Genomic DNA, 72089 nt, shown 5'->3' with positions numbered 1-72089 from the left:
CAGCATAAACAAATAAAATTCAAACTATGAAACAGTCAAGAACACATGAATTGCTTTATATACAAATGTGGAAACAAAACAACAAAACTTTGATGATAATAATCTGAGAGATGTGTTGTTTTTCAAGCTGATTTTTTTTTTCACTGAAACAAACACAAGAAAACAAATCTTGCACTCATTATGTTTTTTTGGTTTTTCGTTTCAATTATTTTCTACAATCAAACAAACATTTGGTAAATTCATTGCTAAAAAAACGCGGGAAGACTTTCAATGGAGAGACCGTTGGAGGTTTCCGTTACTTTAAATTATGAATTTTAGCCCCTTATTATTTTGGAAATTTTTATTCTTTCATTTTATTAATTTTTATTTTTACTTAAGTTTCTGACAAATATACATATTTTAAATAATAAAATTTATGCCAATGATCTCATCTATTACCACCTGATTTTTTATGTAAGATGTTTTTGTTTAGCTGAGAAAATCAGTTCAAATTTTAATTCATATAAAATGAGAGTATAAATATTTTTAAAATAGTAATTTAATATTTGTGTGTATTTTTGACATGTGATATATCTGTATTTTGATAAATAATAATAATGATGATGATGCATTTTCTGTTTTTATAATTAAAAAAATCAAAATTTGTGGGAGCATTGTTTCGCTAAGTTCCAATTGTTAATCATGGCACTATAAAAAGAAGTGAAAGTGATATTATAATAAAAATAATGCAATTTCATAAGACATTATGATATTAAATTACATATGATTTTTAATGATTTTAAAATTAATTTGATAATGGTGGTGCTAATCGACAAATAATACTTCGTCACTTTGTTTAGCTTTCTTAAATACAAATCATTCTTTGCCACGTGGCCTTATTATGGCCTCAAATTTAATAAAAAAATATATACCAAAAAGTAATGGGAACTTTTTTTTTATTATTATATCAAATCAGTCAATTTTTTAAAGTTGTTGGACCATAAGATTGTAACTCCAAACATAAATTTATGTAAATAATTAATTACTGAAATTAAATATCAAGTCTCTCAAATTACAATTCACTTTCGGAGTCTCCTGTGAAAGTTCTATATTAAAAATATCTTTCGTTCTCCCCTCTAGAGCTGCATGGCAGGAGTTTATCCCTATGACATTAGTCAAACCATCATAATTGATGTACCTTCATACCTGATTTATCTTTTGTTTTGTTGTTTGCTTGTCAATTTTGTTAAATTTTTTTTGAAAAACTACTGTTTGTCCAAAAAAAATTTGAAAAACCACAAAGAGCTAAGGATGGATTTCTATGGTATTGTTTATTAATATTATTTGTTGATCATAATAGGGATCCAGTGTGAGAAAAACAGTGTTTTCCCTTTCTAAAATTGTATGGCATAAAAGAATTATCCGTAAGAGATTATTAAACTAGAGTTAGTAATGATGCGGGTCCTTGTGAGAAAAACAGTGTTTCTTTTTTTCTTCAAAATTGTATGATATAGAGGGTTTCTCTGTAAGAATTATTAACTCATCGCAATTAATACGCTTTCATGTTTTTTGACTGCGCTTGTGTCATTAGTAAAAAAAATATAGAAAAAGCACGCATCATTTACGAATGGTATATCAACGGTTGGATTTTAATCTAATAGTTGTACACTATTTAGGCAACAGTATTAGGGGGTGTTTGGATGCCAAGAGTGGATTGGGGGAGGAGTGGATTGGGAGTGACATGAGGGGTAATGGAGGAGGAGTGAGAATGAAGAATGTGTTTGGTTGGTAAGGTTTGGAGAGTGTAATTTATTGGGAATGGGAAAAGTAAAAAAAATGAATATGATAAAATGACAATTATGACCGTCATCCATATAAATGATATTGTATACATAATAATGACTTATTTTTAATTATATATATTTTTAAATTATGAAAAAAATAAATATTTAATTTTTGGTATACTATAATTTCAATCTAATTTTTTTGGGATGAGATGTTAATATCATTAATTAGATATTAATTAACAGATGTTAAATATACTTGAATTATTTTTTTAATTATAATTTTTTTAAAAACATTGAAAAAAATCTAACTAATTAATTATAAAAAAATAACTATTTACATTGATAATACTATAATTTTTGTTATAAATATTATATTTAAATATTAATATTATTAATTAGCTAGTTATTAATGGTATTAACTATAATGAGATATTTTTTTAATTATATTTGTTTAACACATTCAAAAAATTTAACTAATTAATTGTAAAAAAATAACTATTTAATTTTATAATACTATAATTTTTTTATAAGTATTATATTTAAATATTAATATTATTAATTAGATAATAATTAATGGTATTAACTATAATAAGATATTTTTAATTATATTTGTGTAACACACTCAAAAAAATTTAACTAATTAATTATCAAAATAAATATTTGTAAACCTAGGGGCATATAAGTTTTTTCTATATCCAGGATTGGGCAATCCCCCCAAAAACATGGTGATTGAGACTCACTCACATGGATGAGTCCCACTCTCTCCACAATCCCCTCTCACTCCTATTGATGGACACCCAAACAAGGGATTGCATGTACTCCCACTCTACTCTTGACATCCAAACACCCCCTTATTATATTTATAAATAATAATACTGTGAAAAATAGAATGCACAATATTTTAATTGAAACCATAAATCATGATGGAAATAAACTGTTCAACCTTAACATCTCCAAGAAACTTCTCTTCCGCAATTATATATATAATATGAAAATGTGGACCAATTCATAATATGCCAAAAAATTTAAAAAGATGAAAGTTATTTTTCAATTAAGTATCCCTTTAAAAGTAAATTTTCAGCAAGGATAACTTGGGTATTTAATTCAAAGATGAGGACTTTAATGGAAAATAGCAACGCGCATAATACTCTAATTAATTGTAATTAAATCTCTATAAACCCCAGTTTTTCACCGTTGCTCGGGAGAATATTGATCTTCTTTCTCGTTCGCAAATCTAGGGTTTTTTTTGAAGATTTTGATCGAAGATCCAAGTTCTCCGCTCTCGATCAAACTCAACGATTCTTAAAACTGTGGGAAATTCCGTTTATTTTAGAATTTTACCGCGATTTTGATCGGGACCTTGGTAAAAATCTCATCTTTTTCATCTTTGAAAGCGATTGGAGTCGTATCGTTCGGCTTTTTGTCACCGCGTTCTGAGATAAGGACCCAAACCCAAGGAGACGTGAACGGAACGGAAACCCTAGCTGTGGTCTTTATATTGGCTGGAGGAGAGGAATTTTGGGAGTGTTTTCCTTGATTTCTTCAGCTGTTTATTGGTTTTTTATTAGGGTTCCAAAGTTCTCTAGGAAGTGCTGTTCTAAGCTTTTATTTAATTGTATTAGTATTATTATTATTGTGAATTTGGATTAAATTTTCTTAATTTGGATATTGATGCTAAATTGTTAATTTTCTGTACAGATTCACATAGAAACAAGTCTAGGTTTGAAAAAGATTCAGACTGTGAATCGGTTCTTAGAATTTTCAGTTATTTTGATTACTGAAAAGTGATTCAGGTCTTAAAAAATCTTTTTTTTTTTTTAGCTTTGAGAATTAGTTTTCTTGGTGTTTAGAGTCTTGTTGTCTCTAAATTCAGTTGATTTTATAGATTTTGATTCATAGATCTCCAAAAGTATTTAGCATGACTATTGATAGCATTTCACATGTTGAGAATAAGAGCAGCAGCAAGAGAAGACATATTCCTGATGAAAAGGCTCCCTTGTTACCAACCAAAAGAGAAGAAGAAGAAGAAGCTGGTTTCAGTGAGTTTAATGGAGCTTCCTTTGCTGGGGCAGTGTTCAACTTGTCCACAACCATTGTTGGAGCTGGGATTATGTCCCTTCCTGCAACCATGAAGCTCTTGGGCTTGGTTCCAGGGATTGTGATGATAATCTTTGTTGCATTCCTTACCGAAGCTTCTATTGAGATGTTGATCAGGTATAGCAGAGCAGGCAAGACAAGCTCATATGCAGGAGTTATGGGAGATTCCTTTGGGAGGATTGGGAGGATGCTGCTTCAGATTTGTGTGGTTGTGAATAATATTGGAGTTATGATTGTGTACATGATAATCATCGGTATGATATTATGCTCTGATCTTTTAATTTAATAAATCTCTTATATTGCAACCATCTGAGTTATCAAAGTAGTTCTGAGATATTTTGATTATTATAGTTTGTTTCATTTATTTGCATGAATTCTATGTCATTGGAGATATGAAAAGTAGTTTTGAGATAGTTTTTGCATAATAAATTCTGTCATTCCTGTGAATTATTTTATGATTATGTGATCTTGATGACCGATTTATACTCGATTTTCATTTTAATATAGTTTTATCGAAACCTTAAGTTATGCATATCTATTTGTGTGAAGGTGATGTGCTTTCTGGAACATCTGCTAGCAGTGTTCATCACTTTGGAGTCCTGGAAGGATGGTTTGGTGTACATTGGTGGAATGGCCGTGCTGTTGTTCTTTTATTTACTACTCTTTGTGTATTTGCTCCGTTGACTTGCTTTAAACGTGTAGGTAAGAAAAATTATCCATGATATTAGTTTAACTTTCTTCGTATTTGTGCAGTTGTTTACTTGTGATATGAATCATCATCATTCAATGGTTTTGCCTGCAGATTCTTTAAAATACACTTCTGCTTTATCAGTTGGTCTTGCTGTTGTCTTTGTTATTATTACTGCCGGAATTGCCATTGTGAAACTGCTGAGTGGAAGTATTCCGATGCCGAAGTTATTCCCAACTTTGACTGATCTAGCATCTGTCTCAAGCCTTTTCACCGTTGTCCCTGTTATGGTTACATCATACATCTGCCACTACAACGGTAATCATTCTCCGATGAATTTAGATTTATGAATTTTTACATTCACAGTACAATTAAATTTGTAGGATAAGTAAACTATAAATGCATGATGGATATCTTATGTCATTTTTTGTCCATCTCGAACCTATGTATAGATTAATAATTTCTGCAAATGATTTTGAACAATTGAATTGAAATTTCAAATAAAATTAGACTGCTTATAAACCATGGAGTTGAAGGATCATAAAATTTGATTACTCTGCAGTTCATACCATTGAGAATGAGCTTGAGGATCCAACTCAGATACAACCAATCGTGCGTACTTCACTAGCACTCTGCTCTACTATCTACGTAGCCACAAGTTTATTCGGCTACCTCCTCTTCGGCGATTCCACTCTAGATGATGTGCTTGCCAACTTCGATTCCGATCTTGGCATTCCATACAGCGGTTTTCTCAATGATACCGTCCGTGTGAGCTATGCTCTCCACATAATGCTCGTATTTCCCATAATCTTCTTCGCGCTCCGGCTCAACTTGGACGGCCTACTCTTCCCGTCATCAAGACCTTTGTCATCCGATAACTGTAGGTTTGGATCCATAACAGCAATACTTCTCTCACTCATCTTCTTGGCAGCAAATTTCATTCCAAGCATTTGGGACGCCTTCCAATTTACCGGTGCTACTGCCACAGTTTTCATCGGTTTTATCTTCCCTGCGGCCCTTGCCCTCAGGTGAACATGCAACTAGATTTATTCTCTCACAATGAAGAAGAACATCATCTTTCACAAAATTCTCACCTCCATTGTTCCACTTTTTTCAGGGATCCTCACGGCGTCGCAACTAGAAGAGATAAGATCTTATCTGTGTTCATGATCACTCTTGCTGTTCTGTCAAACTCGATCGCAATATCCAGCGACATTTTCGCTCTCGTCCAGAAGATCAAACCTTCACCTTCTTAAATGTTCAAAGACTGAATGCTATAATTATCAATATTCTCAGTTTAAGTAATATTTTTGTTGAATTGTCTAAAGAACAAACTCAATATCTATGTTGAGAATCATGTGCTATAAACCTTGCTTTGGAATAAATTGTGCATTGTTTAATAAAGTATATGTTTGCAAGATCAGTTTCCATATTTGTTGTCCATTTTTATGTCTTTGTATTGGAACAAAAGTATCAGAGATAACAAAGAGCAAGTGGAACTTGGCTGTGCTCAAGAGGCACACCAAAAAATTAGCTCAACTTGACTGGTTTGAGAACCAGGCAAATCCCTAATTCTCATCTATCATACGATGCCATGTGTCCATGGAAAAATTAATAACAATAGCAAAAAATAAAAAAAATAAATAGACATATGGCAGTATGTGATAGGCGAGAATCAGAGACTTGCAAGAACCAGGCAAGTTGAGCTCAAAACAAAACTTTGTTTGGTTCTGAGAATGATTGCACTCAATGTCCACTTGAAAGAAACAAACAAAGCACACAAAAATATGCTTGTGAGTGCCTGTAAACTTCACACAGATGGACATGTGACAACCATTCTCATGATACTGAAGAATATAATGAAAAACATTGATTGGATTCATCATCTCAGACAAATTTCATGTTCCATTTGTACTGTTTTCAGAAAACAAATCCAAAATCAATAATGTTATATATGTTGAGACATTCATTGCATTCATCATCTCAGACAAATTTGATGTCCCAACTGCAGCTGTATGATTTGTATAATACTGTACAACTCTTTGTTTTACCTTTTCACTGTTAAACCTTTTTTTTTTTAACTGTTATTCTTGTGAAGTTATGTTTTTATGAGTAACATGAACAACAACTATTGAGCATCTTTACTGCATTATTGCCTCTGTTTTAATTGATTGCATCTTTCTTTCACTATTTTTCAGCAGGTTTTCTGCTGTGTTAAGCTCTGTACTCATGAAGCACAGTGATTTGGGAGGGAAAAGCAAGAGAAGTGTTACACAAACTTTTATTTAAGTAGAGTGCAAGTATTTTGGAAAATAAGAATTATAACCAATGCCCTTTTGGCCTATTAATACCAGGTTCTTTGCGTAAGATTCTCATTTCGGGAAGACTCAAAATTGAAACCCACGTAAAATGAGGGCATGATGTTGTTCAGCTTGCGAATGCGCTTCATATCAGTGCATGTTTTTGACTATTAATCTCAAATTGGAGTTATTATCATCTAATGCCAAAAAATAAAAATAAAAAAAAATAATAATAATAATAAATAAGAAGTATATTGGTCAATCATATGGATTAAATATGAAAAAAAAAATGATGGGAAAAATTGGAAGTGTGCCATGTTCACTTTGAAGATGAACTAGGCTTTCTCATAATAATAATAATAATAATAATAATAATAATAATAATGGTGATGATGGAAAATTACTAAACATTCTTTATATATTTCCATTCAAATTGTATAGTTTTTGTGACTTTTTCTTATTTATTTTTTAGTCTTTATTTTTTAAAAACTTTTTGCTAATATTTTAATAGAATGGTGAAAATTCCCATTGCAGGGGACCAATTATAGATAAAATTTGAGCAATTTTGTAATTTTAATCTAATATATGAATTAAAATAAAAATTTTAAAAGTTTTGGAGATTTAATAAATTTGAAAAAAAAAAAATTTTTGAAAGAGTTGGAGAAGCTTTCCTCTCCTAACAACAACAACTACTACTTTATAATTCAAGATGTGAAACCAACATAGATTAATTATATTAACAAATTAATCGTGAAAATATTAATATAAAATAACAAATTAAAATTATTTAATATCGATTAATGCTCTACAACTATTTAAGATTTTCCACACAAAAGAAAATCAATAAATTCAATTATTATTATTTTTATAAATTTTATTAATGAATTTAATTTTCTATCCCGTTTTCCATTCCAAATATTTATTTATTTATTATTTTCACATTTTTCTAAATATTAAAAGTGGGAGACAAAATGAAAGCTCATCAGACGTGAGCACTGGTCGTTGCCAAAAGGGCTCTTTCCTTCCAATTTCTCAATCTCATGTTTCTCCCCCAAATTTTCCTCCAAGATGGTCTCTTTCTGCCCAAAGATCCCTCTTTGCGGTGCAAAATGTTTTCAATTCCTCAAATCCGGTCAGGTTTGTCCCAGAACTCTCCATTCTTAGGGTTTTTAGGTTTTTTTATCATCTTTCTTTTGATCAATTTTAAATCTATAACTTTCGGATTGAATCTTATGGTTTTGATCAAGTTTGTGATTTTTGGATGTTTGTTTTACCCCCTTTTTGTTGAAAGTAGGGTTTTGATCTTGTGTTTTTTGGATTTGCTATGCAGGATTTTGACTTTAGGGTTTGCTTGAATTTGGGAATTTGTTGATTTTTCTTTATATACTAGCATTCATATTGTGCTTATGCGACGCTCCTTGAAAAACTTGGAGAAATCTTGTTGCTTGTTGTTGAATGTATGAAGTGGAAAAACAGAGTTAGGGTTTGGATTCTGTGATTGATGATGATGGGCAAGTGAAGCTCTCAATTTTTTGTGCAATCATTATGGTTGGGATTAGAGACTTAAGTTCATTGCCGGGACCGAAAGATAGCAGTTCAAATGACAATGAATATCTGAAAAATACAATTGTGATGGTGAGAAATGGGGTTCGGAATACAAGCCCATCTCGACAAAAAGTTATCAAGACAAAGCCTCGAGGTTTCGATGAAGAGACGGTTGCAACATTTAGCAAAATCATTCACCCCGATGTCCAAATGGAGGATAGCATATGGGGTTTATTGCCGGAGGATTTGTTGAATGAGGTTCTTGCTCGCGTTCCTCCTTTCTTGCTCTTTAGGCTGAGATCGGTTTGCAAGAGGTGGAATTCCGTTCTCTATGATTCTAGTTTTCTCAAATTTCATTCCCAAGTTCCGTCCCATGGACCTTGTCTTCTCACATTTTGGAAGAATGCGCAAACTCATCAGTGTTCGGTTTTCAGCTTACCATTGAAAACATGGTATAAGATCCCTTTCGGTTTTCTACCCGACTGGGCATTTTGGTTGGTTGGATCCTCCGGCGGGCTTGTTTGTTTCTCTGGATTCGATGGGCTTAGCTTCAAAACCTTGGTATGCAATCCCCTAACTCAAGCCTGGAGGGTTTTACCGAGCATGCACTATAATCAGCAGAGGCAACTGGTTATGGTTGTTAATAGGACAGACCGATCATTCAAAGTGATCGCGGCAAGTGATATATATGGTGATAAAACATTGCCTACTGAAGTGTACGATTCGAAACTTGATCGGTGGTCTCTTCATCAGATAATGCCTGCTGTAAATCTATGTTCGTCGAAGATGGCATTTTGTGACTCAAGACTGTATTTAGAGACTCTCTCACCGCTTGGTTTGATGATGTACAAGGTGGATACAGGGCAGTGGGAGCACATTCCGGCCAAGTTTCCAAGGTCATTACTGGATGGTTATTTAGTTGCTGGCGCGCAAAAGCGCTTGTTTTTGGTTGGAAGGATTGGGCTGTACAGCACACTTCAGAGCATGAGGATTTGGGAGTTGGATCATGCAAAGACGGTATGGGTAGAAATAAGTAAGATGCCGCCAAAGTACTTCAGGGCACTCTTGAGATTGTCGGCCGAAAGATTTGAATGTTTTGGACAAGATAACTTGATATGTTTTACATCATGGAACCAAGGAAAAGGTCTGCTGTATGATGTCGATAGAAAAGTCTGGTCTTGGATAGCCGGCTGCGCACTCCAGTTGTGTAATAGTCAGGTTTGCTTTTACGAGCCAAGATTTGATACTTCCATCAACTGAAAATGTTGCTTGAGGGGCATATTGTAAGAAAAGTCTTCAAACCGAAGCTGCTGTCCATTTTTTTAACTTTTCAGAACAAGAACAAGATTCGGCAAAGTTTCATTTTTGTGAAGTTGTGCTTTGGTTACTACACACATGGAGTCTTTCTTTCGCGTTCTATTTATCTGTGAGACGAGCTGCCAAAAAGCAGAACAACATTGCTGTGATTTGTTCGTCGTTGATCAAATCTAATCTTAGCAAAAAGCCTTTTTCATGTGAAGAGCCGGCCAACCGCTGCAACTTCATTTTGTTCGACTGTGTCTGCTGGCGAACAGCGATGGAGGTGATGTGGGATTCTTTTAACATTCAGTGTATGAATTGAGACTTGTGTGCAACCTGCTGAATTGTTTCTTTCAAACTGTTTTTTACCCACACATGGAAAGACTTCAATGACATTTTTCTTCAGCATTTGTAGTTATGAACTGTCAGCTGATAAATTGTTTTGTGGGTTTTAGGTACATCAATGTTTTGCTGTAAAAGTTGTTCATCTTCTGAAAAATAACTGAATTATTTGAAGTGAAGTTCATGACATGTCTGTTCTTCCCTTTACAAAGAAGGATGCATGCTCAGGAATTAAGCCATGTTTTCATATGAATCAGTAAAACTTTGCAACAACTTTGAACAAAACAACCCATTCATTCCATCAGGAAACATACAGAACAAAAACACATTCCTACAGATAACACCAAAATCCCAATTGATGCTCATTTATCAACACAACTTCTTCAATGACTAAGAAATCTTACTGGTGAAATGAATTGCAGAACTAGTCAATAAAAGGAAACAATTACAGTCCTGGAGAAGACAACATGCAAATCCATGAAACTAAATAGCTTTAAAGGGCTTATTCTAAAATGTTAATTCTATGAATAGCACACAACAATCAGAGCAGGCAGACCGGCTGAGCATGACAACCTACATGTAACATAATGTTCGCGCTTAAGACCAAAGAAATATATACATAAGCAGCACCAACTATATCCTCGGCATCGCTCATACCAAACTTCACCAGCCTAGCGATGAATGTCTTATTCTATTTCCCTCTTCTCCGGAGCTTTACACCTACCAGCAAGGCCATACAAACAACAAACTGCTAGCAAACAAAGTAAAAGTCATCCTCGTCTCCTAATCAAAACTTGCAAGAAGTCCCGAGCCTGAGCCTCTGCATCTGACTAGTAGTAATGGATTGGCGGTTGCGGAATGCACCATGAAGCAGCTCTTGAAACTTATCAAGGAAAGCCACCCATTGCTCCTCCCCCATGTCAGACAGCTTTACAAAGTTCTTGCTCCTATGAAGCTGCTCACAGGCACTCCTTTTCCCCGCCTGACGACCTATTGCACTGCTGCTACTGCTATCTTTGCTAGTGATGGAACCATTTACTGCTGTAAACCTCTTACGTTTTTCATGAAGACCGATGCCCTTCAGCGAAACCGATAGATTTGAGACGCTAGGAAGCTGGCGAGGAACATTGCGGTAGCAAGGACCTTTTTCTACATTGCTCATTTCATTGTTGTCATCTTCATCTTCCTCCTCTGAGCCCTCCTCTAATTTTGAAAGTGTGTGTATCAATGTTCCACCTCCAAAATGGCATGGCGTCAGTACTTTGTGCGACATTGGATATGAGTTTTCAAATTCAATATTAAACTGAATATCATCTTCAGTTCCAGGTTCAGCTTCTGAGGGAAACAGCTCTCTTTCTGCCACTAGCCTCCTTGCTTCAATGCACACAAGCTCCAGCTCACTTGGCACTTCTTCCTTTCCCTTGAACTCTCTACTCATCATCCCTCCAATCTCCGACAGGCAAAGCCCAAAAGCTGCAGCTTCCTTAAGGAAAATGGTACAGAGAACCAGAACCCGAAGACATGCTTCGCGAATCATTGGCAATTCCATCCGGAGCATTTCAGAATCGCTCACTGGATCAAGATTAGCGATGTACTCAAGCTCTTCCTCAGAGAAAGGAATTGATGCCTGGGGCCAATGTATCCATTCAAAATAAGGATCCTCCAAGTTCTCTGGCAGGCAAAGCCCATGATCAATCGGGATCAATTCCATCTGACCACCAAATCTACCAACTCCGCCTCCAACCTTTCTCACCAAAAGATTTCCCGCATGCCGATCAGTGTTAAAAATTCTAACATCAAGTATCCCAATTCTATGAACCGCAGCAACAGGAAAACTAGACGTCCCATGATCACTTGCATCAAAATCATGGGTAATATACTTCTGGAACGAAGCAATTTTACTGATCAGATTCTGATTCTTGTCATGATTCTTACAATTGTAACCATTTTCCCCGGCATTGACATGGAACACCGAGTGGGTTATCTTGACAAGGACTGTAGGAGGAACATTTGCAAAACAATCATAGTCCAGAAGGTATGCAGCAACCTCCCTGAACCCTGTCTCACCAACTCGAACTGACCCTTTCAGGCCTGGTTGTCCAAGGGCTTTCCCAACAAAACCTTTTGGATTATTTGGTGCAAATGGCTCCTCATCAGTAGGCTTCACAATAGCAATGCTCTCACCTCTACTGTTCCTGAAATAATAAGCACCACCAAGACCACTATGAACAGGAACGGGGTCCACACCACTTTTGATCGCCTTAGCAACATCCTTGACAAGCTGTTTTGTCTGAGAGCAGCGACTTGAACATCCTAAGACTTCAATTGGACCACCTGAATCTCTTTGCTGTTGATCCTTACCACATGGAGAAAGGCATGGGGTGGAAGAACTCCTTTGCAGGTTATTTCTGGTAAGAAGTAAAGGTGAGTCTCGTCGAATAGCAGTAAGGTCATTCTTCAAAACAAGATCTCCAAATGTAAGTGAGCTCTCCTCAGTAGGAAAATTGAGTGCCAACTGTAATCTTCTCTTCACTGTGTGGGCATTGTCTCCACGGTCCAGATCCATGCCCAAAACCAGGCCAGTTTCAGTCTGGACAAAAACACGTCTCCGGCCAACAGGCTTACCTTCAGATTTCTGGTTGCCATGGCGATCACCACGAAGGCTGTGGTTTAAGACAGAAACTGCCATCTGGGTCTGCACAGGGCTGTCCAATTTAGGAGACATGGGGTAATAAGTGCAAATGCGTAGAATCACCAAGGATTGAAGCAACAGCAACAGAAAGGTTGTTCTTCTTCTTTTTCCTGTCCGTTCGCATGCCAAACACAGAGGCTGGCGCGGATACGGAGAGAAGCCGATGAGCACAAATGATCATGAAGTTCTAGGCAAGTGAATCCAATTAGGACCTTTCGTCGAGTGAAAACATGACTTCAATGAACATAATGATGGATACCGAGCGCATCCTTCAGAAATCTTACAGATTCCTGCAAGGAAAGAGTTAACACAATGAGATAGAAAGAAACAAGTAGTTCATTTATAATGACCATAACTTCCATCATTTCCTCTAAAGTGCAGGTGTTGATCTCACATTCATTATATCAAAAATGTTACCAAGAATACAGTGAAAACAGATTAAAATAGATAAAATAGTGAAGTTCGATGCACATAAAAAATGTGGACACAATGTAATTTTAACAAGGTTCAATTATAATGAGAATAGGCATATCACATAAGAAGGTTCTCTCAGATGTTGTCAATGCAAAAAAGTTAAAATATTTCACACACACATATATTCTCACTAACATAATTAAATGAAAATGAAAGTTTAAAAGCATAAATTTATCATCTAAGACCAAGAGTTTAAAATGGATACCTTGTGCTTGACACAAAATGAAGCTGGGGCAACCCCTATAGAGGAACAGTCATCAGAAAAACTACTATATGAAGGCCAAGATAGAACACCTGCAGGGGACACAGTTATCAGTTGACTATGACATAACTATAACAGGTGCACGTGGCGACAAAATGATACTTATGTTGAACACCTGAAGTAGCGGTATTCTTTTTAACTTTTCTAGAAGGACAATGAGACACTGCCTAGATTCTAAATTTAGTATTTGGCGTAAAAGCTCATACATGGAACAATGATTTGTTTCCAAAAAATAGGGCAGCAAAGTTATTTATATTTAAGACCCATGCCAACGTATATGAACAATAATGCAAATACCGACACCACAGTTAGTTAGGTTTTGTCGCATCCGTAAAAAAACCAAAGAACAAGAAGTCGTAAAAGATGAACCACGTGAATGTTGAGGTATTGTGCCTAAAAATGAATCTAGAGCTTCTGTAAATGTTGACTTACAATAAACTTCGAATATAAGCATGCATACATAAATAGACTGTCCAAACGTAAACCGTCTCCAATTTAAAATTTCACATATTGTGTGAGGCACTTTCCCTCCAAGCGACAGGTTAGGACTAAGAAGTTCAATGAGTATTTGTGCTTAAAGAAAAGGTCCGCTCATATTTCTCAAAAGAAAAACAAAAACAGTAATTTCAAGATACAAAAATTTGACAGACTAGTTAATTTCAGTAATCAAGCATTGACATAAAAAATGAGAACCAACCTTCAGACCTCAAACAAGCAGTTGGAAAGAGTTGATGTACAGAGAACAAAATGAAGATGGAAATCTAAACCCCTACATTGAACAACACATCAGATTGTTCAATTTACAAAGCATAAGAACCAAAACCTGCACATAATCATATGAATATAAATACAACCACCCAAACTAGAAAGAAAACTAACATAAATTTTACCTCTACCTATCTCAGCTGTTCATTGGTAAGTTCATTACTGGAATTATGTTGTCACATACACAAACAAGCATAACAAACTTCGATGTATAAACAACAAAGAATTCACCCATCAAACAATGAACATTCAAAACCAAAAGAAATCACAGTGTTAAAATTTTGCATATTTCACCATTAATCCATCATATCCAACATAAAATCTACCCAAATGTTTCAAAAATAACTCATAAATAATCAAGCTCAAACCAAAAAAATTGTTTTTTTGCTTAAATTGTTACCGAGAGAAAAATCTCTGACAATAAAAAAAAAGGAGGAAAATCAAAAAATCAAAATAAAAAACTCCGCAAAGACAATCAATGGCTAAAAAAATGATAAAATTTCTTGCCCCGTTTTCACAATCACAAAAAAAAAAAAATCGATTATCAACTGAATCAAAAGAACAGATCGGGTTCACAAACATTATCAACTAAGAAACGCTATACATTTTCAGCGAGGAATCAAAGAACCCTAGAATCCCCAAATCGACAGCGAATTCAAGCAAAAGCGCAACACCAACACGAGATTCAAACAAGGTCATGATGAAAATCTAAGATCAGGAGCCGCGATGGGGTTTAGGACTCACCGGATAACGACCGGAGGGTCTCCGGCGGCGGTGCGGCGAGGATCAGCAACCGACGGCGGGAGGCGATCGGGGAGGAGATCCAACGGTCTGGATTCCAGCCTTCAACTCTTCCCCCCAATCTCGAAAAACCCTCTCCCCCTTTCGCCGTTTTTGGATGGTTTTAACCAAGTCATCCGGTTATTTTTGCAAATAACCCCTTATGTTGTTTTTAATTTTATAATTTTCTCAAACCACACCCTGAAATATGGTCCAACCTTGAAGTACTTGAATAATTTTTAAATGGAAAGAAAAAATTCAAGTTATTACTTATGAATAAATTTGTTTATGAAAGATTTAGGGGTGTTTAAGTTCATAATTAATTTTTGAAATTTAATTTTTATTAAATAAATATGATATTGTTCGATTTGTTGTGTTGTATAACTGTCATTTTTTTTATTGTTAAATGTGTATTATAACTGTCATTGTACACGACAATTCGTATGACAGCAGACATGTACAATATAATTTTAATGATAGATCAAAATAAAAAAGTTTTGTCATACTATATAACAATCATTTTTATTTTTTTTGTTAAATGTGCATCATAACTGTCATTGTACACGACAATTTGTATGACGACAAACATGTACAATATGATTTTAATGATAGATCAAAATAAGAAAGTAGTGTCATAATGTATAACAACCATTTTTTTTTCTTGTTAAATGCATATTATAATTGTCATTGTACATGACAATCTATATGACGACAGACATTTACAATATAATTTTAATGATAGATTAAAGGAAGAAAGTAATGTCGTACTATGTAACAATCATTTTTAATTTTTTTCTTGTTAAATACGTATTATAAATGTTACCTTATATGACAATATGTATGACCACAAACATGTACAATATAATTTTAATGATAGATAAAAATAAGAAATTAAATATAGCTGAAATTAATTGACAAATTGAAAAGAAAGAATTACTATCAAAATGTGCTTTTATTTTTTAAATTGTTATTTGGAATATTACAAAAATTAATAACTATGAAAGTTTCTTCAATGATATTGCTCGATTTTTCGTATGGTATAATCTCATTTTTATTTTTTTCTTGTTAAATATGTATTATAACAGTATAACTGTTATCATACACGACAACTCGTATAACAATAGACATATATTTTATAATTTTAATGATAAATTAAAATAAGATAGTAAATATTACTTAAGCTTATTGACAAATTGAGAACAAAGAATAATTATCAAAATGTGCTTTTATTTTTATTTTTATTATTTGAAATATTACAAAAATTAATAAATCTAAAAGTTTCCTGAGTGAGGGATCTTTTTGAAAAATAAAGATAAGTGAGGGTTTAAAACACAAAATTTCCATTATCTTTAAAACGAAGGCTCTTGAAGGGCGGGAGGTTCACGTCTTCTGCCAGATAAGCGCCACGTGTAAAAAAAGTGACGTAATGTAGTGACGTGGATGGAATCAATTGGGCCGGTATGGTGTACCGGCGGAACAACGGGAGTAGCCCATTGGATTCCGTGATTGGTCCATCCAACCGTTGGTACATGACATCCTACGGTAACAAGCCCTGTCCTTCTCTGACAATGATTGCCCACGGTTTTCTTTTTTTTTTATAATTAATAAAAATTTAATTATTATGGTTTTATAAATTATATAATATATATATTTAATATTAAAAAAAAAAATTTATTATTTTCTTAAAATTTTATATTCTGTGGGCTTAACTTATTTTAATATTTTTTAAATCTCTCTTTCAAACCATTTGATCAAGCTTTAAAAGTCCCTCTCATTTCAGCCGCCTTCCATCAAGAAAAAAATAACCGTCTCTATATCTATTGATACTGGATCTTTATTTACTTCAGGGAGTACTCAAGATCGAATCCTAAAATCCTTATAAAATGAGGATAAATATATATATTAAGCTTACTTCATAGGTGTGCACATCCCTGACTTTCTTCAAATAAAAATATTTATTGTATATTTATTAATATATATATATATATATGGGATTAATAAATAATTGTGCAGGTTTGAGGTGTTGTAGAAATAAGATTTGAGAGTTTAGATTTGTACTGTAGTAACAAACTATTTAAAAAATTGTGCTTCTAATTTTTTACTATATATCTAGACATTCTTCCCGGCTTCGCATCGGAGTTTTTAAAATTTTGTGAGAAGTTTTGAGGCAACATCATATATAAAATAATATAATTAAATAAATCCTACCGTCAAAACTAATATATATCTTGGATTTCAAAAGTTTAATGGATATTTATTGCATAAATAATTGGTGTAATTAATGTTTTTTAATTATTAATATTATAAATTATATAAATAAAAACTTAAATATTAAAAAAAATTAAAATTATACCTTGAAATATTTTCGGAGTAAATTATACATCTACTTTAATATTATATATAGATTTAGATTGTATATCAATTTATGTTAAAAAGAAATTTTTAATTCATTATTTACTATATATATATATATATATATCAAGAAATATTGGCTGTTTGAGGTATTAGAAAAATGTAAATAAGAACTTTTATGAGGGTTAATTTACAAATATCATCAATTATTAGGGTTTGATTTGGACCCAAAAAAGTTTCCTTTTTCATTGATAACTAAAAAAATGCTGATTTTTCATCGAACGAATTTTTTTTTTTTTTGGATTTTTCATCGATTCATTCTTGATTTCGATTCGATATACTGATTTCATGCTCAGATCATCTTCTTTTGACAATTGAGAAGATTCAATTTAGGGTTTGCTCTGATTGAGAGAAATTTGAAGAACTGGGCTAAAAAATTGAAATCTTTCTTTTTCTTTTTTCTTTTTTGTATTTTTCTTCAATCTAAACTAACCATTGTAGAGAAATAGGCTGAAAATTTGATTACTTGCTACTTTGTATGCATTTTTTTAACAAGTTCTAGTGTGAATTTTTGCTTGTTAGACTATCTTTTGCTCTATTTAGGCCTGCTGATGCTTCTGTGACTGTTCTCTTTGTTGTAACAAACCATATTCTTGCATGGAATTCATCAATGCATGTATAAATAGAAAAGATCCCTAGTTTTATTGCTGAATTTTGTATAAGGTTTTCAGTAAAATGTCAAAAGATAAGATCTTTGTCATCAGTGTTGAAAAATTTTCATTTATACCTGATTTGACTATTGTAATGCTTTGATTCTCTTATTTCTACCATTTATCTTTTTTGGCTTAATGTGTGAATTAGGTGGAAAATTGATTGTTGTGACAAAATTGCACACTCTTGTAATGGTAATTCTTTATAATAGTTTTTATGTCCTGCAATTTGTTAGGTTGAAAAGATTAAACAATTTTTCATTAACACAAAACCTACAATGTACAAGGTATATATAGATACACAGTTATATAAATAAGGTAGCTATACAAATATAGATATACAGCTGTATACACAGCTGTATTCCCTAACACAATTCTCTTTTTTGCTATGAATGTAATTCTTCTGAGATTGGCAAGTCATCGGTTTTCATAGTATGTTTTCAAGTGAGAAATGGAATTCTTTTGCTTAGCACTCAAGCATTTCTATTGCTGATCTTGTTCATTATTTCACAGATTTATTATTTGTCTGCAGTTTTAAGTGAGAAATGGAATTCTTTTACCTTGGCATTCAAGTATTTTTATTGCTAATCTTGTTCATTTCACTGTATGTGCTTTGTTGTATATTTATTATTTATCTGCAGTTTTACAGTTTTAACTGAGAAATGGAATTCTTTTACCTTTGTATTCGATTATTTTTATTGCTAATCTTGTGAACATTACAAATTATCTGCAGCTTTAAGTGAGAAATAAATTCTTTTAGCTTGCTATTTGAGTTTTTTTTATTTCAGATACCTTCCATTCTTATTATTTTTTTTATGATTGTTTTGTTCTGGATTTGCATTGTTTTTGGTGTTTTAAATTGTTCTGCTGGAGAGGAAAAATATAGTGTTTCAAGTTCTCATGTATGTCTAGCAATGACCACTTGGGTATTAATTGTGCTCGTCTATTTTTTTCTTTTCCTACAAAGGTGTTTTAGTATGTTGGATTTCTGCAATTACTTGTCTTTGTTTAGTTAATATGTGGATAGCACTTTCCTATGTTGCCTTCATATACTTCAATCAATATTTTGGATGTTTTTGTTTTATGTAAAGCAAACTATGAAATGAAAAAAAAGAATATGAAGCCAAACTGTAAAAGGGACAATTGTGTCGATGAGGAATAATTCCCGATAAGCCAAAAAGTAGTCGAATTTGCTATCTATTTTCCAACTTTTCTTTATAGCTTTACCTTTTATGTACCTAAGATGTACAAATAACTCATGATGCAGATTCCAAATTATCTGAGACCTCATACCACATTGTGATCAAATATGAGATCAGTCATGATTTCCTTTGTAGGTATTTGCTTTGTTCTTTCACATCTCTACATTTAGCTCCATCAAGATAGCATCTTTTTTTTCTTACATATTTCTTCTCTTTATAGGTCAATCAAGTAAATCCACTATTTATGTTACAAAAGAATGAGGTAATCACAAAGGTAACAAGTCATGTATTGCTTTCACATTCATAGTAAACGTATGAAATGCCTACACGGACACGATCGATGTTTCTTGTGGTTAAATTATATAAACTTCATCAATATAAGAAAGAGTTCCATTTGTGTTCAACAATTGGAACTGTCAATTGCTATTAGATATTAAAAGCCAATTTATACAGAATTATTTGTTTCTGAAAATCGGTGTTGTCATTGTTAGAATATATGAAAGTTCGTTATTATATTTTGTTGTCTTCGTACTTTATTAAAAGACAATTCTTTTCCTGAAAGAATGAGAGATGTCTTTATCGAAAGCTATTAAAATTGTTCGCATGGTTCATGTTATTTCTTATCTCCATTGCTACATTTTCAATTAGGATTGACAAAAAGATGACAATATAAACTTGAATGAACAACATAAATCAAGCGATGAATCGATTTATTCCTTCCAAAGTAATTGTTATCTCTATTCAAATGCTGTTTATATTAATGAATAGAAATAGTGAAAACATAGATTCTTAGCCAAAGATTCTTGAGTTTTTTGTAAGTGTACTACTCTTTATTTTAAGAGATTTAATGTTTTTTTCCTTGGTCTATTTCAATTATATTTTAAGTGAGTTTGTACCTCATCAAGAATATATATATATATATATATATATATATTTAGGACTAAAGCAATGAAGAATGACCGAAAAAAGTTGGAATAATAATCTTGCCTTTTGAATTTATGGGCTTCATATTGTTACATTTTTGGAAGCAAATTATTCTTTGCCACCTTAGTAAAAATTTTGGGATATTATTCCTTGGATCATAGTAATGTTTTTGTTTGTATTAATGGAAGTGAATGAAATGATGGAATTGGAAAACTTGTTGTCATTATTTTATTTTATTTTATTTTATTTTTTTTTTGTTTCATTTCATATGGTAGCAATTTTCTCATCTTATTTTATAATATGATTTTTTTTTAAAAAAAAAAAGTCATATATCCATTGTAAGAAAGATCATTTTGAACTCAAGGCATAAATGTAACAAAAATGTTCACTTTGTATTACATTCAATCATTATCTATTCATTCTACCTTCTTTGTTGTTTTGATTACTTCTTATCTATGTAGTCTACATTCTTGATTTTTTTTTTTAAAAAAATAGTTTGTAGATGTTATATATATATATATATATATTTTTTTTTTGTGTTACAGAATTTAGAAGCTTGATTTTATGTCTGCAATGAAAAACAGGACTGATTATTCGTTGCAAGTGTTAGAGATAACTTTGAGCTTGTTTGTAACTTTTTGAGAAACATTTTAGGTCATTTTCTCTTAAAATTTTACTTTTAATGATGATGATGTGCTTTTTCCCTTGTGGACTGTGAGAACAAAAAAATTTTTAAATAAAATTAAGAAAGTATTAAATTATGTTCCGCTAAATAAAAAAAACTCAAAACTATTAAATCACTCATAGTCCAGCGGCAAGCTCACAGCACAAACTCTTGGTCTCCGATTGAGAGTGTGCGGATTGGATAATTAATTATTAACCCATACATATCGTTGATATAAATATAGTTTTGACGTTTTTCCAAAAACACAAAGCTAAAAAAATTCTTTAATGAATACTAATTTTAAAACCCTAGATAGTGGTCACTCCACACAAACCCATCACCAATACACACCACACCAAAATGGAATCAAAATCAGTGGGGTTGGTGGGGATAGCTCTAGTCCACTAATCAATCAATCAAAATGACTTAGTGTTTGTAACCCTAAATCATCTCAATTGGACTTTTTTTTAACACTTGCAACTCCAATCAAGAATCTCATAATAACTTCATCCACCCAATCTTTATTTATGTCCACCACAGAACTGTTCTTTTACACAAGTCATAGATTCCCATGCCTTCAAAATAATTCCAATATCAATTCACAGTAAATAATGACTTTTGTATGATTCCTCCAATGAAAAACTTCACATAAAATACACTGAAAAAAAAATTAAAAATTCAATTGTAACATCTTAGAAATAGAATTAGCAAGTCAGAAATTTCAGTACAGATATCACAATGAACATAATAATCTTCAGAAAATAATCTGCAGAAACCGATCTTCTCTCACATTCAATCTCGTGTTATACATGCAGCTCGAATTTCCTTTTTTTTTTTTCCTCGATCTCTTTTCAATCATCGTCTATACAAGAATCAAGTTATTTCAGGAAAAAAAAAAAATCAATTCATGCTTATAACTTGTGTATCCAGCAGTCCACTAATCAAGCCCAAACTGCTTGACAATTCTTAGTTTCGGCTTCCTCCTCCGTCGGCATTTAAGCCTTTGTATCTCCGCATTGACATTCGAAGATTGATGCTCTATAAGAACACATTGTAAGGAAAGAGAATTTCACACAGTTTGTCGATCATTTGGCATAGTGAGTGTGAGGCATTCATGTGGATTGGCATAGAAGTAATCCTCTTCTTTGGGTCTGTCTGGAAGCACAATTCTTCGGGAAGGCATTCCCATTCGATTCGCGTGAGCTGCCTTCACAGAAGCAGAGAACTCATCCCAATTCAGAGATCCGGCCTGGTACTGATCTATAAGATCTACTAAGAGCTTTCGATCTAATAGGATAGTCTTCTTAAAACCTAAAATCCTGAAATGTTTTACAGAGCTAAGTACAGTTTTGTTTGCTCAGACAAGTAGCATGATTTGCATTATAATGAGAGATATGTAGTACCTGCGATGACCTTCAACAACTCTGGCCATGTTCCCATCATATGTAGGAACAAAGATATCACTCTCCAAGGAGACCAAATAGTCCAATGCAGCCATTTGGGATGAATGATTCTGAAAAAATTGAAGGTCTGAAGCTTGTAGTAGGGTCTCTTTTCTCACCTACCGAACAATCAATATCACATGAGTCTAGAAAAGATTAAATTATGAATGCAAACAAATCACATATCAGTGGCAAAGTGTCGGAAACACAGGTACTGACAATGTTTGGATAAGAAGATGAGAGGGCAGCCATCCTTCTACGTCCACCATAAATTTCCCCAGCAGCAATATATATTTGGACATTCTGATCTATATCTAATGCCCGGAAAACCAAGGCAGTCTCCTCCGGCGTTAGAGGGCAAAGACCATCTTTTCTCTTGAGATCAGAATTGATAACCTTCTCTTTCCACCAAGGATATGCATAGCTGCCAATGGAAATCACATATATTAGCATGATAGAATAGCAGAGAAAAAGCAAACAAAAAGAAGATAATAGATTACCGCATTCTTGTCAAATCCTCCACCTCCTCATTGGTGCAACCATGGGTACAGCCAGAAAAGGCCAACATATCCATTTCATATCGAAGATGAAGTACCAGAAAGGGTCCATTTTGGCGTAGCATTTTAATGACTCTGGCTCCCAATTCTTCAATTTGAGGAGTGAACCTCAGTGCACTATAGTTTACCCGGCACCGAAGTTTCTGAATCTCTGTAGGGAGACCATTGTTGGCAAGCCGAGTATCTGTCCTGTTTAAATGCAATATCTTGTGTTTATGTATCAATGGAAGAATCTGTTTCAAATATACATAACAAATGTTAGCTCATTATGAAGCAAAGATTCAAATGACAAGCTGAAAAACTAATCGAGACATAAAAGAGGAACCTGACCTGTTGACTATAATAAGAGATGTCAGACCAACTAACAGGAGGCATGGAATGGAGCATTCCTAACTCTACCTTTTTCTTCAGTCTCAGCGGTAATTCTTTCAATATCCTAACCTCATCCCTTAACGAGGTAATAAAATGATCGACATCAAAAATATCCTGAAACTCACTGCCATTTCATAAGGGACTACAATAAGTTTCATAAAATAGAGTAAAATTTCAGTTTCGAATAACCATTTCATCCAAGTACAACATACCTAGGATCATTCCAGAAGGAAGTTTTATCCAACTCTGGTACTATCAGAGTTACATTTAGGTATCTTGCAATAGCAACCATGTCACAAATCTACATACATGAGGCAGAAATTAAACAAAAGTCAAGGCCAAATGATAAAAGATACATCCAACACCTGCGAAGGATAAATAATCAAACACATACCGCTGCTCGCATTTGATTCAACCCTCCATTGCAGGAAACCATCAAATAACCATTATTCTTATAGATTCCTGAAAAGATATGCAAATAAGGAAAGCATACTAAAAACATCAAACGCAAACAGTGGAAGGAAGATGCTAACAATCATATATCATGAATCACGCCAAAAAAGGAGAAGAGCACCATATTGCAGCATTGAATTTGATCTTCTCTTGACAAACATGCAACACATGCACTGTATCAAATCATTCAAAGCATTCAATATACTTACAAATCCTGTCTATAAATCAGAATCAGTCATATAAATGATTAACAATCTAGCAGATACGCAAAATCAATACCAAACCCACGCAATCCAAATCCAAACGAAAGCAGAATGCAGTGACGCAAGAAGGCACAAAAGAAGGCAAAAAAAAAAACTCACTTTTTGGTGGAAGCACAATATTTTCTCTGCTAATTATAGTGGAAAGGGCTGAAGAAGACTTTTCAATCCCAGTGGGGAAACCAGAATGGGTAAAGCAAGAAGGCCACCCTTTCAATACTCTCGGCCCCCACATCTCTCCGATGGCCGTCAACTGGACAACACAAGTCCACAAAAGCACCGTAGTAGTAGCTCTGATCAACCAGAGCTTCATTCTCGGCCTGGAAACCATGGATCCTCTGCTTTTCTCCGCCTTCGCTTCCCCTTTCGCCTTCAAACCCATGTGCCACTTCTCTAGCCTGCACATCTCGGATCACCCATAAAGAGAATCACCAATTTTGACTTGCTGAATCCACCGGAATCTCAAAAAAAAAGGAAATTTTCCAACAAAATTGTGAAGAACGAAAGAATCCCTTCAAATCCCATCAATGCAGCATCAAACACCAATCATCCACCCCGAAATCCCCCAATACCACCAATCCCCCACCAAAAATCAACCATTTCCTTCCAAATTCCCAGCAATCCATGCAAACAACTCCAAATCCAATCTGGCAAACCAAAACAACACCTCCTCACCAATCTCCCCAATTCCAGACCCGTTTCCAGCCGATCCTGGACCAAAAACCGCAAGAAAAACGTCAAAAAAACTACCAAAAACCTCCCAATCCCTTCTTCCCAAAATAAATCCCAGATCTGGTGGACCAATTCAACCAATCTACGCACAAAATTCCGAGAAATCAGGCACTAAAACCCAAATTCTCTCTCTCTCTCTCTCTCTCTCTCTCTCTCTCTTCCCTTCTCGTTGGTCACCATTTATATCGCTCCAAACCTCCGACGTGTCCGTACGATAGAACAGCATAAACTATACCCTAGGCCTTCTTTAATTAACTCAGACTCCTACACGTGGGCTAAATCTATTGGTTATCAGGAGTGAAGGTCTTATAATACACGAGTGTTTAGCAGACAGCCACGTGTATTTTTACTGTGACTTTTTACTTTCCGGTTAACCGTTGAGGATTCATTGAGATCGTTGATGTTGATGATCTCGAGGCGATCGTAAGGTGGATCGATTGTTTTGAGGAGCACGTGGGGGAATAAAACGAGGGATGAGTCAAGAATCGTGGTCGGATGGAACCTGATTGGACCAGCTCAGCAGAGGCATGGTCAACGTCCGATACTCGACACGTGGCATACTGTCACACGTTCGATGCTGATCATTCCTCAACTTTAATTGGTTATATATTATCCCAAAATTTCATGTTAATGTCTATCTCATCATTTCATTTATCTTTTTAATTATTTAAATTATATATTTTATTAAAATATATTTATTTAATAAAATATTATATATTTTTGAATTAAATAATTAAATAAATAATATAATAAAAATTTATGTTAAAAAACACATATTTAAATAATAAAATATATGAATAATAATAAATTAATATAAATGTGTGCCATTTTTAATTATTTAAATATTTTTAAAAAATTATTTTTAAAACTTAAAAACATAAGGGGTCTTATTTTTTTAGTGTTTATTAATGATTGAGCATTCAATGATCACCGAGCTCCAATTGGCTCCAAGAAGTTATTCCCAATATATGGGGATCACTTACTCTGCCCACGTTTAGATATGCATCAAATTATTTGAGAATGGTATGAGGCACTGAGCACTCATTAAGTAATCATTAATCTCCTGTTAAAGATTAGTTTAGATTAAATTCATAAAATTTTAATTAAAAAAATAGTATTTTTTTTCTAATAAAACAAGGTTTTATGATATGTTATTATTGTAAGAGAAAAATTGAAAATGATAATAATAATAGTTATTATTATTGTTGTTCATTTTTTTATTATAGACACGCTGGGAGATAGGTTTCTTTTCTCACAAATAGAAATAATTATTGTTACTTTAAATTTTAATTCATAATTAATATATAGAAAAAGTAGACCAAACTATTTATTGTTATGAAGAATTAAAAAAAAACATTATATATAATTTTAAAAAGGGGAAAAAACAAATGAATAAACCATTAGATTTAATCCAGATAATCAATGGGCCATGAATTTCATATTCCTAAAGCCCATATGAAATTTTTAAGAATATAATTATGTTTTTTCTTTTCATAATTAATATATATATTGACAAAGTCAACAAGCGATAAAGTAAAGACAAGCGAGTAAAGAGATGCCAGTTACTGTAGCTTGACTAATCTCCTGGGATGACCCCCGCTATATAACTCTAGAGGGGAGAACGAGAGGTAATCCTCACACAAGGGACCCTAAACATAAATTGTAATATGAGATGTTCGTACTCGGGTAGTAACCATTGGGCTAGCCTATGGCTTTTTTTTTTCTTAATTAATATTACACCAAAACATAATTGCAAGGATATATATATATATATATATACATATATATGAGAATGAATCTTCTATGCACGTTCGTAGATTTGAAATCTATGAACATTACTATTAACTGTTAGATTTCGATCCAACGGTCCAGTACTGTTTCATGAACAGTGTTACTGTAGTTATGAATACTAGCACAGTAAAAAGGTGGGATGCACAATACTTTAATGTAAATCATTCAATCAATTTGTGCACAGTAACTGACCAAATCTGAACCGTTCAACCCTATTTCTACTGTACCTCTAGCAACCAAACTATCAACCAAATCAAATCTAATGAACTCGTTAACCCTTGATTATGCCTCACTGTAAAATCATGTTTAGCACTGTTCTTACCTATAAACGTTCTATGAATGTACATAGTTGATGTTTTCTATAATATATATATATATATATATATATATATATATATATATATATATATATATATATATATCATTTATTAATTTCTTTGTTCCAAAACTTCATAAATTAAAAATATAAGTTATTGCCTCTTCATTAAATAACAAGCAATAATCCTTATAACTTATCATCATATATTAACGTTGAGTTTTCAAATACAAGTCATGCCTTTTTGTTATTAAAGAACTACTTTTAACACCTTCACAATCTATGAACAATTCACATCATAAATAAATAAATAAATAATTTTTTTTTTATTAATTAAATAGATATATATATATATATATATATATATATACGAAGTTGCTATCTTGGAGGTTGACAAATGCAAGAAGGGGGAGATGAATGATGATGTTGTTGTGGGACATTGAGTGACCAAATTGAAGTGACCTTAACAGTATTTTTGAGGCAAGATGTCCAAAGAAGCAACAACAATACAAAATGTAATTAGGGGCATCTCAATGTTTTTTTGTTCATATGAATTATGAACTAGAAGATGTAGAGAAGAACATAATCCCTAGTTTTTTAGATAATAATTCACATTATAACAATAGTTTTTTAAGATAATACTTTGAATAAAGCCATTTTTTAATAAGTGATTTTTGAATTATCAATTATGTTATGGTTTAATTGTGAATTGTAAAATGAATAATTCGAATGTATTTTATTATGGGTAAGTAAAATTTATTCATAGTAAATTTTAAGTTGATTTAATAATTATATGATTCTTTGTACTTTCTAAAAGACCAATAAATTTTTTTTCTTGGCTTTTCTAATTTCTTTATAATCCCTAATTTTTGAAAATTTTTCTTATAAGTCTTGTTTTTACATTTATATTCCCATTATACTAAAAAAAGAAGAAGGATATACCAAATAACCAAACTTGGTGATATTAATGCTTTAAGGCTACATATATATTTATAGAAAACATGTGCATCTTTTAACCAATGTCATTTCAATGAAAGTTATGTGTGATGAGGGAATGTAACTTACAATTTGTAGAACTCTTTATATTATAGTTTTTAGTTATTTCAACAAACTTCTAGAGATTATTTAGTTAGAAAAACATCAAATATAATGCTCTTAACATAAATTAAGTATACTGATATAAAGTCATATTATCAATTAGTGTTACAGTTAAATAACTGAAATAAAATTGCATATATTTATACATAGAAGATAAAAATATTTTTAAATTATTTTAAAAAATCAAAATATGATTATGGTTTTTGTGGTCAACTACCTCTTGGTCTATTAACATCGGAAGCCCTGCTTAGGATGTCCGTGCCTTTATTAAGGAGGTGGATTTAAATCTCAACTCAAATAATGCGAGGAGGGCATAAGTGCGTGTTGAGGTATTAACTTTTCGCTTATGCGTATTTTTGATGTGACTTATCCATTTTGCAAATATATATATGGTTACTATGGTGATAAACTAAATTTTTATGAACAAGTCTTGTTAAATATACTGAGATAATATTTGGATGCTTTCATAATAATAATAAATAAAATTTTCATATTTAATAATATTTGAACTCTTTTCCTTGATGATGATAATAATAATATTATTATAATAATAAACATTATATGTGAACATCTGTAAATGTGATAAATAAAAAAAAAGATGACAGGGATAAGTAGAGTTAAGATATAAAGAAAAAAGGAGAAGATAATCTGGATTACAATTTTGTTGGAGAGGCAGTGTTGGAGGTTAATTCAACAACTGGATGAATGTTGGTAGAAAATACTGGTTAATATTATAAAATATGGATACATCAAATATATGAACATGTATATATGGATAATTATTGTAAAAAAAAATAAGAAAAAAAAAAATAGATGAAGTTAGTAAGAGATGTGAAAGGAGAAAGGGAGAGAGAGTGACGTTCACCAAGAAAAGGAGCTAGTGGGGTGGGGGAGGGAGATGACATGTGATGATAAATTTAAGAAGCAAAGAAGAAGAGGATAATATGAATGATCTTTCTCTCAATTATTATATCACATTGTTGGTGGATGAGGACGGCAATATGGACATGGACATGGACATTATGAACATGGAGATTGGGTGGACACCCAATGACTTGTCTCTATTTTGAAGTTGACATCATCCCCCCACTCTTTCATCTATGTTTAATCATCTCTCTCTCCCTCTTCATTCTCCTCATCTTCCATTCCCATTCCCTTGCACTAATCACATCCCTCACCCCCATATATATATATATATGAATTATATTATATCTATTCAAAGTGAAGTATTGATATCATTATATCTATTCAAAGTGAAGTATTGATATCATGTACAAATAGTATTATTTAATATTAATAGTATTAATTACCACCTCGATAATAGTTTAGTTTAGTTTATTTTTCATTTTCCGGCCATACTAAAGAAGGTCGTAGTCCTCCAAATTCAAAGATCAATGGTCCATCGTTTGTCCAAATATTTATTAAAAATTATATATCTATAATACATATAAAAATTTTATATGATGATATACATATGCTTGGTTTATCCATTCCCTTAATTTTTAATTGAATAATGTGAAATAGATAAATTTATGTAACCGATCTCTAATAATTTGAACTAGAAAGCTTAATGTTGTTGCATTTCATTAAGGGATGAAATTAATGTTTTTTCTACCTTACTCTCTGCTAGTATAATTAATTAATAACAAATAGAAAATTTATTTTGTTATTGTTTGATGGTTAAAATTGTGATATTCAATTTTAGGGTTTCACATTCCAACCACATTTTTTAAAATTAATTAATTGAATTACAATGAAAAGGAAAACTTTGAATAATTATGGTAGTCCTAAGCTTCATGTTTGAACATAAGTGAAGCATGAAATGAACAATTCATATAATTACATCAATGCATTTCATATTGAAATTAATTTATTAAAATCACAATTAAAATTTAATAAAAATTAAAAATGAATTATATATATGTAACATTTTAAAAAGGAAAGGGTAATGACATTTTTGTCACTTGCCCACAAGCTTGCAAGTTGCAAGCATGCTTGTTGTTGGTGTTTTAGGTCTTGCAATTGGCACTAGATTCATAAAAACATACTTGTCAACTCAATGGCAGACAACACTTGCATTAACATTTATTTATTAATCTAAATAACCCCCAAACCTTGCCTTTTATTTATTTATTAATTTCTTAATTCTCCCAAAAAATATATATTTAAAAATAATTAAAAAAAATCAAGGGCATTATTCTATGACAATAAAAATATATTAATTATTTCAGGAATTTTACAAACACCAAAATAAAAACTAAGGAATTTATAAAAAAATTGTAATGCAATTTAAAATTATGTTTAAATAGTAAAAAAAACAGCATGTCCTAATAAAATTAAAAAATTTAGATTTTTCTTTTTCTTTTTTAGATCAGTCTTTTGTTTATGTGTTTTCACGCCAAAAATTCTTTGCAATTAATTGTTTAGTTGGATATTCGGGATTCAAAAATTCACCCAAAAACCATACGTGCACCTTTGGATGCATACAGTTCAAAAAAAATTGAAGGTTTGATTCTATTTATTCATGGGTACTCCGTAATATATATAATTCTTTTATTATATGAAAGAAAAATAAAATTTTTTTAATTACAATTAATTTAAATTAGTAATTCTCCGGCCTTGGCCAAAGGGATTTTCGCCTACTGACATTAGCCATACCGTAAAATTTCAGTATGGTATTTCAAGTGCCTCATGATCAAATCCTAATAGATACGATAATGATAACAGATTCCTAATGTAAGTTTAGACTTGCATTTTACACCCAGAACTATTGTGTGAGTATATGCTAGTTAAATGATTAATTCTTTTTAATTAACTCTATTTGTCAATTTATATATAATCTGAATAGCCGAGCAGTTAAGCCTTTGATTCCCGTGCGTGAGGTTGAAAATTCCCAATACCGGGTTGAGAACTAAATAAATAAATAAAATAAATTATATATTTTTTTTCCAGAATTAAAAAGTCCACGTGTACGGTAAATAACGAGGCCAATGAATAGAATTTTTGATAGCCAATCAAATCGTGTAACGTGGCAAAGCTCAAACCACGAGGTCTCACTAATCAGAGAGAGCACTCCGCCGACAAGAGGTTTCTAAGTCTGGCCCCACTTCAGATCTTGACCGTCCATTGCTTTTAACCAACGGTCAGGGAAAAACCACGTCAGATACAAGACATTCCCAACGTTTCATGTGATTTTACAGTAACACCCTTGTAAAAAAAATAATAAAAAAAATTAGTGTGACCACTTGAGTAAATAAAAAAAATGAAATGATTAAAAAATTATTGCCCGAATTATTAGAATTATTTCCAAGGGCCCAATAATATCTGACAATGTTTGCAAATTATGTTTTCAACTGTATAATTCATCAATTAATGTTCATCTTTGTTTTTCTCTCCTTTTTTTATCCTATTATTTAAATATTATATATAAAACACAACTATTTTCATAAATACATTAAATAATTTATTATTAATTCTATTTTTTTAGTAGTTTTATTTGTGCTATAACAACAATAATTGAAACAAAATTAAGCATATGCTTAGTCACTTATCATATAATTTAGAAAATTAATAAATTTCCAAGGATATTTTCATCAATACAAAAATAACAAAAATAATAATTTATTATTAATTCTATTTTTTTTTTAGTTTTATTTGTACTATTCTGGATTCATAACAGCAATAATTGAAATAAAATAAAACATCTGCTTAATTACTTATCATATAATATAAAAATTAAATTCTGAGGGGTATTTTCGTCAATACAAAAAAATATAAAAAAATAGAAAAATTTCTTTTTCTCACCTTTAAAATGATAGACATTGAAACCGTTCTCAGTCTTTGTGAGAACGAGAGTGAGAGAGAGATCGCCGGCGGCGATGGAGAGTTCGCCGGAGAAGATCTAAAGCTTCGATCGTGATCGCGAGAAATGCAGGATTTCCAATCAATGATCCCAGGCGCCAGCGCCAGGATATTCTCAGCAACAACGGATCAGCGCCGGCTCCGAGGTTACCCCGGACCACCACCGCCTCCACCGCCGCCGATCAAGTGCCCTCGTTGCGATTCCACGAACACCAAGTTCTGCTACTATAACAACTACAACCTCTCCCAACCCCGCCACTTCTGCAAGTCCTGCCGCCGCTACTGGACCAAAGGCGGCGTTCTCCGCAACGTCCCCGTCGGCGGTGGCTCCCGGAAGAGCTCCTCATCCAAGCGGTCCTCCTCCAAGGATCGCCGTCGGTCATGCCCTTCCCGACCCTCCTCCGACAACCCCCATCTTTTCCCAAACCCTAACCCTAACCCTAACCCTAATCCAAACCCTACCCCAGATCTCAGATCCACAGCCAGATCTCATCACGAGCTTCCCCAGCCTCGTCACCGCAGATGAGGGGTTCGCTTTCCCGGATCCAGTCACGGGGATCGCCGGCGGTGAGATGAACGGCTTGGATTGGACGGCGACCGCGTTCGAGTTCACCGGAGCCGTTGATCAAGGTACTCACTGGAATCACGTTCAATGGGGTGAGCTTGATCATGATCATTCTTCTCATCCTTCTCTTTTCTTTCCTTAAACTTTTAATTTTTTAAATTTTTTTATAAATTTTTGTATATTTTTATTTTTCATGGCAATTTCGTGTGCGCGTTTGTTTGGACTTCGATTTGCTAACTTGTTTTTATTTATTAAATATTATTATTATTATTTTTATAAAGACACTCGTGTTAAATGTCTGTCACAGACTGTGAATTAATAGTTCAATATACGGACTACCGGATCCATCATTATTGTTGTTTTCAATGAGAGGTAAATATTTTCATGTGGTGACTGTGTTATGGCTGATTTTTATTTTTGTGATTGTATTTTAATTTATATCATTTTGATCATTATATATTGATTTGTTTTTAACGGGAGCTCATTTGGGGTTTTTCTGGTCCAATTTAAATGACGTGACAATCGGAAATACCACATCATTTATTTTATTTTTCGGATTAAACAAACTGAGTCAGCATGCTAATAATGTGCTTTCTTCAGCTTGGATGAGAAAAAATATTAAAATAAAGCAACGTGGTATTTTTGACTATCATGATATTTAAACTTGGCCTGAGATATAAATTGAAATTCAATGACCAAAATGAAAATCAGTCATAACACGTGACCATATGAAAAATTTATGAGTGATGGATGCTAGACTTTGTTTTTATTTATAATAATAATAATAATAATAATAATTTTATAAAAATAAATATTTAAGAGTTTTGATTTTTCTGGTAAGTTAGTTGGATTAGTGTGAGTTTAATTAAGGTTTAAAAAGAGGAAGGGAGTGAGTGGTGTATGATGGGCCACGTCAGCAAACGAGGCTGACGTTGAGGTGGGTCCCAGTTGCACCGGCCCATGCGAGTGCTGCGTAACGCCGTCGTGGGACGTGTCGCCTTCTCGAAGACTCTGGCCGGGGGTTTTGTTGGGCGGCTAATTGTAAACGTGGGACCTAGTGATTGGTTTTCAGTACATGTACGGTTGGTGTACTTTTGAATTTACTAAGGGTAGACTAGTCATCATAATGATTTTTTTTTAAATAATATTATTACTCTATAAAATAAAAATTGTTGAAAATTGGTGGGTGACTAAAATCTTTTGTTCATAGAATTTGTGTTGTTGATTGATGGTTTTCACCATGTTTTATATGTATGGTGTTAGTGATATTATTATTATTATTATTATTATTATTATTATTATGTATAATTTGATAAATATATTTGATGCAGATTAGACAATGTTTAATCTTGATTTATAATTTTTTTTTTAAAATGTGAATTTTAATTTTTAGTGAACTATGAAATTGTTTTAATTATCTTGTGTCGCCAAATGATGGTGTGCAGGTTGGATCATTAAATTTTAACTCATACGTACACCCTTTATGTATATAGGTTTATTATTTTGTCCAAAAAAAATTAAAATTATTTTAGTTATTGTTTCGTTGTTTTATTTATTTTGATAGAGTGTTTGAAGACATGTTGTGCATTGCTAAACATATAGATGAACAGTATTAGTAACAGTGCCCAAATTAATATCCAATGATTCAACACGAATGTTCATAGATTTTAAGTCCACGCACGTTTTTAGATAACATGGTCTTTATCTAGATATATATGCATGTATATGTAGATAATAATTATAATATAAATATAATGGTGATGATGGTATTTATTCATCAGCATAACAAGGTTGACCAACACTCACTTGTAGGAAACTAGGAACCACTGGAGCTAGGATTGTTAGCCTCAGTGATTTATTGGTCCATTATTGTGATCTATAGGATTTTTCTCCTCCTCTCTTTCTATTACATAATGTAAAGATAATAAATAGTATAGTATCTTATGATCATTACAATAAAATAAATCATTAATAATAATAATTTAGGGATATATAAACAAATAAGATTTTTTTTTTTTGTATTTTTTTAAAATTAGAACTCAAAACTATTTACTTAAGTAGGTCTCTATTATTTGGATCAATCATGTTATAATTTAATTATTTTTTATAAATTAAATCATAAAAAACCATAATAATATTAGTTTAATTTTTTTCATTAATAATAATCTTTAATATATGAGAATTACTGTTAGTTATTATATATTAATGTAAATAATTATTTAATTCAAAACGAAAGCATGTGATCACCGTGTCTGCAGAAGATAAAAAAGTAAAGAGACGATTAAAAAATTAGTAGAAATGCTAAGTCCTGTAATACTATTTTTAAAATTACTGTACATCCCAGTATCATCCCATTCCTTATTAATCCCTTTGTTACATTGTCAAATCTAAACACTTAATCATAGGGGTAAGCAAAAAAATCCGGATCCGATGATCCGATCCGATATCCGGTTTTTTTACCCGAATTTTTTGGGTACCCGATCCGAAAAAGAGGGTCGGGTATCCGGTCCGAATTTTTAAGGTGAAAATCGGATCGGATACGGGGCGGGAGAAATTAAAAACCGGGTATCCGAATCCGATCCGGTTTTTAATATATTCATTTTTATATATATATATATATATATATATATATATATATATATATATATATATAATTAGATATAGATATATAATTAGATATAATAAATTTAAATTTTTATATGGTTTTAAAAAGTAAAAAAAGATCCAAATCCCTCATTTAAACCCCTTTAGTTTAAATTTTTCCAAATCCCTCATTTAAACCCTCTAAGATATCTTTTTACTTTTTTAGACCATATAAAATTTAAATTTATTATATATATATATATATATTAATAAATTTAAAATTTTACAAGGACGTAAGTAGATTAAAAATCCCTTGTTTAAATACTTAAAGAGTTACTTATATAGTTACATTATTATATATATATATATTAATAAATTTAAACTCTTATAGGGTTAAAAAGTAAAAGGAAAAAAATTTCAAAATCTTTATGTCTAAGATCGGTGAAACTCTTTTATTATTTTTCGAATTTTTTTGTGGGAGAATAATATAAGGCTTTTAATTCTCTTTTATAAGTTTCTAAGTTTCCATATTTGTTTTTTTATGAATGTTGATGTTGTTATATATAAAAATCCATGGAGTAGATGAAACTTAATTTGGATCCGGATATCCGATATCCGATCCGGCTTTAAACCGGTACCCGATTTTTTTAGTATCCGGGTTTTAAACCGGGATCGAGATCTGGTCAAGCTTTTTGACGATCCGAAAAACCCAGATGACTGATCCGGTTTTAAAAACCGGGTCGGGTACCCGGTTTTGCTCACCCCCTACTTAATCATTTCCATGTGATCCATGTTAAGAGTTAATTTGTATTTTCAATGAGCTTGACTATTCTTTGGATTCATATATAGTATACATTATGTATGTTGGATTCCTCTAAATATATATCATGTCAACACTGTACTCTTTGTATTAAGAGCTTAGTTTTCCTCAACCTTTGAGGATTCCTCTACAACATTAAACTTTTGTTTGAAAAAATAAAGTTAAAATCATCTTTGAATTAGTTTTATTTGTTACTCAATGATGGAGTTTGAGTTGGTTCATATATATCTGCATGCACAAGTTCAAGTAAAGTGGAAACTTTCCAAACTGTTTTTAAAAGATATAATACTTGAATTAGTCCCTCTATCTTTCTTTCTCTTCTTTTTTGGTTCTTCTACACAAATATGCTCTAAACTAATCCCTTTACTTAATCTTTTTCCAACTAGTTCCTCTACTCTTGAAAATATAGGAACTAGTTGACCCATTTTCAAGAGTAGAAGGATTAAGTGAACTCATTTTCAAATTAGAGGTACCAACTTGAAGCATTTTTTAGTACAAGGACTAAAAAAGAAGATAACAAAAGTAAAAGAACCAATTCGGGTATTATATTTCTTAAAAAAATAGAAATTAATACAATTTGCCAAAATTGCAGCATTCATAAGTTTATCACAACATTGAATTTATGCCAATCTAATCACCATCTTTTTTTTTTTCTTTATTCTAGTAATTGTAGCACTTGTAGTTCAAATGTCCATATCATAAATGCCAAAACTATCAAAGCTTTATTTTCTAAAGAAAAATTCTACAATTGTCCATTTTAAGAAGAAAAAGATTGTTCAAACTTTGACATATGCTTTTAAAATTTTTTTTTTTTCCAAGATCTTTTTTAGAACAACATCACCAAGACTTTTTTATTTGATTAATAATCTCAACAACTTTGAGAAGATTTCTTTGACATTGTTAATCACCATTTTTCATTATTATATTATCAAAATTTATCCTACAATTTAATGGAATTTATTTTCTCTAATTTTTAAACTCTTTTTTTTAAGCATGTGCTAAGCATTTTTAAGTTTTATTTACACTAAAAATATAATTTTCAGAGAAATGATTCCATGAACTCGGTTTCGTGGTAGTTATCACGGAATCAAGTAGTTCATTCTCATCTGTTGGATTGCCTTAATTTAGTGATTTTTAAAACAAAAATTAGTAATTTTTTAATGTAATTACCAATCTATCCATATATTATATAATAAATAAATAATAAAAGTCATAAATTATAAACTCATGGTCAAGATTGAGCCACATCTTGGTTCTGTGATAGTTACCACGAAACTAAATTTATTGGATTATTTTTCTAAATTATCAAAGATATGGCATTTCTCTTTACATTTTTCTTATAATTTTTTCATTTGCTTTTGACTATAATTTTCTATCTTCAAATTCAACTTATGAAGAAAAGCTCTAATGAAGTTGTGAAATAAATAAATAAATAAATAAATAAATCTTTTTATCACTAGTGATGTGATTGCTACATTTAGAATTTAAAATCAAGTTTCTGGAATTTTCTGTTCATGATCTTTTCTTGAATAGAATGTTTGATCTCCTTCAATAACACCTAAAAATAATTTTTTTTTAATTCAAAAGACACTATTAACTTATACATTTAACGTCTTGACAGGTTTTTCAGGTCTTTTACCTCTTAATATATAATTTTGGTAACACTTCACAGTTGCAACTGTAACCAAATAATCAAGTGATCGGTTAGTATTTGGATCTTAGTTAAAAAAGTTTTCATAAATAATAAGAGTTCCAATCTCAAGTGAAGACACATTTTTGTGAGTGTGAGTAATGGTTGTGTAGATAGTCTTAGCATCTATGTGTGCGTAAGTACTGTCCTCACTTGCTTCGCCGAGATTTATGCATATCTTTACATTTTTTAACAGTTTATCCGCTCATCTTGACGAAAAAAACTTTTCAATGTTGGCAGGAATTCAGTAATAACAGAAAATACATGAAGTATATAGTTTCTTCTAAAACATATACTTAATGCACAAGCATCATAACTTTCTTGTTTTTGTATTTATAATTTAATGCTTTTGTTAAAAAGTGTTATTCGCTGGTTGTTAAAAGATTTGTCTGTCTTTCATGTTTTAATTGTTAACTACAGTAAATAACATATTTTTGAGTAACTACAACCTTTTAAGGTTAATTAAATTAAATAAGTAATATTTTAAAATTTTTGTCTTGGTTAATGAATTTTTTTATTGAAAAAAATATCCTTTTTTATATATAAAATAGACATATCTCGTAGTCTATGTAATAATACCATGAAAGATGTAAATGAATGCTCAACCAAACTAACATAAACTTCCAATTTTAAAATCATATCTGATTTTATAATTACAAGTAAATACAAGAAATCTCAAATAATTTTAGACCAGATTGGACAACAGAGTAAATACAGACCATCCCATCTAACTTGCAGATAACATTTCTCATAAATCTATATAATTTCATTCATTATTAACAACTAATAAACTAAATGCTGTCTAAAGAAGAACATTTCATGTTAACACTAATAAACTAGAGAATTTACAAGCCAAGAAGGCCAAGTACTTATATATATATATATATACTTAGAAGCTTAATCATCTCAAAAACACACTAGTGATGAAATTCTCTAACTTTAACAGATACAAGTCACCAAAAGCAACTTGAAGAACAAATTTGATTTAACAAGAATAGCATCTGAAACAGAGAAGCAGGTTGCCAGAGTTCGTCGTTAGAGGGACCACGGGAACAACGGTGAGGCCGTCAAAACGATGCCATTCGTCGATCTCATTAGTTTCAATGCTAATTCTTTGCACTAACAAGAGTATGCCTTCAGTTGGTTCTTCATTGTGTGACCTTTACAAAGCACAGCATGCCTTCTCACAGAATCAAGAAATAACCTGAATGTCCTAATCATAATAGTGCTTGCATGCTCTCTCCTACTTCACAAGAACTTATCATCACACTAGTGCTGCAAAAATGTGACATGTTATGAACTTAAGTTTTACCTTAATGGCGAGCTAACAAAGTCAATGCTAACAAGAAAAGCTTTTTCTGTAAATATACTTGATTGCAAGTCTCATCTCATCATCAGTGTAAAGACTGCTTTGTAGTTTGTGAGTTAGTGCTGAATGGTGAATGCAAAATGGAGGAAGATTACCTTCATCTTCCAATCTGAGTTGAATAGTGTATAACAAATGTAATGGTGTTGATGAATTGCAGCTGAAACTTGTCTTGACATATTGAGGACTCATTTGTTCAATGCACCAAACTCTATGGACTGAAGAGATATATGACCCATGTACAAATCCTTAACATGCTGATTGCACAAGCCGATTCGTCTTCCGTTCAAGCTTGGGTGGATGGCTGCTGAGAATCCTGTTTTCCAACCTGGAAACTTCTGCCTCTCCTTCACTAGTAGAGTGTACATGCTTGGACATGAAACACAGCATCCAAACACAAAGCAGTTGAACACCCGAGATGGAACTTTTACTCTATACAGTGATAGCACACAGAGGCCACTGTATGAAATCCCATACATCAAACCCTCATCTTGATTTTCAGCACTGGATGTTATTGATGCCATTTCGGTCTCTAGTTCTTCAGTCATTGGAATGCTACTCAATTCTGAATCAAACTGCTTCTCTATTAAAGATTCATGTATCCGGTACTTAGCTGCTAGAGTTCGGATGCATGATATCCTCACACATTCGGATATCATTATCTTAATGTCTCCGAAATTATCATATTCAGAATACCATTTTAACCACCTACAAACAAGACCTGAAAACCAAGCTATGATTAGATCATCATCTTGTAAAATTAGTGTAGAAACATGCCTGGGAAATCCCTCGAGGTTGATTAAACCATAACGGTTGAGGATCTTTGCTATAAAGCTGATAGGTGCCTCCATCTTGGTCACAGTATTATCCTTCTTCATGCTTGTACTTGCAATATTGCTTGACTTGCAAAGCAATGCAAGAGTGGCGGTTGTTTCAGAGGAAATATATTTCTCAGCCTGCATTTGAAAATCATAAAATGATTCTCTCAGTTCTGATGGAAGTGCTGGCTCAGTGATGTATTTAGATAGAACCATCCCCTCATTAGCTTCAGCTCTGGCATTGATATCTTGCAACCAAATCTTGAGCAAGGACTTAAACCAGTGATCTGTCTTCATTCCATCCTTGCGGAACTGGGCAACATGATCCAATAATTGAGTACTGAGCTTAAGCTGCTTGATCTCTGATTCTTTTATTCTCTTTAAACCATAAGCCAGCCACTTTTGACCTACCCTAACTGTCCCAGCATCCCATATTTCTTTCTTCTGAGAAGCAAATAGCCGTACTTTATCCTTCAACTTGTGCACTGCTTTCTCTGCTTCACTTTCTTCAGCAGTCACACGAACCATGGTACCAAGAAACTGCACACAAGACCTATCACGCATCGGTAAAATGTCTGTGTAGTCTATCACATCTAGATTAAGAGAGAGCCTCAGGTAATTTGTGATGTCGGTTTTCACACTCAATGCAACATCTTTAGAACCTGAAACAGCTACAAAGATCTCGTCCATATATCTACAAGCATATATTCTTACATCTGAGCCATTTATCAGTTCTTTGCCACTATCAGCACTGTCCCTTTGTCTACGAATCCAACTCCGCAGCATTGAGTGTTGCCCACCCTTAGAAACACCAGCATGCAGACCAAGTCCTTCATGCCTCATGCATATAGCAAAGAATTCCCGGTCAAGCATGTCAAGATATATATTCATCAGAATCGGAGAGAGAACCCCTTCTTGGAGAAGACCATGGCCTTTTGGGATGCATCCAAATGTCAAATTAAGTACACGAGCATGAAATAAACAACGAATAAAAGAAAATAAGTTGTTGTCTATGATCCTTTCCTCCATTGTAGATATGAGCTTAGAGATGACACTGTCATCAGCCTCTTTATTCATGCATATAGTGAAACACCAATCGGGTTTATTTATCTCTTTGCAAACATACCTCAAAGCTGATAGATGGCCCCTACCACTTCGGCAACCGTGAGAGATCTTTGAGAAGAATGGCCTATAAACTATCTCAAGTACCACCCTGATTGCTTCCTCAATGACCTTCAACTTCAACCTTGGAAGGACAAGGCATTCTTTTTTTTCGTTCTTTGAAACACAAGCATATGGAATTTGCATTCACATCAAATTTACCACTAGCAAGCTGTTCAGCCATAGAAGCAAAGGAAAGATCCTCTCTTTCTGATCCAATATCAACATTAGAATTTAGTCGAACGATATCATATGCATCCTGCAGAGTGCTGGCATTAGCAATCACTTTCTCCATAAGGTCATGAAATTTTCCATGTGAATATTGCACCTTGACTCTTTTCTTGATGCGGAGTTCAATTGCTCTCTTGAGTTCCATTCGGCTCATCTTTTTCTTTTTGATGGAAGTGCTGGATTCATCAGGAAGGCACGCTAAACTTTTTGCTAGTGTCATTGGCAGAGCACTCTTTTCATACGTCCAGCTACCATGGTCACGGTCATCATCAACCTCCTCAATAATAGAGAATTTTGTATAGGCGCGAAAGACTGCAGGAAACCATCCTGTTAACAAAGTGCTGAACTACTTAAATCAAATGAACACATGACCACCAGAAATGCTAATAAAAAAGGAAATGATTCCATTCTAAACCAAAGAGGTAATACACATATTATTGTTATCATAATTAGAAAATCATATGCTTTATCATACTATACCAAAACAGAGCTTAATAACTACCAATATTTAAAATCTTATAATCACAAATCCCAGTAAAAGAAAATTTTCATTGAAAATACGACAGGCAAGAAATTAAAAAGAAAGGTAGTTACCTCTGTCACATAATTGTAAACCAGGCGAGAAGTTCACTCGTCGCAGCAAATGCAAAACACCGACTCTACGACAAGTACTCACTGCCCCAGACCACATGTAAGTCACACAAACTAGCAGTTATTATAGTCTCCAGTAACATCATCAAACAACAGCACCTAGAAAAACAAGAAGAATGAGAGCAAACCTCAGATAACAAGCCACCCTTAAACAAAGTTCATTGTCTCAAAGACATTTCGTCAAACAACTTTGTCTGCACAATTAAAAAACACAAACATTTCTAACTTCTAAAAATGTGTCATTTTAACCAATTCCCTGGCATACCAGCATTCATCTACATCTCAATCTCAATAAGAAAAAATAGTCATAAAACAATCATAAGCTTTAGAACCAAAACAACAAACACCTCACAAGCATGCGATGGAGAGAGACCAATGCTCCAAATGAACATGCGATGGAGGGATCAAGGCTTCATAAAAACACAAACCAGATGAGCCACCACCAGGATAATTCTATAGACTCATGCTAAATTTTAAATTTTGCCGGGGAAAAAAATGAAATTTTCCAGAAAATTTTGAAAAATTACACTTAAATTGTTGAAAAAAAAAAAAAGATTACAAGAGACATCGAGCCTGACACAGTAAACAGAGGTTTAATTAACGTTTGCAAAATCAATCAAAATTCCACATTGAGAAAGAAACAAACATGAACACCATAAATATTCCAAGAAAAGTGCAAACTTTTGTTTTGATTAAGAGGCGAGCATAAGAAACCAGAACACTAAGAAAGCAAAGCAGAAGAACGAGAAGAAAACCAGAGAATCAAATTCAAGACAAACCTGAAGACTACGAGCACAGGAACAAGATGAGAGAGTTCGAGCTCCAAAACAGTCACCGAACGGTCCTGGCGTGCTTTATATATAGAAACTCATATGGGGATATCCCGATTTATCAGGATATCATAGTGCGTCGATAAAATCGACAGCTTATCATTATAAACATTGAAACCGCTTCGATGTTTTCATGATCATGAAACGTAAAAATGTCGTGTTTATATAATCGATCTACTCGGATGATGATCCCAGTTTTAGATTTAAAAACGTCCCCAGATTTGAAATCTAGGGACGTCCCTAGATGTTTTCTATATATATATATATATGCTATAGTCTAAAAATAGTCCCCTGCTTTTTTCTCTTTCATGGGCACTCTAAAACGCTCTCATACTTTTTGAAAATGTCTCTTGTTAAAAAGTCTACGGGCGTCACTTTTTAAAAAGTGCACTTAGTGGGAGCATAGAGAGAGAAAGCAGAGAGAAAAAATCTGAGGGGATATGCGTGATATATATATATATATATATATATGAGCACAATCAACCGTTGGTTTTCAAACCAATGGTTATTATGTACTGTGTATTAAAACCTAATCAACCCGTTAATGTCTCTGTCTCTCCATGGTTTTTCACTGTGGCCAACAGCTAATGACGGACATTAAACAAATATTTACAGTTCAACTTGTTAATGTCTATTTCTCTCCGGGATTTAAAACCTAATCAACTTGTTAATGTCTTTATCTCTCCGTGATCTTCACTGTGGCCAACGACGGACATTCTACAAATATTAACAGTTCCAATATCTCTATTGTTAATGTCTATGTCTTTCTGTAATCTTCAATGTTGCCAACAACAGACATTCTACGAATATCTACAGTTTTTTTTTAAACTTTATTATGGCCAACAACGGATATTTTAGGAATATCCATAGTTGACGTATTATATGTATATATATATATATATGTAAAGATAAAGTAAACAGAGAAAACAGGGGCCGTTAGCTGGTGCAATAACAGGAATTTGTTATATATATACACACACATTAAGAGATTAGAAATCAACTCCATTTTGTTTTAGGTACAATTTTCGAATTTGATTTTTAACATATTGAAGTTCCCAGGTTTTCAATAAGTAAATTGGATAAATAATAATAATAAATAAAGAATATATATAGAGAGAGAGAGAGAAAACATAGATATATTAATGAGATCATCTGATCTTGGCCAATGGGCACAATATATATCTGCAAAAAATCCCAGAACAATTAATGAAATGGGATCAATTTTTCTTATTGTCAGAACAACGGTAACCATGATTTAAATAAGTAGGTATACATACATCATACATGATACAACCGCAGATACAAAACACTCTTGAACAGATATAAAACTGGAGAAATCTACAAAAAGACCAAGAGGCCAAATTGTTTCTGTTGCAAATGCATATATATATATATATATATGTAACTTTAAATGTTATGATGTCTCAAAAAATACGAAATTCTGAGCATAAATTCTAACTCTTGCCGGCGAGAATTGCAGCCTGAACAAAGTCTTCGCAGCGAGAGAATCCGGCTGAGACAACATCCCCCAAGGACCCCATGACATCAAATGCCTCTTGCAGGTCGATGGCCGACGTCATTTCCTCGAGCCATGAGAGCATCTCCTTTGAGAACCCAACCATCTCCTTCACATTCACTACCTTTTCTCTCATCACAACCTCCCACCTCTCCAGGCCTTTGCCGTTACCGCCATCATCCCCTACGGGTTCTTTTGACCCTGCTGTTGTTGTTGTTGTTGTTGATGTCTTGTGCAGCTTGAAGAACTGCTGCAACTGCTCAATTAAGCCTGTGTAGACTAGCATTGGATGGACAATGGCGAAGAGCTTGGCAGTGTCGCTTGTGTTTGTTGATGAACCCGAACCCTCGTCAGATTTAGCAATGGCAGCGGTTGTATCAGAATCAGAAACACGGAGGGTTGAGCGGCCGTGTTTGTGTTGCATGTAAGCATGGTAAATACCACGTTGCAAGAAGGCCGGGCGATGTTGTGTCCAATCCTCATAGGACTCCGAGAGGAGGGAATTCACCATCATGAACTGGACAGTCTCATCTGAGGGTCCGTTAGAAGAGCGGGGTAGAGGAAAAGAGGAAGATGGCCTCGTGGGGGAGTCCGTAGGAGTTGAAGACAAGTATGAAGTGACTGACTTGGCTATGGTTCGGCGTTGCTGACCCGAACTACCTTGATCAAGGAGGTGACAAGCCATTTGAATCATGAAAGGCAAGAACCTTGAGTTGCTCTCTCTGCCACCACCTTTGCAGTCTGTGTTAAATGGAGCACCCGTTGCGAACCGGGCTAGCATCTGCACAAGAGAAATCATTAGGCATCATCTCATCTAGGAATTCAGCATTAAAATTAGCTACCATTCAAAATATTAGATGGTACAATCCTACAAATATCTCGGAAAGCATATTGTCATCTAAAAAAGAATCCAAAGGAAGCACTCGATTGCATGTTATCAAGTTAGATGTGTGGAAAAGATAAGAGTTTGTACCAGGACAATGTCATAGGTCAATAGCCGGAGCCGGCTACCATCTGCTCGGCCAAGAGCATTAAGGTTGTCCCAGAACTGGTCAACACATCGAACATACTGTGGGAGAGGAACAGATGGACCTTTCAATGGAAAGATGCAGTTGCACAAGGTTTCATTGTTTCTTAGGGTAGCACCTTCCCATTCCTTTTTAGGGTTCCTCAGTGCGGCATCTGCCCGTTTGGCCTCCTGATGGCACTGGAAATGTATGATGTTGAAATGACTCACAGTTGTGTAGACACAATCTCCCTGCCCGCTTCCTGAAGAAGTTGAACCCAAATTCACCCTCTTGCTGTATGAGTAAACCCCCAGCATATCGTTAGGCCGAAGACTATAGCCTTCCCGGCATACCATGCATGCCAAACCATCTTCTTCTTCTTCCTCAACATCTTCCAACCCTTCAATCACAGGCTTAGAAACAATAATTCGCTCACCCCCATCTGAAGCAAACTCTCTTCTCATTCCAAGGTCCTGTTGGAGAAGCATATGAAGAATAACACAATGTCAACTAAAATTAGACATTAACATGAAAAACAGTGCTCATTCAAGAAATTCCTGAAAACAATTTAGAATAGCAAAAGGCGGCATCGGCCCTAGGTCATTTGGCCATCAAGATCGTACAAAAATGAAAAGAATCAGTATAAGTTCAAAGGTTAAAACCAGTTACGAAAATCCAGAGAGAGAAAAAGAAACACTTACCTTTAGTAATTCCTCCCTTCTCCTCAAGGCCCTACGACGCATCTCATCCTTGGTAGCATGCCGCAAATTGTCAATTTTCTCTCCTAAAAAGCCATCCCCATTACTCTCCTTGTCAGCCAATGTATCCAACAAGTTTTCAGCTTTTGCACCGATCTCATTTTCTCCAGCGACTCCCTCTAAAGCATGAAGCAGAGGTAAGATGCCTTCCTCATCAATACACAACTGAGTAGCCAAATGACCCTTTGAAAGTCCCCTCAACATTGACAATATAAGTGGAACTGAAGGCAGTTTTAAACCAGAAGCCCATTCTGGAGTAGATCTGAATACAGCCTTCCCCGTGACAGCAAAACACTCTCTTAAGTGTTTAACAGCAAGCCTGGTAATCCCCTTCTCTAGAATAATGTCCTTCAGCCTCTCCCCGCAGGAACTAGTCTTGAGGGATTCTGATACTCTAACAAAATTTTCCAAAGCAGCCCTTTGCTTACCTGCTTGTTCAGCTAACATCTCATCCTTGGGATTACACTGGTGCTCTTTCTGCAAACGATCAAATTCACCCCAGTCCTGTAGGAAAGGGTAAAAATGTTGGACAAGTGCTTCCATAGCTGCTGGTTCCCCGTAAGTTAGGTATGGCAGTATCCTAGCGACCATCTCATCATTGCGTTGCTGCTTATTTGACTTCTTGTGGCATAGTCTTTCCAGAAACATGAGAACAATCTTTTTTGCCTGCTCATCAGCACCACTTTCTTCATTAGTTACAGTGAGAACACTTTGAGCAATGCCAATGTCACTCTCATTGGCTTCCATGGTGAGACTTTCCACAATCAAAAGTATGCCTTCAGCAGGTTCCATCGCATCAACTGAGAAAGCACGTTTTGCAGTATCAAGAAGCAATCCCAAAGCTCCTAATCGTAATAATGCCCGCCTGTTCTCTCTTATCTTACAGCAGTACCGAAGAAGATTAAGCACTGAACTCATCTCTTCTTGGTTGGACTTCAATTCATCATCACGCAAGTGCTGCAAAAATGAAGCATGTTATGAGCAGAAGTTTTACCAGAAAAAAAAAATTTCAGATTTTTTTTAGGGAAAAGAAACCATCACCAGCAAAACAAATTTTAGTAACTAGACAGGGACCATGAAAGGAGACTTACTTTGTAGTCAGCAATTAATTTTGCTTGAAAATTATTAAGGAGAATCTCCAAAATGTATAAATTTCTAAATATAGGAAAATACGTCTTTAATAAACTGAAAATAACTTTCGAGCAGATGATTGTTGAGAAGTCCATAAAATATAATTTAAATCAATAATTGGAAGTGAACAAAATTTTGAACAGTAATATGAACATAACCCACCTGGATCATGCTAAGAATAATCTCCAACCCTCCACACTCTCTGACAGCACCTGCTATCGCAAACTCAACTTCAGGATCCTGTGATTCCTCTCTCTCCTCTTCAAGTTCTTTGATCATTGGTTCAGTCGCTTCACCATCTAAACCCTGCATGTTAAGAATATAAGCTCAGATCAAGTAGCCATGCTTCAAAATTACAAATAGATCACCTTCATCATATCCTGTTAGTACAAATTGAATGGCAAGGGAATATTTCAAATAACAGATGCATGTTACCGGTCCATCAAAGAATAGAATAAGTTCTTTTCTATGACGCTCAGATGCAAGGGAAGATTTTTACTAGGAGAGACTAGCATTGCAAGCAATTCATAGAGAAAACTTTCCTAGAATCTAAACCTCTATAAAAGTCATTCAGATTTCATACACTGCAATGTGCTAAGACAACATTGCTAGTTGAACCATCAATTTTCATTACTCATGCTTCCTAGCAAGCATTTTATATCAACAGCATCCAAAATAGTAGACACGGCTATAATCATGTACCAACAAGAATGACTAACAACAGCATGAAAAGATTAATCTGCAAATAAACTGACTATTAAGCATTTTAATGGAAAATATTAATCACTTGTGAACTTATCTATATAAATATATATATATATATATATATATATATATATATTAGAACAAACATGCCAAGCATCAGAAAGACAGGTGTATGTTACAAAATGAAGACGCCAGCAATAGGTCAACCATGCATAAAGAACTTGATCACACAAGCTTTTGCACATAACAATTAAACAAAGATGATAAAAATTTGAGACTTTTGCTAGCACCATTTTACTTGAAGCTACTTTATCATGCAATAAAAATGCTGGGCAACAAAAACTAAAAATGGCTAAGTAGCATAGTTATAATAAGTAAATTGATCTCAAAAGGGTGATACAATTTGCGTTCAATATCCTTTAGAATCACTCATCCAAAAGAAAACAGAACTAAAAAAACTAACCATGGTAAAGCTTAGAAAGTAGAAACAAACCTGAAGCCTGTATGTAACTGTCATTGGAGGACCATCTTTTACTGATGAAAATCCACCAGAAGCTGCTGCAACAGAACTGGACAAAGTATTTTGTGCCTTGCTGTGGTATTTTTTCCACACTTGTTCATAAACTTGAGATATACTCAGGTCAAGAGAAATTATGTTCCCAGCAACTAGCAATTCCATGCCATAGTCATCTTCTAAAAGACCCAAGAGATCCAATTGATGACATATTTTATTTTTGACATCCCGCATTAGAGGGCCAATCTCAGTGCTGGAATAAGGATTTTTGGTCATTGAACCACGTATAAATTCTTCCTGAGTATGAGCCTTATTGAGAATCAAAAGATAAACAGGCTCTGGCTTGGATGGACAAATCATATTACAGAGCTGCTCTAAAATAAACTGCACAAAAGAATCAGATTGGTCAAATACTTCCCAATGATCACATATTAAAACAGAAACAGCATTGCTTTCCTCAGAGATTTGAAGCAGAGAAAATTTATTAACAAAACCCACTCTTCAAATAATAAACCTCCACTACCAGAAGTTATAACACAAATTATTCAGGTTAAAATATCATATGGACACACGCACGCGCAAGCACGCGCACGCGCACGCGCACAGTAAGTATATCACCAGTGATGTTGTTTCATACCAGAGATGTCCGCCCCTTTCTTTCCTTCCCACGATTCTGTAGACCAGAAATACATGCACGTATGAACTGCCGCTTGTTTCCAGTGTTCTCAAGCAGTAGACTGTCAAGAAGATCCTTCAAGAGTCGATTGCAATCACTAATTAGCTTTGTCTTCTGCACTATGAGACCACGAATGATAAGAAAAGCCTCCAGAATTTCAGAGAGCAATTCATCTCGCATGAATCTGGCAAGAACAGGCAAAAAGCAATTTGCAATGAAGAGATACCAATGATGATGGTGCCATAATAATAACTTAAAAAATACTAACAACAACAACAACAACCGCTAAAAGCAACGCTTGTTAATCAAAGATAACAAAAGCATGTATACCTGGTCCGAATATTGGGTACTTCAAGGAACTTGCTTAGAAGCTCAATAAGTTTATGAAGGATGAATCCTTGAGATATGTCGATATTAAGACTCCTCTCCCGTGATTCAACATTTCCAACTTCCACAGTTATCAGCTTGCAGATGTCAGTCAGGCATCCCCTCACAGTCAAGAATAAACGTGCAGCTTCAGAATCTATCATCTTAAAGAATAAATCAAAATATTCTGCAGCACTTTCACCCGCAGGGAGGGTTGCTGGGAGCAATGAAGTGAGTAGGTTCAATAACTGAAATCTTCGAGAAGAATTTTGGGGGCAGAGAAGACTAATCAAAGCACAAATTTCAGATCTTATAGATTGGGAACAAGTACTCAATATTAATTCTGAAACCCAAGAGCCCAATGCAAATGTTGACAAATCACCCTTTGATGTTCTTCTGCAAGCTCGCCGTTTCCATTTTAGAGCATATTTAAGAGATATGTATTCAAGTTTTTGAGGATCTTGGCGAGTTCTTTGTGAAGTAGCTTTGACAGCCTGTGAGGCTTTGTACTGCCGCCTGACAAAATCAAGATATGAAGCACCTCTTTCCCACTCAGAATAGCTCAATAGTCGAATATCCTGAACTTTTCGACCACCATCCCAATTCTTCTCAGATAACTCAGGTAGAACTTTAGTTCCACTTGACATGCTATGAGAAGAAGTGTTTAAAGAATGGTCATTCTTTGAATGCAAAACAGAAGCAGATTTGCCACTGACTTGTTCCTTCTCGGCACTCTCAGACTTAGGTGGTGTACAAGCCTGAGATACAATCCTCAAACAAGGAAGAATAATATGCTCCGAAATAGCAGGATGCTTGGCTCCTAATTTAATGGAGGAAAATAACAGCTGAAAAGCAACACGTAACCTGGCTTCCCAGAATTCATCTACCACAGCACAAGTCTCCGAAAGAAGGAGCAGTTCTTCACGAGTTGCCAGTGCAATGTCCATTGACCTATGATGTTCAAGGCAGTACATAACCTTCTTCTGTATCAGAGAGTTCAACTCAGCCACTGCATTGGAATCACCTTCAGAGAAAGCACAAAGAACTGCCCTTGCCTGAACGCGAGCAGATTTGGGGCCCTGGTGAATATTGTTCTCAAATAATTCTGGCAAGATGCCAGCAGCAACAAGTTGCTTTTTGCAGTTTGGATGTTTTGACAACACTAGCAACAACTCCATACACTGTGCAACAAATGTGATAGCACATCCATAGCAATTATTTGGTGATCGAGAAACTGCAAATCTTGAAGAAGCTAACATATCATCAGAGTTCTTCTGGTGCAGATAGGCCATAAGCACCCGACGAAGCCCTTGCAATGTCTGGACACTTTTACTGACAGAATCAAAAGCCGCTTTACATTTTTCACCATAAAGCACACCTAGAAGAGCAATTTTCCGGTTGATCTTACACGATGGCCCAGGCAAGGACACCATCATTTGCTGGACAGTATCCTTCTGTTGAGAATCAATATCATGTTCACCAATGCTTGATACAAGTTTAAGCAAAGGCTTTTTGAATCCCAGAAGCTGCTGATATCGCCTATGTGCATTTTCTGATTCGGATTCAATAGCTGCCAACCCTTTTTTCATATCCTCATCATTTTCCATGGTATCGAAAGTAAAACTTGGCTTTGCCATGAAATTAAATTCAAAACGGCCATATTTGCTGTATCCACACTCATTGCAAAGAAAAGAATCCAGATTTTCATAATTAATATTTCGGCATTGCCTGCATTGATATGCATTTTCATGGCAATTGCCACAAATACCATGCTTGTCGGTGACGGACCTGCTACAACGAGGACATTGCAGGGACTCCACAGAAGAAGCTTGAAGATTTTCATAAAAGGAATCGAGCTCAATCATAAAATTGCAAGCAGTAATTGGAATTGGAAATTCAACTTTTAGCTCTGTTTGGTTAAAAGCAAGATGACAACTTTTTGCCCGCTTCCACAATGACCAATTATTTTTCAGTTCTGACAAGTCAGCCACAGGCCTATTGTTATAATACAAATTCAAAACCTTCACTGATTTTGACTTACGAGCATCATGGACATTCATTGTGACTGTCTGAATAGTATAGCTTCCAGTGCATTTCACTATTATGCGGTTGTCAGTGAACTTTGTCTCAGATTTTAAGCTCTCAAGTTTCATTCTGCTGTAAGGAACTTCTGGACAGCTGCATGCTACACAAGGCTCACTTTCAAGATAGTAACCGTCAAACTCCACCAGGCTACTCAAAGTATTATATATGTGTGAATTTGGGTGATTTGCAAGAAGTTCATTTTGTGAGTGAAGTGTCTCATACATGCAGCTTATAAAGTCAGAAGTTAAGCATCGGCCTACAAACTCTGTTTCATATTGCTTCACACTAGCATCAGGTGACTTGCCAAGTAGTAAGGTCATGAGCTCGGTATACTCCACAATGTTTTGACCATACATAGGGAGACACTTTACTTTCTGTAAGAGATCGATCAACAAGGCCTCCTTTGATGACTGTTTGCCATGATACCAAATTCCATACAGCACACATTTGGCCTCAACACGCACACTTGTTGAGTTCCATTCTAACAAGAAGGAATCAATAAAATGCCTCAAAATGTAACCATCTTTGTCATTGAAGATTTCAACAGCCTGTTCCATTTCCAAACAAGTTTTCTCAGAACCATTTTCAGTTCCATCCTCGCCTTTCCGCTTCTTTTTTGAATCCAAAGACTGTTGCCCACCTTTATTAGAGCTTGTTCCCACATCCCCAGTTTCTCCTTTTTGTGTAGAATGGCCCATGTCTTTCCCAGTGTAGAAAGCCAGATTCAAAAGCTTCAGTGTTTGTATCACAGATTCTTCACCAAAATAAAAAATTCCTTTCATCAGAAAAGGGAGAAAATCTGAATGCTTCGAGCAGTATTTCTGCCAATTCCTGGGTCTAGAGCTTGCCACCTCAGATATAGCAGACAAACATTTCACAAGTTTAACACTTCTCTCATATGGCATTGGATTCTGAAAGCCTCCAGCTTTATTCACTAGTTTGTATAGCTTCTTCACTTCATTTGAGAACTGCCACGAATCTCTGACACTATAATAATGGGTCTTGCTACCGCAGAGATGAAGAAAGAGTCTTCTCGCATATCTTCGAACAAATGTCGTATTTGGATTACTAATATAACTACATAGAACATCCTGGAATCCTTCCAACTTCAAATCCTTACCAATACATGACTTGTAAACTTTGTCTTTTTCTGCCAACTTGTCCTGCTTTTCAGGTCGAACCAAACTATAGACCAGTCGAAAAGTATTTTCCAATAGCAACTTATGGTAATCCGCGAAAAAATCCGCACGATGAGCTTTAGCATAAGAATCAGAAAAGAAAGGAGAGAAGTTTCCAGCAGGAAGTTCTCTTCGAACTGTCAGAAGCGAACCACAACCCGAGCCAGAAGACAAGCTACCGTCAACATTTATGGAGGTGGACTTGAAAATATGCACAAGCTGCTGCAAGATATCCATTAAATAGTTCACAAAAGTCTGCTGTCTAAGGTAAGTACAAGCTCGCACAAGCTGAGAAGCAAACTCGTTTTTCTCATGATCAACAGAAGGTGTAGTTATTGCAGCAACTGAAGAAATCTGAACAGAAACTTTATCTTGTGAATCCAAGGCTCCACCTGATTTTGACTGAGAACTATCATTTCCAGGCTGATGCCAGTTCCGAAGCATTAGAGTGAAGAACATAAAGACAAGGATTGTAGCTTCCCCAAAAGACGAACGGAGTTTTGCATTGAATGGTCTGTTGAGGTTGATCTCGTCCAAAAACCACTTCACAAATTTTTCAAGATCCAAATTTTCATTATTTGAGCTATCCATAAAAGGTCCACCTACTGCAGAAGACAATCTGTAAAATAGTTGCATAACAGGGATGGCCCGCAGCCCTGAAGTTGATACCATCCATCCTTTAAGTTCTCCAACTAATTGGCGAAGCAACAGAGAATTCACAGCCCGCTTTGAAGCAGATATAGAAACTATTCTTTGGTCAGAAGTTGAAGCAGGGAAGTCTCCAGCTTCATTAGTTTCCAATATATGCAGTGAAGATGGTGAATTATTGGTGCCTATATCCATAGCAGCAGGCATAATGCTGGTATCAGTCAACTCATCCAAAGAGAAATGAATTTCATTTCCGTCACCTAGGGAGTCTATTTCAATAGGGATAGCCGACATGGGGTGATCTCTAGAATGTGGTGGAGGCAGCCTATCTGCATCCAGAACTTCATAGCAGGCCTCACACAAGTCGAAGTCTGGGCATATGTTGCAATGCCATCGACGTCTAACTATAGGAACAGTGGAGCAACCATCACAGCAATATTGTACAGATGATGTGCCAGAATCTTCTTCAATCATGAGCTGTGCATTTCCCCCAGATGCACTTACATCAGAAGGTGCATGTACTGTAACTGGATGCTCCGCAGCATCATCAGTGGCTATCATTGTCTGCTTGGGAAAGGGAACTTGTAGCAACCTAGATGATATAGCTAAACTGAACCCACCATCATAAAAGAGAGAAGAGAGTCAGCATGGAATGTCTAGGGACAAAACGATGAAAAAGAAATTTTAATAGCACCTAGCAAGAAAAAAGACCTGCTTGCCGTTTGGACTGCCTCGTATGGGGCAAAAAGTAATTTCTTGAGTAATGCAACTGCAGGAGCAACAGAGCTTCCAGATGCTTCAGTGCCATGCAGCACCAAACATTCAGCATAACTATAGATAAGCTCCACAGAGGGCACAACAATGTTGTTTACTGCTTGTGTGTCTAGTTGCTCCAAGTCCAATATACCCCATAAAACTTGCATCAATCCATCCACTATTCCTGAGCCTAAAACAGATGGAAGTTTTAAAGGGACAAAGAATTATGCACAATAAAGCAAATTAAAGTAATGAATCATACAAGTGATTTTAATGCATACTTTCTCATCCCAAAAAGCACATAAATCACTACCAAGTATCCATTTCAAGTAACAAGATCTCCAACAAAGCAGTTGAAAAATAAAATTTTGACATTGTTTAAGCACCCAGAAGGCTCAGTCAACCAGTTTGCTGTAGCTACTTTAGATTCTAAGGCACTAGTTGACTGAATAATGAAAAATTAGTGAAAATATACTGTAGCTCCACAGAAGGCAATAATGAAAAATTAGCTCCTATTAAAGATTCACCAGATCACATCTCATACAAAAATTTAGCACTTTAGACTCTAAGGCTACTCGAAAGGCAACCATGATGTTAAGGGATGGACTATCCATGCAATCTTTTGCACTTTCAATGGTTCAGAATAAAACTAACCCATAGCCAGGAAAGAAGGACAGCTCAACAAGCTAGAAGGATTATAAAATCTGAGTTTTAAACATTTAGAATCTATCAGGTTTTATGAGAATGAAGTACAAGTACTATCAGTCTTTCCCATAACCGGATGAAGCAAACTTATTTTCAACTTTTTTTTAATATCCAACAAAACAAATTAAGGTAGAAGTATTTCCCGTACAATTGCATCATCATATTTTATAATCATCAAATTCCCCAATGGTGTAGTAAGTAGTTCTCAAAAGAGAATGTAGCAAACTTACAACTACACACCCCGCAGAAGGAAATACTGATCAACATAGCATACCTCCAATGTAACAAGAACATCCAAATTTTGGACTTCTAGACCAAAATCAGATGGTTGTAATTTACACCAGATAGCTTTGCTTATTTGTACCATACAAATGAACTATCAAAGAACATTTCTTGTGTGTGTGTGTGTGTGTTTTTTTGTCATTTTAGTTCTAATAAACATTCTACCACTAATTTTTTTCATTATTGCAAAAGTAAAACATAAGAATTTTCAAATAATATGCATAATTAGAGTCAAGAAAGAAAAGGTCATCCACAGAATATATTGGGATCTGTGGCGTAGGTGCATTTAAAATTTATGGAAAATTTACAGCCATTCATGATCACATCAGAGATGCAACAAATTATTTCTTTTGTAAATAAAGTATAAAAAATGGTTCATGGACAGTTCAAAATTAACAGGAAATAGGGGGTTCCAAGTGAATAAAAATGATCCACAATATATCACCTTCTTAAGTAATGCATGGAATGTATATATATTAAATGGAAGAGAGAAGTAAGTCTTTACACATACCATGAATTTTGAGAAAGGTGGCCAAGTTTGATCTTCTATGCAGTGCAATTTTAGAGACAGCACGTAACTGTGCTGTGAACTCTTTAACAACACCCCCACCTGTAGCACCTCCAGTTCCTATCCTTGAACTAAGCATGGGGGAAGAACTTACAACCCCCATGAGGCGCATAGTGTCTTTCACCTAAATATAACATGATATTTAGCATAAAGCTAAAACCTAACAGAAATCCAGAGTGAACGACACTTACATGGTAGTAGATCTCTCTCTTAGGAAAGACTGCCTGGAGAACACGACAAGCAGCAGACTGCAATAATGGTTCCCTGTCACTCTGAAATATGGTTTCCAGCAACTTGTTGCATTTGAGTTTATCAAGATCTGAAATGGCATCCTCAGCCTCTGAGGAGTCTGACCTACATAATAAATATATTTTGGAAAGAAGCCTTAGAGTATCTGACAAAACTTGCTCCTGCATCGAAGCAGCTGGCACAGCCTGAAACTTCTTTCCAGCCCCAGTCACACTAGAGCCAGAACCAAGCACATGAGCTTCCATATCCAGCAAAGCATCCATTTTCTCCTTCCAGCCAAATTCATCTTTGGCACGGCCATAAACTTCCAAGGAATCTATTCTAGGCATGTTGATATCATCAAAAGTTCGACCCACAGAAATTGTGAACTCTTCATCGGCCAAAAGCGACTCTGCTATTGTAAAAGGGATATCATACCATGACCGCATGCCTTCGTCAAGTTTAATTACCCTCTGGAAAATTGCAATTTCAGAAGGAATATGATTTGGTGATGTGTTACCCACATGTACACGAAAACCAACCATGACAATGTCAGGGTTTGAGTTTGATACAGTCACCTGAAAATTTAGAAAGAGCACAAAATCCATTTATAGAAATCAAGTCAACAAAGAAAACCAAAAGAACTCATCTGTTTAGGCTGAAAAAAAAAATGCAGTCATAACCTAACAAATAGTTGCAGGTGTTCATGACAATCAATTTACTAAGTGTTGACCATACCTTAAATCCCGCAGAACTTGCACTCTCCACAAATCCATCTTCTGATGCCAACCTTTGCTTGATACCTTCAGAGTCACCATTTTTTATTGAATCGCCGCTCAGCTTCACATCAGGTGTAATGCACATTGTCTTCTCAAAGAAATCTAGGGGAAATTCTGGGTTCAAACTATCATAAGCTCTACTGTTAAGAATGCCAGACCCTAACTTCTTTGTATGATCACTGCTCAAATTTGTGGCTAGGTCAGAGCCCATAGGCACATGAGAGTAAATTTGGAGGCTGCCATCATCATGTAGAACTACACAGTGTGCTTTATCTTTTGACAAAGGCTTATACGCAGCAGCTCCTACCACATGCAAAGATAAGCCTGCCCCATATCTCATGTTCTGCGCAAATAATTCATGCGGACCTATGGAAATTGCGAGGGCTGCATTCGATTTAAAACTTGAGAAGCTAACAAAAACCCCACCACTCACAAGCAATTCTCTCCAATGATGGAGTGCAGCCGGCTTTGCTTTACCATCAAGATCTTCATAGACAGCTGATATCTCGGTGAGAGACGTTGCATTGGCATCCAGGCGACCAATCAAGGTAGTTCCATCCTGATAGGACAAGAAAAGTAGCCTGTAAGTTGAAGAGAAGTACAAGGAAAGGCCTTTTGGCTGAAAATCCTTGTGCTGAACATGGATAATATCTGTTATAGCTTTGGCTCCAATATCACCCTCCATGGACAATTCTAGCCGATATAAGCAGCCACGTTCTGATAAAACAAGAACAAATACTTTTCCCATGGGAGCGGAAACAAGTGTGGCATCCATAATCAAATCATCAGCCAGAGTGAAGTAGTACATTGGACTGATGTTATCTTGGGAAAGGTCATATATCTTGACAAAGACATTAGTCACCACCATTATCTGAACCTGAGAACCTGGAACCCACTCCACCTTACGAATATAGGCACCTTGCAACGCAAGCTCAATTGCAAGCCGGTCGGTCACTTCACCACGAGAATTCACAGTAAGGACCTGGCACTCTTCATACCCAGCAACAGCAAGGTAATTTTCTACGACAGGATTGAACAGTAAATGAACAATTTCAAAACGGACAATGTTCTTAGAAAGGGGCTTAACATTAATCTTATCTGCTGTAACAGGTGTCGCTGTGGGCTGTCCAATTAGTTGTCCCAAATCAAATATAGCCACTTTATCACCTTCGCCAGCCGCAAGCCTTCCACGAATACTAACACTAAGCAATGATTTAATGAGAGATCCACTAATAAGGAGTGATTTGAGTTCTCTGGAGTTAGGATAGTCCGTTTTTATCTTCAGTTCCAGGGACCCACCTTTGTAGGCCTTCTTCAATTGGAAAAGATCAACAGTATAGGATAACACCTTATCATCACCCAGTATTACTTTTGTATCTTTAGATGAATTTGAATTCCTGCGGTCGATCACCTCAGGCAGCAGTCTGTTGCAGAGTTCAAGAATTCTGCCTTCCATATCAAGGTCCTTGAGCACTGCAGGAAGCTCATTACGCACCTCTCTTGAAATTGGCAAGTTGAAGGAATTTTCAATATCCAGATAAATATCATCATCCAAGTCCGTGTCACTGTCTGGTGCCTGCTCAGAATCTTGAGAGAATGGCAAAAGGGATTGAAAACTACTAGTGTTATTAGCTGGTGCATTGTTGCTTCCAGTAAATTTTCGAGGCTTCAAGCACTGACAACTGCTACCCCTGACGCCACCTGCCCCACAGTCACAGAAAAAACGACTAGATCGAGAATATACCACACGGTGACCTCGATGGCAAATTTTCGCACATATAGAACAACACCCTTTTGAGATAGTAAGATCACAAGTATAACAGAAATACCAATGCTGTTCCATGAAATTACTCCCGCTGGATGTAAATGTGCAGACTTTTGAAGCAAGTGCCCTTTCACTGTTACCATCCTCCTCTTCATCTTTGTCTATGCTACCCACCTCTCCATCTGATGTGCCATCATCTTCATCTTCATCAGCAGAAGTTGCATCACAATCAATCAAAGTAGAACTAGATTCTTGATTGGCAGGAAGAACTAAATTCTCCGAGTTTTTTCTCAAACCAAGTGGTTTTGAAATCATTGATCCTGAACCAAGAATGTTACCTGAGCCAAGCTTTGATGAAAGCTTATCCGAGGCACTCTTATTAGCTCCAGAGTCACCCAAAACAGACCCAAGAAAGCCAAAGAGGAACTTCAAGCCTTGGAGTAAGCCATCATTATCAGCCAATTTCTCAATTAAGCACATAGTCCTTTCTAAGAGCAGTTTAATTGAAGACTTGCCACTCAAAAGCTGAACCACAAAGCTGAAATAAGCTCTAGCGATATGAATATCATGCAGCACAAATGCACTATCAAGTGACATAAGCATGGCCTCAACAATCCGGTGTTGGAGTTCTACAGAAACTGTTTCGGTTGATTGGGAAACTAGATGTGTAATGAAGTTCATTGTTGATTCTCTAAGTGATCCAGCGCTTGATTTTACACTAACAGCACCTTCTGGAGATTCTGTTGTGCATCCCAAAAGCCTATTCTCTAGCCAACTCGATAGACATGACAAATCCATCTCCATAAATTTTCGTTCAACCTTAACCTTAAGACCTGGATACATTCCACCGGCAAAAAGATCAACAAATAGATTGAGAACTTTCACATTGACCATCTCAGAGTAGCACTTATCCAGTGCATTTATGAGAACCAACAGATTGCTACATTGGCCACCAAAAAGTTGCTTTGCTTTTTCAGATAGGTTTTCTGCAGATCCCATGAAAGATTGGAAAACTTTTTCTTTTGAATCATCTCCCCTGAGACCTTCAATAAAATCAACTACATCAACAATTAACATTTCTTGAACATTTTTGTTACAAACATCGCTAGCATTCATCTCTTCCAGAAAACTTCCTATCTGCTTCAGGACAAGCAGATCGCTGAAGCCTGACATTTCCTTTTGGCTGGAAACCAACATGGAATATACTGAATCACATTTCTCACTAATGCACTGAAAAATTCTATCAGATTTGATGGATATGACTGATTCAAGAAGCTGGCAAAGTACTGGCATCTCCACACATAAACTTCCTTCAGCTACTTTGACAGTAAGATAACCGTCTAAAATAGATATGATCTCCCGCACTATAAGAACACACGAAATGAGTGTACTGCTGGAAGGCTCTCCATTTGAAGGAAAACCATGGCATCGGCACCTGAAAGATACGAAATTCAAGTTTCCTTTATCTTCTTCTCTCGCAATCTCATCTAATTTTGTCAAGAGACCACATGTGGATTCAAGCCACAAAGAATCAGCAGCACTCAACTTCAGCAAAGAAGCAAGTTTACATCCATCAAATCTAGTGTGCTTAAACAATAGAAGAGAATATGGACCACCTGCTAAAGATATATTATGATCAAGAGTGGAAAGAAATGCAGATTGAAGAACTTGCAAGTATATCTTCAGAATAGATGATAGGGCATTTAATAGCATTCCATCTTTATTGACCCTCAAAAATGTTCAACATTAAATCTTCTGCTTTGCGTGAGAACTCAGAGTTTTCAGATGGCTCAGCACATAACGACCACCCAACACCAGGAACCCCTCGCCTCAGAGAATATCTAAAAATTCCAGCATTAAGCCAAGTGAGCATCATAGACAGCCAAGCGCTAGCTCTGTAGAAGTCCCAGTCCTGCACTGCAGCCATAGCTGGCAAATGTATTTGGAAAGACTGATGAAGTAGATTAAAAACAATATCTGCAAAGTCAACATCCTTACTGCTGAGTCCAACATTACTTTCAATCCAGTGACCAAATCGGAAAAATGATTCAGCATCGAATAAGTCAATATCTTGCCAGTTGTTTTCTGGAAGTGAAAATGTACCACAAAGAAAACTAGAGAGGGTACTCCAGCAAAGTGAAAAGACATATCGTTCAACTATTAGTGCTTCTACCGCTTCAGCTTTCTTGCCTTTCCAATGATCAAGAATCCATGAAAAGGTTGCAAGCAAGTCACTCCAGCCAAACCCTAGACTATGGAATATATCATCATTGTTACAAATTGATACAGAAATGGGAGAGATATCAATAAGGTGGGAAAGGAAGACACCAATGCCTGAAACATCTTTCCCAGAGCCCACCATAATCCTCTCTGTCACAACTGATGCCCAGGAGTGCAGGTGGTCATTCAACAAACGGGAAGATGCTCTAGATGGAAATTCACTCACTCTGGACCTCAACTGCAGAACCAACCAAGAAGGGCAAGTAGATGGATAGAGAAGCACATGCCGCAACACCAAAACCAACCTTGAAACTAACAATGCCCAACAAATAAGCTGCTTCGAATTAAATCCAGATTCGGGAGCGGGTAGCTTCCTGAGTGAAGAATACAGGTAATTTGTCAAGGCAGCTTTTTGAACTTCATTGGAAAGATGGAATGCCATTAGAAGAATTTCCAAATGAAAAGCACAGGGAAGAATCTCGAGAAAATCCATAGGCTCAGAGCATTGGTGGCAAATGTTTTTCGCCTTCTCCAAAATAAAATCAGCATAATTCTCGAAGATTTTTTTTGTTATTCGGATATCATCCATCTCTACGCTGGAAATAAGAGCAAACGCCAACAACTTAAGGGTATAGTGACTGTATACATACATTCCATTTTCAACTTTCAGCAATTGATCAACAAGCTGATCTTCAAGCATGCTAGATAAAGCACAATGGACGACAATGTTGTGCATCAGTTCAAAGCAGATCTCACTGATATGCTCAAAAGTTGACTGGGGATCCGAAGATGCAGAATTGTACGAGTTCCTTTCATCAGACAACGATGTTTGGCAAGTAAGTATCGAGACTAAGTGAGATATGTGGCTCCCATCAATTTGCCTGTATCCTTCTTCAAAGATGTAGCTATGCCATTCTGGAGAAAAGATATAAATGTTCATAAAGCCCAACAACTCAGTTGCTGCATGGATGAGAAGGTGATGGCCAGTGGAATGACCAACAGGTGCGCTGACAGTTTGATCTTGCACATCAGCAGATCCCCCTGTCCTGCTGGCTTCAGAAAAGAGATTCCCAAAGAGGGCCTCATCTTCAAGATGAGTTGCACAGTCTGAATCCGAGGAAGCAACAGCTTTTGCACAATTCAGGCGTGATTTTTCAGCCTTCAGCTTTGATTTCACTCCTTCTGAGTGAAGAAAGTAAGCAAGATGTACCAAATCATCCACCCATTGCTTTGATGATGGAAATAGCCACACCAAATATTCCTTGGGTGTGTATTGCTTGAGCAATAAAACCTTCTCAGAACGAATATGGCAATAAAGAAAGCTCGCCTCAAACATTGAATTACAATCAGGTAGATCAACATCAGACCTTTCCTTCCAATCATGAGTTCGAGATGTCCATTTCTTAACATTCTTAAGGAGCTTTAAGACAAACATGACAACTTCAGGGTAGTAGATCAGCGGAGGTCTTAATGAAGAGTTTGATTGATCATATCTCCAAATATTGGAATCCAAGATGTCTAGCATAGAAGCAGTCAACCATGATTGGATGTTTTTCAGAACAGTATCATCACAGCAAATAATTTGAATAAACAGTAGAAAGTCTTCTATTACTAGCAATAGAAGACTCCCAGGATTGCTTCCTGCAGAGAGCCAATCATGGTTTATGATGTCAAACCTCAATTTGAACAAGTTAGGCAAAATGTCAGCAAAATTTGCAACCGCACACAATAACTTAGTGTCACAAGCTTCATACGAAATTTCCTTTGCAAGGTTAGCAAGTAGTTTCAAAATTCTTTGTATGAAGACCAATCTTAAGCATAGATACATATCTTCAGCCTCTTTGTCAGAAGTAGCTGGAATCTGAAGCAGTTTTTGACAAAGCAGAAGCAGACGAGGTAGGCATCCCAAATGAACTGCATGATGCAATGCTAAAGACAACATGCTATCTGAAACCTTGGAAACCTGATAGTTAGATTTGCTCAAAACAGGAAGTTCTGAAAGATGTGCTTTTGAAGATAAAGTAGTGAAAACCCTCCGCACAGAGTTTCTGTCCTTCAAGCAGTAGAGACCTTTTTCCAGAAGAACCATGAAATTACAGTGTAAGAACAAATAGAAGTCATTAAAAAAATGAAGCAAATGCTAAGCTCAACAAGATCTACCTTGGAGATCACTCAAACGGCCAGTGCTCAAATCAAGATTGAAATGTTCAACTGGAATAATAGATAATAGTTCAACAAAGTTATCTGCAGAGTCAAGGTACGACGCATCATATTCTTTTGCCCCTCCATCAGTCAATGTGGTTTCAATTACTTGGAGCAATCCATTCTGCAATCAATAAAAAGAAAATAAATAATTCTCAATTTTAAAATTAAAGAGATACATAAACAATCTGGAAAAGAGAGCAAAAAAATTAGTGCACAGAAATAAGGAACAAAGTAGAACTCTATTTCACAAAAAGTCTAATTAGTCTATTGAGGAAAAAGAAATAAAAGTGGACCAACATGCTCAATAATTCCAAACCCTATGCTCTTGCATGGATCAGTACAATAGAAAACCTTGCTTTAAGGATTTTGTTAAGTAGAAAGGTTATGGAGATGATTCTTTGCTAAAGAAAAGAAGATGTGACTAACAACTAAATAGTGAAAAAAAAATTTAGTAAGTCTGAGAAAGGATTTCAAATTGAGCTTCAGATTTACAGTTTTGTGGTCCCACTCTTCAAGAACCTCAAATGGATCATCTCATCAACCTCTTGTTTGTATCTAGGGACTGATAGTTTTAAAGTCGGTTAATGAAAAATATTTCTAGAGGTGGAACTGCAAAACAAAAGAAGCCTCAAAATCATCCCCTCTCAAATCTGATGAGACATTTGGGACCAAGAGTTGGATTCAACCTTTTTTTTTTTCTATACAAGGTTACATGTTAATATTTAATAACAGTTCTTTGACTACCTATCTGATCAACTTTCGTTCATGCCTCCTGTCTCTTGCAAGTAGCCTGTGGTTTACTACCATTTATTCATCTACCCTCTCAGACTCATTATTACTGTCATGCTTTACACCAATCACAACTATACAATCTATTAATCGGGCAACATTATTAAGGGCCAAGTGTCCCATCCTGCATCAGCTACAAACCTAAGAAAAGCCAGCTTTTGCAACGACGAATGGAGAGAATAACGTTGTTGTCAAAGCTACGCAACATCAATAAATCCACTTTCTAAAAAAAAAAAATCTATATCAAATGTGTTGCTTAAACAAAAATATGAGAAGGATTAAGTCACCAGCAGCAATCTAAACAGAACAAGTCAATAAATTTTGAACTAAAACCAGAAAGCCACGAACCTGCAAACTGAGATCATCACCATCAAACTCCGATTTTTCTAGAACACTAATGCAGAACTCCAGAGTCCTCTCCACGATAACCACCATCACCCGCTCCACTTCCACAGCTGCTCCAAACCACAACAAAACAGTCCATAGTTCTCAAATCTAATCCCAAACACTCCACAAAAACACAAAACCCAAAACATACCCGGACTGGAAAGAGTGGCGGAGACAATCAACTTCGCAACTGAAGCCACAGCATCGATCTGAGCACGGCTCCAGCTCTCAAATACCTTCCGACCATCCCCAGCATCTCCGATCCCCGATTCTACAATAGCCAAGAACCGTTCAAGCCCAGGTCGCACCGAATCGGACCGGAGCCGCAACGCAACATCCTTCGACGATGATTCACGGAAGACCTCGAGTAGCCCGGAGATCTCCGCCATGGCGATCGATCAATGATAGCTCATGCGAAGAAGAAGTATGGATCGAAGAGAAGAATCCAAAGCGAGGGTTTTAGAAGAGAAAAGAGAAACCAAGAAGAGAAGGATTGAGCGATGATGAAGCTTTGTTTCTTTTTTTTTTTTTTTCTTTTTTTCTTTTATATATATATATATATATATATATATATATATATATATATATATTATGGGTTTTATGTCGGTTTGAGGATTTCTATTTGGTGTATGAGAGAATGTGAACCGTTGGATTGTTGATCGGACGGTGATGAGTGGTTGATGCTTTTTTTCACGGGTTGCTTAGTTCTTAAGCAGGTTTTTTTTCCTTTTTTTTCTTTTATTTTTATAAAAACTTGAAAGTAAGATTTGTCTTTTTAAAAAAAAAAAGAGCTGGTTATATAACTGAATTTTGGATTCATGATGATAGTTTTGGACTGTTAAATTATAAATTTTTAGTGGATTTTTTTTTTGATTTGTCGTTTGTGTTATTCGATTTTGTATTTTACATGTGTTGAAAATACTGTAATAAATGTCGATAAATATATCGATTTTTTTTATTTTTGGATTATTGAATTCTAAATTTTTAATATAATTTTTTTTTGTTTTTGTGTTTGTTTGATTTTGTTATTTGTATTGTTCCATTTTGTATTTTGTAACTGCCATGAATGTCGAAAAATATATATATTTTTTTGGTAATATTAGATGGATTTAATAACTAGCAAAATTTATTATTTGAATTTTCTTAGCATATCACCTTCCATGTTTGTTTGAGTGAGAAAATGAACTATCAAATTATAGATTATCTATTTGTTTCTAAGCTATAAGGTAAAAAAACCATTTATGTGACTAAATTTTGGATTCATGGTATGAGTTTCAGACGGTTAAATCCTAAATTTTTTGTAAAATTATATGTTCTCGTGTTTATTTGATTTTGTTGTTTATATTTTGTATTTTGTTAAATGTTGAAAGACGATAATAAATATCAATAAATATATTAACATCTTTGTAAAATTATATGGATTTAATAACCAACAAAGTTTCTTAGATTTATACCATTCTACATCACCTTCCACATTTTACATGAGTGAGAAAAAAACGTCGAGGATTATTATGAATTTGAGAGTGATAAATAGTTGGTATATTATTCTGGGACATAATTTATTTTTTTTTCTCTCTAAGCTATAAAGTAATAATTTTCATAGTTAAAGACACTTAAATTCTAAAAAAATAAGTATAAGATTTTTTTTTTTTTCTTTTGAAAAGGAAGCCAGTTATACAACTAAATTTTGGATTCATAATGTTAGTTTCGGGGTTGATAAATTTAAAATTTTTAATGGAATTATTTGTTTTTGTATTTGTTTTATTTTGACATTTGTGTTGTTCAATTTTGTATTTTGCAAATGTTGAAAGACGACAATGAATGTCGACAAACATATTTATTTATTTATTAATATTAGATGGATTTAATAAATAACAAAGTTAATTATATGAATTTTCTTAGATTTACATTGTTTCACATCACCTTCCACATTTTGCTTGAGGGAGAAAATGAACTGTCAAATTAGGGATTATTGAATGGATTTGAGAGTGATGAATAGTTGATATTCTATTATGCCACATAAGTAATTATTATTTTTTTTTTAAGTTATCAAGTAAGAATTTTAAAGCCACTTAAACTCTAAAAAATTAATAAAATTATTCACTTTGATCATTGCCCAATTTGTTGTTTTTGTCACTTGTTTTTGAATTGCAAATGTTGAAGTGATTCTATAAATTAATATGACAATTGATGCAGACAGATACGTTCAGATACTAGATATGGTATTTTGTTGTATTGTCTATTGTATCACAATTTTTTTAAAAAAAAATAATTATAATGACATAGTGAAATTGTGATAAAATAGTGAGTATAACATACAAATAACAATAATCAAAGGACCAAAATAGGGTAAAAATCCTGGAAGGGTACCCAACTATGCCCATATTTCAAATGGGTACCATTTTTCAATTTGTTTCTTTTTGGATACCACAATATAATTTCAGTTCACCGAGTGGGTACCCATGCATTTCCGGTTAAAACTTATCTACGTGGTAGCCGGATAAATGAGTTGGCAGGGGTTTGGGCACGTCAGCTACTCACGTGGAGGAGGGACGTGGCATTTTTAAGCCACATCAGCCAGCTTATTCCACGTCATCCCGAGGCCCTCGTCATCGTCCCCCTTCTTCGTCTCCTTCTTCTTCTCCACACTCTCTTCTCCTGGTTCGTCTTCATCTTCTTCTTCACGTCCTTCTTCTTCATCTCCAGTTCTTATTTTCTCTTCTACTTCTTCTTCTTCTTCTTGTTCTTCTTCGTCTTCGTCGAACCATGTGTTAGCTATTACATTGGAAAATACATTAAAATTAACCTCAGATTGTGCCATTATAACAATTCCAAACTGGTGAATACGATCAACCAGAAACCGATTTAGAGGATTTCTAAGCCATAAAGCTCACCCTCTCTTTTTTCTCTCTATTTCTCTAAATCATGACCTGAGAATTCTGTAGCCAGTTTCTCAAATTACTGATATAAAGTTTTAAAAAAAACTTCCACGCTTGGAACTGGATGGCAAAGCTCTGTAAATTTGCAAGAACTGCATATTGATAGTATTAAGCAGATGTCTGCAAAAATTTACAAAATGACATAGTTCTAAAATTGGAACTAGATGACAAAAGCTCTGTAAATGACAATAAAGACAATAAAGACATGTTCTAAAATTTGCAAGAACTGCATATTCATAGTATTAAGCAGATGTCTGCAAAATTTACAAAATGACATAGTTTGTTTGTTTCCTCCTTTTGAAACACCACAAAAAAGAAATAGTTTCCAAAATTTACATATCATAGACAGTTTGTTAAACACTAATTTTTTTAAAAACTACTTAGCCCACTACATAATGCTTCAACTATTGTGCATCACCAGAAGTAGTAGATCCTTTTGAACCAGGTGGCACCCAAATCTTTTTCTTCTTGTTAGCAGCCCCATCTTTGTCATTGGCACGAGCCCGCATTGCAGGAATTCTTAGGACCGTTGGAGTTTTTTTTTCTGCCGAGCTTTATCTGTTTGAACCACATGCTCCTTTTCCTTTACAATATCCTTTAATGGGCATTCTGTATTGGCAATATTTCTTCCACTTCTAGTTGGTAATTTAGTTATATTTAGCCTTCTCTCTGCCATAGTTGTTCTTTCAGTAGGAGGCTGCTCACAATTACAAATAACATAATATAAGATGGCATACTCAAATTTTACTCCAGAAGACAATCCAAATAAAAATACTAAAAGTTTTACACCATATTAATGCTCACATCTGATCCTATTGTGCATTGAACCTATTGTGAGAGTTGGCCAATATCAATTTGTTGTGAAAGTTGCCCAGGTTCACTAGTTCTGTTGATGAGGTGTTGTGAGAGCTGCCCAGGTTCAGCATTTCTATTGATGAGGAGATCAACCTGTTCATCAACCGCCTTAGGTTTAGCTCAAACAAATGGATCCAAAGGAGAGACATTAATTCATAATACTTTAATTCCAAACCTGGACAAAATGCTCTTCAAGGACATGGGAATCAATACCATACATAGGATCTATGGTATCGTCCTATAAAGCATGACAAATTTAATTAAAATGGACAATGTCAGATGAAACTAAGTTGTTGAAACACTAAAAAAAAACCCACATTGCCCACATTCTCTGTTGCAGATGACTGACAACCTGCCCTGTCTCTCTTCCCCTACAACAAAGATATATTTATTTATGTCACACAAATGAAAAACCCAAGTAAATCTTAAATGAATGTAAATTAAACATACCTGCACACCATGAAATCTTTTATTGTGTTCAGGTTTTCTGCAAATACTGCACTTCAGTGTGATGCCTTTCTTACATACCCTCCCTTTATTGAAGCCCACATTTTGTTCATCTGCTTCCCTTCTTCGAATTAAAGGTTTCCTGCCTCTCTTCTTATTTAATGGGTGATGTGGACAAATGGTATCTGATCACTTTTGGGCCAACATTCTCTACCTTGTGTGGGGTATAAAATATGGGAATAGGTTTTAAGGTAAGTTGCAAATGTGTAACACTCATCCAAGTGATTTTCGGGTCTATCCTTATTATAGTATATGGCTGAGATTGCATGACTACAGGGTATTGATGTAAGTTGCCATCTTCTACAAGTGCAACCCCTTTCTTTCATGTCTACAACAAATTGGCCATCTGGTCCCAAGACTTAATACTTAACTCTTCCAGACCAGGTTGACATGTATTTATTACTTATCTCCTTCAATTTCTCTAATTTTCTGAGAATTCTAGGGCAATGAGTTGTGTTGCATTTCTCCATAGCATCTCTTCTTTTTTGTATTCTAACAATTAGTTTGGTTCTAATCATTTCATTTCATGGTGATGATGCCCTTTGTCCTAGCTGTCAATATCTGACTATTAAAACACTCACATAGGTTGTTTAGGAGCATGTCGCATTTGAATTGGGTTTGGAAATGACTTCTAGACCAATGTTTTGGGTCTATATTTTTCAAATATTGATATGCACCTTCAGACATAACTTTTAAATCATCCATTGCCTTCTGAAATGCTGGAACATAGCTAGCCTTGGCACAATTCCATAATTGGTCCTTGAGGGCCTTACCCCTTATAATTTTTTTTAAAGTTTGTATGTATGTGCCTCACACAAAATCTATGTTTAGAGTATGGGAATAATTCTTCAATAGCGGGTATAAGGCCCTATATAATTATTCATGTCCACAAATCACAGCCAATAAACATAAAGGTCCAACAGAATAACAGAACAAAGAATGGCAAACACAATAAATTCAACCAATGAGATCTTCAATTTAATTTATCTTAAAAAAAAAACCATACGAGAAACAAATTACAATAATCTTACCTTCTGCCTATCTGTCATGAATGCGAAGTGGTGGCTATTGTTTAAGTCCAAATCCTCAACCATTAAGCTCAAGAACCAGTGCCAATTCTCGTTGTTCTCCTTCTCAACAATAGCCCATGCAAAAGGGTATGTGCTATTGTTGGCATCTATTCCCACAGCCGACAGCAACTGGCCACCATACAAGCCCTCGAGGAAGCACCCGTCTAAAGAAATTATATGCCTGCAGCCTTCTAAGAATCCAGCCTTGAGTGGACCCAAACATGCATACATCCCTGCAAAAACACCTTCAGAACACTTGAACTTCACTATTGAATTGGCATGAGTTCATAATAATTCAAGCCTATAATCATAAAGGCTCCTTATCTGTGACTCCTCATCACTATCTAGCATCTTGTCAAACAAGGAAACAAATTACAAATTACAAATTACATTGGGGTATCAAAGTTTAGACTGAACATAATTAAACAGAACAAAATATAACAAAACATAAATTAATCAGAGTTACTTGAGAGCAATACATTTGGCTCTCCATGCTTTAAGTCTGCTTATATCAGCTTGCTGGTTCAGCTTGACTGCTTGGATGATCCCTGCAATTTTCCAGGAAGGATCAGCTCTAAACTGCTCTAGGTAGTTATTTGCTATCCAAGTTGCATTCACATGTCTAATATTGTGATCTCTTGTGCACTCATGCTTTAGGTTCCCAAATTTAATTTGGATAGTTGCTTTGTCTTTGTACATCGGTGAAGCCCACAAATACCAAGGGCAGCCAGTACGTCTGCAGAAAGCCTTGCATCTTTTCTTGTTATTTGGCTTGAAATTCATGACACATCTATTTCGTATACCATAATTCCTAACAGCTTCTCTGAACTACTGAAAATTTCTGAATTTCATGCCAATTTTGAATTCTGGTTCCCTCATATCAGTATCTTCATTGAAATCAGCATATTTGGGCCTTGCAGGGGCTAAGTTTTCTTCATCTGTGATAGAGCAAGATTGCAAGTCAGCAGAGTCAGCACTATCAGAGTCTTCATTATCATATCAAACTCTGCCTCAATAATTGGTTGCTGGTTTCGTTTTTGAACACCTTCTTCCTCATGTTCTTCCTCAACATGTTCTTCAGGATCTTCCTCAAGATCTTCCTCAAAATCCTCCTCAGGATCTTTCTCCTCTGGTTCTTCAAATTCATCGCTATTGAAGCTATAGTCTGAGTCATGGAGGTCACTAGCATTTGACTCGTTTTCATCCTCATCATCTCTCCCTGTGTCCCTGCATGCAGTTGCATCTTCACCCAATTGTACCCTTGTTGCATCAGCATCAGCATCATCCTTTCTATTATCTTCAGTGACACCATCAACAGGCTTGCTACATCCTACAATGCATAATTTAGTATAAACATTGATAGCTTTTCTCCTTTGGTCAATATTCCTTGCCATTGAGAGAGCATCCAAATCATTTCTTATCTGAACTAATGATTTCTGTCCATTCTTCACTTCCATCCACCAGAAAGTAGTACCTTCCACTTGTAATTTCAATTCGTTAGCTATGTTGAGTATTTCTAACATAGATATCTAGTCTTCGCAGCAGAAATCAACATACCCCGCTAGTTTGTAATCAGCCCAGGTGTACATGTTACCATTGGTGTAATACATGTTGATTGTGAAATTATCAGAATTGTTTGCTGAAACACAAAATCGAATTGCCAATTAGCTATTGTCCACGATGTAGTAAAAGAACTAGACTACAAAATTAAAAAAACTGTAAATTGAACAACTACTAATCTGGAAAAATATTCCAAAACTAAGATAGTGCAAACTGAACCAAAATTTTATAACTAAACAACTGCCATGATTAAAATCAGGGAACTAAGCCAATATAAACTAAGATTCTGCAAACCTCTGTGGCTAATTAAGAAAAATAGAACACTATGAAGTAGCCTATAATTGACACATTCAACAACAAAATTCAACTCTTACTGGCTAAACCACTATCATCAAGAATAAATCAAAGTAGATTACACAACAGAACATGCAACTCAAAGAAGGATGCTAGCATCCAACTCAATGTGGAAAAATACATGAACAACAAAATTATACACATAAATGACAGAGATGTGAAAATGTCATTAAACCCTAATTAGCGATTTCGTCTTCATCCATAATAAACATCCAAATCAATGGCACAACGCTAAACAAAATACCGAAAATTAAAAATAAAAAACACAAAAAAAACCCCTCAATTTGATAATACATAACCAGATAGGGCCCATATTCAACTGTCGATTTCCCAGTAATTAACCTAAATGCCCTCAATTTCTTTCCCCCATTTGCAAGAATGGCACTTACGGTATTTTGCATCTCCAACATCTGCAGGCCGTATTGCCCACTCAACATCCATGTCGATTCCTGCACCGTCTCCCATCCCGGATGGTTATGCTGCTGGTGTTTGATAGAATGTGCAACCTCTCGATTAGGGTTCTTAACTGGAGATGAAGAAGAAGGAAGTGAAGAAGAAGGTGCAGACGAACCAGGAGAAGAGAGTGTGAAGAAGGAGAAGAAGACGAAGATGGGCGATGTTGACGAGGGTCCGGGCTGACGTGGAATAAGCTGGCTGATGTGGCTTAAAAATACCACGTCCCTCCTCCACGTGAGTAGCTGACGTGCCCAAACCCCTGCCAACTCATTTCTTCGGCTGCCACGTATATAAGTTTTAACTGGAAATGCATGGGTACCCCACCCGGTGAACTGAAAATTATATTATGGTACCCAAAAAGAAACAAATTGAAAAATGGTACCCATTTTGAAATATGGGCATAGTTGGGTACCCTTCCAGGATTTTTACCCCACCAAAATATATATAAACAAGAACACAAGTCTCAATACATGATGTCGAACTAAACTTTACAAATTTAAAAACAAGATCATTCTAGGAGGACGATCTAGAAAAGAGGTATTGCAGTTGAATATCATAGTTTCTTTATGTTTTTATTATTATGTCATTGTTGCTATTGTCTGCACTTTTGTTGTAGTTGTT

General features: G+C 34.9%; 7 protein-coding genes across 12 annotated transcripts; 3 read left to right on the top strand and 4 right to left on the bottom strand.

Moving 5' to 3' along the window:
• Window positions 1-2987: 2987 nt before the first annotated feature.
• Window positions 2988-5974, top strand: LOC120279396 (amino acid transporter AVT6A-like). The gene is made up of 5 exons (XM_039286329.1): window positions 2988-4117; window positions 4413-4565; window positions 4666-4869; window positions 5114-5579; window positions 5669-5974. Exons 1-5 carry the CDS (start codon window positions 3685-3687, stop codon window positions 5805-5807), a joined length of 1395 nt encoding a protein of 464 aa, XP_039142263.1. The 5' UTR covers window positions 2988-3684; the 3' UTR covers window positions 5808-5974.
• A 1848-nt stretch (window positions 5975-7822) lies between these two features.
• LOC120279336 (F-box/kelch-repeat protein At5g15710) lies at window positions 7823-10224 on the top strand. 2 transcript variants are annotated; one of them, XM_039286262.1, is made up of 2 exons: window positions 7823-7983; window positions 8182-10224. In XM_039286262.1, exon 2 carries the CDS (start codon window positions 8397-8399, stop codon window positions 9654-9656), a length of 1260 nt encoding a protein of 419 aa, XP_039142196.1. In that variant the 5' UTR covers window positions 7823-7983; window positions 8182-8396; the 3' UTR covers window positions 9657-10224. The 2 variants fall into 2 exon arrangements, with proteins under 2 accessions (XP_039142196.1, XP_039142195.1); XM_039286261.1 differs by having other exon boundaries at window positions 7823-7988.
• Window positions 10225-10369: 145 nt separating this feature from the next.
• On the bottom strand, window positions 10370-15104 carry LOC120279335 (phosphatidylinositol 4-kinase gamma 5-like). Of its 4 annotated transcripts, none has more exons than XM_039286257.1 (4): window positions 14975-15104; window positions 14163-14288; window positions 13409-13497; window positions 10370-13019 (listed from the first exon to the last, which is right to left on the bottom strand). In XM_039286257.1, the coding sequence occupies exon 4, from the start codon at window positions 12760-12762 to the stop codon at window positions 10825-10827; it is 1938 nt and encodes a 645-aa protein (XP_039142191.1). In that variant the 5' UTR covers window positions 12763-13019; window positions 13409-13497; window positions 14163-14288; window positions 14975-15104; the 3' UTR covers window positions 10370-10824. The 4 variants fall into 4 exon arrangements, with proteins under 4 accessions (XP_039142191.1, XP_039142192.1, XP_039142190.1 ...); XM_039286258.1 differs by having other exon boundaries at window positions 14163-14234; XM_039286256.1 differs by lacking the exon at window positions 14163-14288.
• A 6572-nt stretch (window positions 15105-21676) lies between these two features.
• LOC120279091 (rhamnogalacturonan I rhamnosyltransferase 1-like) lies at window positions 21677-24846 on the bottom strand. Of its 2 annotated transcripts, none has more exons than XM_039285951.1 (8): window positions 24049-24846; window positions 23628-23695; window positions 23446-23534; window positions 23192-23357; window positions 22805-23094; window positions 22524-22728; window positions 22266-22423; window positions 21677-22181 (listed from the first exon to the last, which is right to left on the bottom strand). In XM_039285951.1, the coding sequence occupies exons 1-8, from the start codon at window positions 24350-24352 to the stop codon at window positions 21932-21934; spliced, it is 1530 nt and encodes a 509-aa protein (XP_039141885.1). In that variant the 5' UTR covers window positions 24353-24846; the 3' UTR covers window positions 21677-21931. The 2 variants fall into 2 exon arrangements, with proteins under 2 accessions (XP_039141885.1, XP_039141886.1); XM_039285952.1 differs by lacking the exon at window positions 24049-24846 and adding an exon at window positions 23767-23785.
• Window positions 24847-31722: 6876 nt separating this feature from the next.
• LOC120279093 (dof zinc finger protein 4-like) lies at window positions 31723-32466 on the top strand. Its single transcript, XM_039285953.1, has one exon. It carries the CDS (start codon window positions 31812-31814, stop codon window positions 32268-32270), a length of 459 nt encoding a protein of 152 aa, XP_039141887.1. The 5' UTR covers window positions 31723-31811; the 3' UTR covers window positions 32271-32466.
• A 5768-nt stretch (window positions 32467-38234) lies between these two features.
• On the bottom strand, window positions 38235-42458 carry LOC120279623 (nuclear intron maturase 4, mitochondrial-like). Its single transcript, XM_039286547.1, is given in 4 exon segments — window positions 38235-40882; window positions 40884-41305; window positions 41573-41728; window positions 42409-42458. Coding segments are annotated over 3 exon segments (2445 nt in total). The 5' UTR covers window positions 41670-41728; window positions 42409-42458; the 3' UTR covers window positions 38235-38956.
• Window positions 42459-43642: 1184 nt separating this feature from the next.
• Window positions 43643-64267, bottom strand: LOC120279097 (auxin transport protein BIG). Its single transcript, XM_039285957.1, is given in 15 exon segments — window positions 43643-44756; window positions 44949-45455; window positions 45684-46697; window positions 47034-47177; window positions 48070-48474; window positions 48728-48950; window positions 49097-53653; window positions 53755-53989; window positions 55298-55478; window positions 55546-56160; window positions 56321-59860; window positions 59862-62416; window positions 62507-62672; window positions 63689-63795; window positions 63879-64267. Coding segments are annotated over 15 exon segments (15330 nt in total). The 5' UTR covers window positions 64117-64267; the 3' UTR covers window positions 43643-43913.
• Window positions 64268-72089: the final 7822 nt, after the last annotated feature.

This window comes from Dioscorea cayenensis, chromosome 16 (genome assembly GCF_009730915.1).
Source record: "Dioscorea cayenensis subsp. rotundata cultivar TDr96_F1 chromosome 16, TDr96_F1_v2_PseudoChromosome.rev07_lg8_w22 25.fasta, whole genome shotgun sequence".
In the NCBI taxonomy this organism is placed as follows: Eukaryota; Viridiplantae; Streptophyta; class Magnoliopsida; order Dioscoreales; family Dioscoreaceae; genus Dioscorea; species Dioscorea cayenensis.
Note: the sequence above shows the minus strand (reverse complement) of the source record. Positions and strands in the feature narration are given on the sequence as shown.

What these genes read in the sequence shown, in the direction of transcription:
- LOC120279091 (XM_039285951.1), bottom strand. Translation starts at nt 24,352, where the DNA reads ATGTGCAGGCTAGAGAAGTGGCACATGGGTTTGAAGGCGAAAGGGGAA. An exon ending in TGAATCAAATGCGAGCAGCG is followed by an intron (nt 23,535 to 23,627) that starts GTATGTGTTTGA and finishes TCATGTATGTAG; the next exon opens with ATTTGTGACATGGTTGCTAT. An exon ending in GTTGTTGAAGGTCATCGCAG is followed by an intron (nt 22,182 to 22,265) that starts GTACTACATATC and finishes AAAACATTTCAG; the next exon opens with GATTTTAGGTTTTAAGAAGA.
- LOC120279335 (XM_039286257.1), bottom strand. Translation starts at nt 12,762, where the DNA reads ATGTCTCCTAAATTGGACAGCCCTGTGCAGACCCAGATGGCAGTTTCT.
- LOC120279093 (XM_039285953.1), top strand. Translation starts at nt 31,812, where the DNA reads ATGCAGGATTTCCAATCAATGATCCCAGGCGCCAGCGCCAGGATATTC.
- LOC120279396 (XM_039286329.1), top strand. Translation starts at nt 3,685, where the DNA reads ATGACTATTGATAGCATTTCACATGTTGAGAATAAGAGCAGCAGCAAG. An exon ending in GACTTGCTTTAAACGTGTAG is followed by an intron (nt 4,566 to 4,665) that starts GTAAGAAAAATT and finishes TTTTGCCTGCAG; the next exon opens with ATTCTTTAAAATACACTTCT. An exon ending in ATACATCTGCCACTACAACG is followed by an intron (nt 4,870 to 5,113) that starts GTAATCATTCTC and finishes ATTACTCTGCAG; the next exon opens with TTCATACCATTGAGAATGAG.
- LOC120279336 (XM_039286262.1), top strand. Translation starts at nt 8,397, where the DNA reads ATGGTTGGGATTAGAGACTTAAGTTCATTGCCGGGACCGAAAGATAGC.